At 35.9% G+C, this 67072-nt stretch overlaps 3 protein-coding genes across 3 annotated transcripts; 2 read left to right on the top strand and 1 right to left on the bottom strand.

The window, feature by feature from the left end:
* Positions 1–6422: 6422 nt before the first annotated feature.
* On the top strand, positions 6423–9267 carry LOC113330090 (cysteine-rich receptor-like protein kinase 10). Its single transcript, XM_026576952.1, has 6 exons — positions 6423–6455; positions 6557–6670; positions 7898–8108; positions 8214–8451; positions 8535–8685; positions 8776–9267. The coding sequence occupies exons 1-6, from the start codon at positions 6423–6425 to the stop codon at positions 9265–9267; spliced, it is 1239 nt and encodes a 412-aa protein (XP_026432737.1).
* A 15248-nt stretch (positions 9268–24515) lies between these two features.
* LOC113330089 (cysteine-rich receptor-like protein kinase 10) lies at positions 24516–27600 on the bottom strand. The gene is made up of 8 exons (XM_026576951.1): positions 27219–27600; positions 27019–27104; positions 26367–26463; positions 26120–26244; positions 25786–25996; positions 25451–25688; positions 25202–25352; positions 24516–25101 (listed from the first exon to the last, which is right to left on the bottom strand). The coding sequence occupies exons 1-8, from the start codon at positions 27598–27600 to the stop codon at positions 24739–24741; spliced, it is 1653 nt and encodes a 550-aa protein (XP_026432736.1). The 3' UTR covers positions 24516–24738.
* Positions 27601–33848: 6248 nt separating this feature from the next.
* LOC113330086 (putative receptor-like protein kinase At4g00960) lies at positions 33849–41329 on the top strand. The gene is made up of 8 exons (XM_026576949.1): positions 33849–34239; positions 34333–34656; positions 34984–35115; positions 35437–35561; positions 40136–40346; positions 40454–40691; positions 40770–40920; positions 41009–41329. The coding sequence occupies exons 1-8, from the start codon at positions 33849–33851 to the stop codon at positions 41327–41329; spliced, it is 1893 nt and encodes a 630-aa protein (XP_026432734.1).
* The last annotated feature ends 25743 nt before the right edge of the window (positions 41330–67072 follow it).

Below are 67072 nucleotides of genomic sequence, written 5' to 3'. Positions count from 1 at the left end.
CTATCATTCAGCACTGTTTGACTAGCAAGAAAAATCTGAAAACACTGTGGTCCTAACAAGTGCTGACCCAAGAGAAGATCAATGGAGACCAAAGAAGTGTTGTCACCTCTTTCAATGGGCTCAAGTTGTAATAGGGGGCTTATGTTCCCATACACGTTTGTTGTTAAAACAGGCCTTCTTTAAGTGATCTGACAAGATGGCTGTTTTTAGGCGTACGCAAAAATTTCTGGGCATACTTAATAAAGATAAAAAGGGATGTCAAATAACAAAATCAGAAAGTTCCTTAGACAAATTTTTTTTATAATGTCAAATACGTCCTTTATGTATTAGTGTTAATAATCTGGATTAGTGATTAAAATTTTTATTTAGTGATTAAATAATTTTCAGAATTATAACGTTTGTTTGTATATATGAAAAATTTAGGGGGAAAAAAAAATTTATTGAGAAAGGAGACAATGAGAAGGAGAAAGTGAGAAATTTTATTTGTTGATTCAATGGAGTATGAGGAGGGTCATTATTTATCTAAAAACCTAATAAAATACACATCAACTACAACAATGATTCCCAAATGGCTGATTTCTTAGATTATGAGAATGATTTTACACAAACTCAAACTCAAGCTCAAACTCAAACACAAACTCAATATGATGCGTTTTATGAACCAAATCCATATGATGTAGTCATTGATGAGGAACCCAATGCTTCTAATACACATGTACACTTCTATACTATGCTTAATCTCACTTTCATAGCTCGAAATTATCAAAAGTTTTTATTTTTTCATTGAGGTTTGGCGAACCAGGAAGAGGTTCGCTTACATCTATGAGCCGAACCAATCCCTTGATGAACAGTTCAGCTAGCTGAAACTGTTTAGGTATGCGCCGAACATATATTTTCCACTTCCATCCCATTTTCTAGACACTAGTTCGTCCTGTATAAAACTTTCCTAGAAAGCCGAAGCTATTCCAGAGAGTTCTGAAATAAAAAATATTAATGGTACGGCTTATATAATGAAAATCGTATTAGCCTAACATACCATTAAAAATCATTTGGTACAAGTTCCAATGAGAAGTTGACCACACTCGTGAGATATTGACCTAGATTAATAGAAATTGATGAAAAAGTGGAAACATGCCTGTATTTGAAATATTTAAAAAAACAGAGGATTTCAAACTGACAAGTATTTCTCAATTTCTCTTCAATGAATTTGGAGTGTACGAATAAAATAGCTTAATGTTACAGCTTTACAACAAACGACCGGTTGACTTCAAATGAATTTGGGCAGAAGACGAGGGAAGGTTAGGCAGTTTTGCATAATATTTTTTTGTCTTTGTCGTATGGACCCTACTGCTGAGTCAGCTTACTATGAGATATACGGAATACTTGACTAGAGGAGGTTTAGTTAGTTAAAATTTTTTAAGGGAGGTTCTGGAAATAAGCAATCTTTGGAAGGGATCAAGCACCAAATACTGCAAACTATTAATAATATTAACTCAATCTAAAATCTTAAATAGCATCACCACATATAAGGGAAAAATATTTATTCAATATCTTTCATATTAACCGTCATTTTCTTTTAAAATAAAATATTTATGTGCATTTATAAAAATTCCTAATAAAGTTTCTAGCTACATAATAAAAGCAATATACTTTTTTTTTAAAATACACTTACATCCCATTTTCTAGACACTAGTTCGGCTTGTATAAAACTTTCCTAGAAAGCCGAAACTATTCCAGAGAGTTCTGAAATAAAAAATATTAATGGTACGGCTTATATAATGAAAATCGTATTAGCCTAACATACCATTAAAAATCATTTGGTACAAGTTCCAAATTCAACCCATTAAAATCAAGTAGATTTTATCTTCATCTTCAAGAGAATGAAAATACGAAGATAACGCAAAAAGAATGAGGTCATTCTGACATCGAACGAAGAAGTTATGGTCAAAACAAGATCGAAAGAATTGAGTCCACAAAGGGAAGTTTGGCTGATAACTCATCAACACGAGTCAGCCGAACCTAAAGCCTATAAATCAATATTTTTGAAGTGTTTACACAGATATGTTCGGCTTGAAAGTGATCCTATCGGGTTAGCCGAACCTGACAACCACTTGGGGTAAATTTCGCTTCTTAGGTTCGGCAGGGAAAGGCTGGGAAGGTATTAGCCGAACCTAACACTGTATTAACCACATGGGAAGTTCGTTCTATCGTTTATAAATGAATTGTCAGCCGAACTGTTCATAAGCACTTTCAGAACGAAGAACAATGAACAATTCGGCTCATAATTCATCTCGCTAATCAGCCGAACTTCGTTCTGTAACCATAACAAGTTCTAGTTTTTTCTCAAATAATCATATTTTATCAATCAAACCTATTCAATCAATCATAAACAATAAAATAAGAGATGAGTTTGTGATAAATACCTTCTAATTCCATTTTAGGATTTTTTTCAATCAGTTGAATTTTTGGTTCAATTTCAGATTCTGCACATTCAACTTCTATTTGTTCCTCGATTGATGGATTAGAAAAGGATTTAGAACGTCTACTTAAAACTTTTTGAATTGTGCAAGTCATTATATAGTTGAATTTCATCCATGATCAATTTTTACCAATCGATGATTGATTATAGTGATGGAAAAAAAATGTCGACGGTTCACGAGGGTTGATCAAAAGGAAGAAGGAAGAAGAAAAGATGTATATGATAAGAAACTGGTTTTGATTTTATTGGTTTTGATTTTAGTAATATTTTCATAAGGGTAAGGATATATTAGTAATTTAAATTGATTGAGGGTATATAAGTAACTTCACTATCATTAGTTACCCCTTATAAAGTCAGTCTAGCTAGATGAGAAAATAATTTTGTATGCCCAAATTTTTTTGTCTATGCCTAAAAACAGCCTTCCCTAACAAGGGGTAGTCGAAGAGGATTGTTAAAGATTTTTGAATTGGAGTGATTACGGAAGATTCTCTATAAATCAAAACTAGTTTCAAAGTCTCTGGAAATATCACATATTTCGGATAGATTTTTGCGATGACTATTTTGGCATAAAAATCTCCCAAAACTTTGAAATTTTCAAATCCGTGATTTGAAGTCTATAACTATTAACTTTTAAAGGACTTTCTAAAAGTCTCCAACCAATGACATAGAGATTTTGAAAATTTTAAAAACTTAAATAAAGGCTTATACACTACTAATGATGTTTAAGAACTCTTTTAAAGTCTCTGAAGATTAACCTGAAATCTAAGATCTCTCTAAAACTCCCAATAATTCTCGATCCACGACCCCCTTGTTCACAATTTCATTTCGATTCCCCAGCTCTCACAATTTCCGAGCATTGCATTTTAGGAATTTGAATCATCAAAATTGTTATGAAAATAAAAGTGATTCCAAAACAGAAGCTAGTGTTTGCATGTATTCATGTTAACTTTAATAACACAAGTTGTTAACATACATTATAGACATGCATGCATGATGCATGGTTTTTTCCTTTTCTTTTTTTTTGGGTGAGTTGTACATTTAGCTAATTTATGTACATGCTTTGGACACCAGAAATTAGAAATATAGATGTACGTCCTTTCCCTTTTTGTTAACGGAAAGATTAATTGTCCAAATATTTTTAAAATATGGTTTAAATGGACGAGTAAAAAATTAGTATGGGTGAAATGGACACCAAAAAAATAGCAAGAATGGAACTGGATTCATCTTGCCTTAAACTTAAAAAATAGTCAGATGAAACTACATGCATCCTGATGTAAATTAAAAATAAGAAAAAGTATTTGAAAATGGGCAGGATGAAACTGTTTACATCCCGGATATTTATATAATTTCATCCATTTAAACAGTATCAAACTTTACATGTCTTTTTTCCCCAGGAATTATTGATTTTGGTCTTTTTAACCAATTTTGTGTTTTGTTAATTTATTATTCTTAATGAGATTTAACCAAGATCACTACTTTGAATTATATGAGTAGAATTATCAAAAAAAGAAAAGAAAAAAAAGGAGTAGACTCAATAGAGCATATGTAGTTATCTAGCATCTATAGTGATGGAAACATGGAGTTAGAGCAATCACAGTGGGCGACTGAACTCAAATATTTGGTAAATGAACGAGACATAATGAGACGTACTATCAACTAAATCCCGACTATCGGCTAAATCCCAGATTATATTTGGTCTGGGACCAAGAATAAACCCAGATATAATCGAGCGGTCGTATAGTCCACGTCCCATCACCAGGCGAACGTATAGTCCACGTCCCACACCAAGGGAACGTATAGTGCACCCTGATCTTTTTTTTTCTTTACTGTGGGGCGTGGTTTATACCTCCGCCCCACTCTTTTCTCAATTCACTTAATAATGGGGCGAGCTTAATACCTCTGCCCCATTTTTTTCTTTTTTTTTTTCGAATCTCTCCCACACCAGGCGAACGTATATTGCACGCCCCGCACCAAGCGAATGTATATTGCACGCCCCACGCCAGGCGAACGGATAGTGTACGCTCGACCAAATTTAGTCTTCCACCCTTAACGTCATACACCAGACTAAACCTAAATTTTGGTCTTTTTTTTCCTCTTTGATCTTTGCTTATACTCGCACCACTGTAGTTGCCCTTACAACTTAGACAACGGTATAACTTGACTTTTGAGAGTCGTGATCAACTAATAAGACTTCTGGTAGCACACACATCATGTGGCCCAATTGGATCGTTACTATACAGAAATTTACAGTAATCAAGGTAACATATACACAAAAAAAAAAGAAATTTCATAGATTTGTCATATATAACCATTATGGGGAATTTCCCACGAGGTCATGTGAAGTCTAAGACGCAGAGCACTTTGATCATAAAGATTAGATCATTGAGCGGGATTCCCGGCCTAGGTCGCTTTGGCCTTTCTTCCTAGAAAAATCAAAGAAATTTTTGTCGTTGCTATAGTTTTTCTTAATTTGGGACCCCATGATTTGTACATAGTCCTCTGCGCTAGTATGACTTACTGAGACATAAGCGACACAATTTCCGAACTTGTGGAGAAAAATGATTTCTCTAGACTTAAGAGTGCATAACCAGCCCATTGGCGCTTATTAGGAAAACGAAATTAGAAAGGAACACATGATCATCCTAAAGAAAAACATGGGTTGTTTTAATCTAGTCTTTTCGATCTTCTTCTTCATCTACCTCTTTTCTATTTCTAACTTACTGATCATCATACAATTCACAACTGCACAGTCAATATATATTAATCATTTATGTTTAGGAGCTAATTACACAACGGGCAGTACATTTCAAACTAATCTCAATCTTCTTATTCCTTCGCTATCCTCTGCCAACAATTTAGGTATCATAAAAAAGGGATACTATAACAACACTGTTGGCAAAAATCCGGATACTGTTTATGGGTCATTTCAGTGTAGACGTGATCTTAAGTTAGATGCTTGTAAGAGTTGTGTTAAAATTGGTACTCAAGATATCAACGCAAATGAAAGATGTCCAAATTCTAAACAAGCAATCATTTGGTATAATGATTGTAAGTTGAGGTATTCGAATGAGTATTACTTTAATATTATGCAAGATAGTCCAAGCCTTTATTTAGTGAATTCCAATAATGTTTCTAATCCAGATAAGTTTAATCAAATCTTAGGTGATTTATTGAATAGTTTAGCAACAAATGCTATGTCTAACAGTGGTTTTGCTACTGGACATGCAAATCTTACGAATTCTTCCAAAGTATATGGATTTGTACAGTGTAGTGCAGATATATCTTCAAGTGACTGTTATCAGTGTCTTGTTGGAGCTATAGCTCAATTACCAAATTGTTGTTATGGGAAAAAAGCTGGAAGACTTTCGAGACCAAGTTGTGTTTCTAGATATGATTTAGATCCTTCATATCAATCAACAATTACTTCACCACCTCTATCATCTCTGCCAGGGTCAACGAACAGAACTGCACCAATCTGTAAGTAGTACTCCTTCGTTAAGGGTTAATCTTTGTTTGGTAATACCATCACAACAGAAATAAAAGTGTAAATTCTAGTGAACAGAGCATCGAATTCAATTTGGGCAGTGAATTCCTTATTTTTTTCCAGCGTCCCTTGTCTATCTGCGGTTTCTGATATATATGGGTCTACTTACACAATCATGATTTTATTGCTATAATATATCTGTTTATCATTATGCTAGTTAAGGTTGTTTTTTCTCATTAAAATTATCAAATCTATTCATAACTTCACTCCCTTATTAGTTGAAAATGTTCATATTCCTGCAGCCAGTGGGAACAACTCATCCAAACTTGCTATCAGCATAACTGTTCTTTCGGTTATCGCAGCACTTTCCTCCATTGGATTTTGTTTTCTATGTTTTATGAGAAAGAAAACATACACGGAGAAGTTTGACGGTAAGTAACCTTGATCCATGCCTCAGACATGACACTTAAGGACACATCTGACATATATGCTGCTTCATAAGCTTCTTCAATATATTTCTACTGCCGAGTAAAAAAAAAAGGATATACCTGGATACCACTTATTGTTGCATTTTTCATGAAGATGTCAATGAGGCGGTTCTAGAGACGGATTCCTTTCGGTTCAACTTCAGTACAATAAGTGCTTCAACAGACAATTTCTCAGAAGCTAATAAACTCGGAGAAGGTGGATTTGGCTCTGTTTATAAGGTATTGTATTCAAAATTATAAAATTGTTCTTAGCGTTTTACTGATATGGTCCCTTTCAAAAGTGGTTAAGAAATTCGTCATGGTGCTGTTTTAGAGTATGATACTTCATTCTAGTTCTAGCGGTTCATTTCTAGAATGAATTCGTATATGATAGTTAGTATTAGCGGTTTATTCCGTAAGTTGAACTCATAATAGTAGTTTATTTTGAAGAATGAAGTTATAATAATATTCCATTATATAATGTAGCTCAAGTTGTGGAATAAACGTGTGATAGGTGTTGGTATGGTAAAAAGAACTTATAATAGTACTTCATATCGTTGAAATGATAATTTATTTCTAAAATGAACTCGTAATGATAATTAATTATATATGATAGTTCATATCGTAGGATAAACTCGTAATAGATGTTCACTATGGTAGTTTATTTTATAGAATAAACTCATAACTGTAGTTCATTATATTGCTTCATTTTGTAGAATAAACTCATAATGTTTGTTTGTTATAGTACTTTATTTTGTAGAATGAACTTTTATTGTACTCCATTTTGTAGAATGAATTTATACGTTAGTTCATTCTAAGAATTCACTTATACTTTAAACTCACACGACTGTTCATTCTAACAGTTCACTTTGTAAAATGTACTAATATGACAGTTTATTCTGATAATTTATTTTGCAGAATGAGCTTTTATATTTGATAATTCATAGTTTATTTTGTAGTTGTTTTTAGCCCCAAGGTCACGTAAAAAATCAACATTTTGAAACATGGTGAAATGTAAGTGCTTGTCTTTGCATATATTTTCTTTGACAGCTTTTTGAAGATAAATAAATTGTTTTTGATTCGCAGTTCAAAAGGTACTTAACTAATTTTAGTTTGTTTTTATTAAAAGAGAAAAAAGTATTTGTGGCACTATTTTTTTTTTCTTTTTATCTGACGTGCTAACATTCATTCGTACGAAGAGATAATAATTTTTTTTTTAGATCAAACTAAAAATATATATTAAAAAAAGACATTTAAAAGAACAATAAGTTGTTCATTTGTAAAATTCCAGTTGACAAAAACTGCATGCAACTGATTTGTCTTTTACATTGCATTTGACCCGAGACATATTAGAGGACAAAACTGAGTCATGTTAAACCCGACACTTCCATTTGGAGCCCACTAAAAAACCTTTCCTGTTGGCTTACTGTTTTTTTTCTTCTTTTTTGTACTTTTTGATCTCCCCAGGGTACGCTTTCAAACAGGCAGGAAATAGCGGTGAAGAGGCTATCAAAAATTTCAGGGCAAGGTGAACGAGAGTTTAAGAATGAAGTCACCTTAGTAGCTAAACTTCAACACAAAAATCTTGTGAAACTTGTCGGTTTCAGCCTAGCTGGTGAAGAAAAACTACTAATCTATGAGTTCATGCCAAATGCAAGCCTTGATCAATTCCTATTTGGTTTGTCTCCTTCTGTTTTATCACATGTTAATTTAATATGGTATTTAAATTGTAGACTATAATGTTGACCTCAACATTTTGGTTTTGGGTCGGATGAATGTGTAGATCCGATTAAACGTAGACATCTTATCTGGGAAAGACGATACAAGATAATAGGAGGGATAGCGAAAGGGCTTGTTTATCTGCATGAGGAGTCTCGACTTAAAATCATCCATCGTGATCTCAAAGCTAGCAATATATTATTAGACATGGATATGAATCCAAAAATTGCAGATTTTGGCATGGCTAGGCTTTTTGTTCTTGACCAAACTCAAGCTAGTACAAACAGAATTGTTGGAACTCAGTAAGTATGAACTTTGTCTTTGTAGTAAGTGCTAGTACATAACAAACCAAATTAGGAGATTCTAATTCGTTTGGGTTTTGCAGTGGCTACATGGCTCCGGAGTATATAATGCATGGAAAGTTCTCTGTGAAATCCGACGTCTTTAGCTTTGGTGTCTTAGTTTTAGAGATTCTTAGCGGGCAGAGAAACAGCTGCTTTCATGGGCCAGATACTGCTCAGAACCTTCTTAGCTATGTGAGTACCAATAGTATCTTTCTAGCATCCATTCTTCTCTAGTTTTTGTTACTTGTGGAATGATTTAAATTGAGGAGAAAACTGATGCAGGCATGGAGACTTTATAAATACGGTTCGGCTGTAGAAACATTAGATCCAACTCTGAAGGGCACATCTTATAGAAGTGAGGCAATGAAATGCATCCATGTTGCGCTATTATGTGTTCAAGAAAATGCTGCAGATAGACCCACAATGCCCACAGTTGTGCAAATGCTCAACAATTCTCTGATCAGTCACGTATCACCATCACCACCTGCATTTTTCGCTGGTAGTATTATAAATATAGAGCCTCTGTCGACCTTACACCTTGGCGATAGTGAAGAACAAGGAAATGCGATTTACCATCCAATCACGGAAGCAGTAACATTAACATGGAGCGTGAATGAAGACTCAGTTACTGAATTATACCCTCTACCTCAATTATTATCATCGTTCATTCAAGAATTGGAGATTCCATTCTCACAACAATACTGTTACAATGATACGCAATTTACTTATCATTTGTATTTTGCACTTTCTGTCGAATTGGGGCTTGAATTTTAGTAGGAGATACGTTCGTATCAGTATATTTTGAATGTCATAAAATAGCTTTGATAGAAAAGATTTTATTTTTTACCAAATATGTTTTGGGATCTCCTATTTAGTCTCAGGAACACACAATTAGCGCCGCCGTGACTGTTGTAGCTAATGTAACGATCACAACCATTAACTTGGAGGATCTCTATAAGTTTTTTTTCTGTAAAGCTTCCGAACGGCACATACTCGCATGCTCCATGCGAAGGTACTGTGGTGTTTGGAAACAATATAAAATTATTATGTGGTTTATTCGTTCCTGATCTGCAATGCAAATTGATTTTTCTAGAATATCTAATTAAAAATTTGAGGTATAGTGTCACTTTTGACTGGTAAATTATGTGTGACACGGGACCGTACTGCGAGAATGGTGATTGGTGTGGGTGCGAAACGCATAGTGGAATACTCATTACTGCAAATCGAGTATCTATTGGAGAATATTATTGTTTCTGGTATAGACGTTTAGGTCATGCGCCTAACAATATTGTTTCTTTACTTCCGGGTACGAATAAAGTTGATTATCAAAAATTTCTTAATAAACCATGTGATATTTGCTTCAAAGCTAAACAAACTCGGACTATTTTTCCGGTTAGTGAGAATAGAGTTGATGACTTCATCGATTTAATTCATTGTGATGTGTGGGGTTGCTTATCCTACTCCATCTTCCTGTGGTCCACATTAATTTCTTACCATTGTCAAAGATTATTCTCTTTGTGTCTGGGTTTATTTGATGGCACATAAAACTGAGGTGGTGCAAAATTTTATGAATTTTTGTCTTATAGCTAAGACACAATATGATTGACATGTTAAAAAAGTGCGCCGTAATAATGGTACAAAATTTCTTACAAATTGTGATATGGCTAAGACATAATTTTATTGACAAGTTAAGACACATCCCTTTCTCTCGTCGTTTTTTAATGTCATCGGGCATCATTTATCTGATTTCAGGCAACGTAGAACGAACTGTAGGTGTTGAGATGGTTCTCTCCGGTATAACTTGTATCTTATAATCTGCATAATTCCTAAGTATTATGATTGATTGCGTGACTCATACAATCTGGATAGACTTTGGGAGAGTTGTAGGTTTCGCAGCTTGGACATCAGCTCGTATGCTCTCATTAAGATCTTTGGCGGCGAAGGTGAAATACCACTACTTTTAGACTGACAAAACAACTAACCTATTGGGTTTGAATAAGGTTTCCAGCTTTGCTGAGTAACTTTTTAAATTGTGTCTGATATTCTCTAACATAGCCAATTTGGCTTAGTTTTTTCAAGTCTCCAAAAAAAATTTGAAACTAAGTGTAGCCATACCTAACAAGTAAAACCTTTTTGAATGTTAGACAATTTATATATGGTTGTTCTTCTTTGAGAATTTGATACCACAGTCGAGCATTACCATCTAAATGATAAGACCCCCATGAAACTCACTCTTCCTCCAATACTGGATAGAAATTAAAGGACTGAGTTTCCCTGAATAACCAACTTGTAGGGTCTTCATTATCATTGTAAACTGGGAACTTGAATTTAACAGTAGTTTTAGATGATTGTGAATTTGTAGATGACTTTCCACCTTCACCAAGACCATGGTAGCCTCTTTCTCCACTTTGACGATGCTGATAATTTGAATCACAATCTCTCAATGATCTGTTGATGTTTTGATCCACTAGCAATTATAATACTTTGTCCATTTTTTCCAATCTGTCCACACGACTCTCTTTAGTATACCCCTCATGTGATTGACCTGTCTCTGACGCTAAAATATTATGCTCTTCAACCTCTTCAACAACATGAAGCTTGTTGTTACCATTACTACCTTTCTTAGTTGAAAAGGCGGGGGTCTGACAAACATCCCAATTTTTCGCTTAGCAATTTGTATGGAAAAACTCCAATACACTTTGCAAGTGAATCGACTAGACAGTCAGACTTCAAAATTGAAAGAAAATGTATTTAAGAGTTTATATCTCTGTTTTACAAACTAATCATCAAATCAAACAGACTAAGTCCGTGAGCCTGATTAATAGGTAAAACAACTTGAACGGTACCAAAGACCAATGTTTAAGTGTTAATCAACTCACTCAGCAACCAAAGGTTTAATTGATTAGACTTACGCATGACCTGTGATATTTTAATTATATAACAAAATATAATGCGGAATAGAAATAACATAGACACCGGAATAGAAATAACATGACCTGTGATTAGACTTAAGTCCAGATTGAATACCACATTGTACTAAGCCGCTAAAGACACTAGCCTAGTACAAGATAACTTCGGACTGGAATGTAGTTGAGCCCTAACCAATATCACACTGATCAAGGTATAATCGCGTTCCCTTACGCCCCTTGAACTACGCCGGATTTTTCGCACTTGATTCCCTTAGTTGATCACACCGAAAACCAAGAGTTGCTTCAACCCAAAGAAGAAGACTTCATAAACTAATCTGTATCACACAGAAAAGTATAAAATAGATAAATTTGTTTCCCACAAATATACCTATGATTTTATTACGTCTTTTGATAAATCAAGGTGAACAGGAACCAATTGATACACCATACTTATATTCCCGAAGAACAGACTAGTAATATCAATCACCTCACAATAATCTTAATCGTATGGTAGCGAAACAAGATATTGTGGAATCACAAACGATGAGACGAAGTTATTTGTGAATTCTTTTTATCTTGTCTATCGGAGATATAAAACCTCGAGAAAATCTTAGAGAGCATAGTACTCTACATGATAGATACAACAATATCAGAACACGCAACTACAGAGAAAATAGTTGGATCTGGATTCACAATCCCAATAAAGTCCTTAAGTCGTTAACCTATGGGGTTTTGATAAAAACCTAAGGTTAAAGGAGAATCGACTCTAGTCGTAACGAGTAACACACATGAAGTGTGGGGATTAAGTTTCCCATTTGCTAGAATTCTCCCTTATATAGTTTTCAAATCAAGGTTTGCAATCTAAGTTACCTTGGTAACAAAGCATTCAATATTCATCGTTAGATGAAACCTGATTTATACTCAAGCCAATATACTTAGACCGTTAGATCAACTTGGCTTGTTACACACAATTGAAATATACCCTCATTTAGGTTTGGGTAACCGTACCTAAACGTGTACACCTTGTTGGTTCATTCATAGTCAACCAAAGTTAACCACATGAGCACTTTCTTCTCAACCATATTCATCTCTACCCATACTAGTTCAAATGACCCAAATGAAACTAGTTCTTTGGAGTTGATTCAATTGTTATATCTCATAGAAGTATACAAGACACAATTAAATCAAAATCGGTTTTTGTTGATTCACATAAATCAACCATGAACACTATATCCACGGTTTGCAAGTAATTGCATTCCTTATAATTTATTGTATAGTTCATGTTTAAAACCGAAATAGAACATATCTGATCAAGGTATGCAAACGGGTGCGTAAACCTTAGGACTAGAGTTGGCTTCGCCAGTATGTGAACAGATACGCATACCAAAAGTTATTCCAAACTCCAGTAGAAAAAGTCGGACCCATACCTTACGCAAGTACGCATACATGTACGTGTACCGGGTACTCGAGTTTTCATAAGACAATGGATACGCATACGAGTATGCATACTATGACTCCCGGACATGGATTACACACATACAAGTATGCACACTATATGTAAACCAATAAATGTTCTATTCTCCTTTTCAATTACTAAAACATTCTCATAGGACCATAATAGTTGTTTACCACGAACTAATGTATCAAAGCAATTTTCAGATAATTGAAATCATGATCAATCATGAAGCATTCTGAGTCACATAACTTGGCAATTTTCATATGATTGTCTTTTGACTTTCGTCAAGAATGCAAGATGAACTTGGTTGAAGCTAAAAGATTACCAACACATATTTCGAGAAATATATAAGTGAGTTAAAACTTAGCTCGAAATATCAATTGTGCATAAAAGAAATCTATTAGCTAAAACGACTGTCTCTCAAGAAGGAGATAGAGAAAATGGAATTTTCAAGTGAAAGATGAGTTCAAGTATCCACATACCTTTTTGTCGAAGAAGTTCCACAAGTTCCTTTTGATAGTTCTTCGTCTTCAATTGATGAACTCCGTAAAGTCTAGGCTCAACCACACTTTCTATCTTATCCGAGACTTAGCTATATGTAGACTAGAAATCAAGACTTATATTTTTGATAACTAAACTTGAAAAAAAAGCTTGAGATAGCAACGCTTGAGAGTTCGACCGGACAGTGCTCTAACATTAGTGATACATTTGATCTCTTTACCTTGGTGACTATTATTATAGATGCGGAATTCAGAATAATAATAGACCAAAATTTAGAAAACATAACACACTAGAAACCAGATTCGAAGAAAATATCTTCTCTAGATTATGAACAATAAAACTATAATAATTTACTCTTTGTTACGCTCATAATCTCTCTAAACAGTAGTTAACCCTAAACTGTTTGCTAAGCTTAACACAAGTATGTGTAAACGAGCTCTCTTAGGTTTGTGTGTTAAACCTCCTTTTCTAGGTGTCAAACCACACTCTCTAGATATGTTTAGTTATTCTCAAATCTCTTAGGTATATATTTCCTTTTCTAAGAATAATTCCTTATCTAGGAATAATTCCTTTTCTAGGTATGTTTCCCTTTCTAGGAATATTACCTTTTCTTGGCATACTTCCTTACTTTGGTTTAGTTTCTCAAATCTCCTAGGAAGTTATTTTCCTTATATAGGAATACTTCATGAAATCAGTAATCCTGCTAAATTACAATTATATCCTCAATCCATCTTGAGGATCACTAGTTCCCGGGGAGAGAAAGATACACATGTATCACCCCCCTCCCCTCCTAAAGAACTTGAACTCTCCTGTGAAAGTTATATTTGGAGGTTAGGGAACACGGGAGTTCCTTTCACCCTGTTGAACTATCTCTCTTTGATGGGAACTTGACTTTGACTTCCAACTAGAAAAGCGTCCTTATCTTCTTGTTTTGTCTTAGTCACTCTTCACTCTGTAATGCAATCCTCTTCAAGTGGAAATTATCTACCAAACCACAAGTCTTCCACATGTGGAAAGATTATCTTGACATCTCCGTCATTATCCTGTAATGGTGGTTCAAACATCTTAAACCTTCCTAGGTCGTCTTCTTGTCTACTCGGCTTCTCGTCAAGAGAACGGATTAGGAGAATGAACTTTGTACTAGCATTCACGAACCGTTTTTCCTGAGTGGTTGTAATCAAGCTCGCTCTTTCAATAGGAGAGTTTATAGCTCGTATTACAAAAGCTTTCCCATCTTTGGTAAAAGTATACTTCTGGTTCCTCCTATGTAAAATCGCATCTTGATCCCACAATTAAGTACTACCAAGTACAACCTGACAAAAATCTAATGGAACCATATTGCATGTAACTTCATCAATGTATCACTCATCAAAAGCAAACTTGAGTGTACACTGATCTACAACCTGTTTCCCACCTTCCTTTGAAGCCACCCTAAATGATAGGGTTTCGGATGTTTCAAAGTCTTCAAACCCAACTTTTGTACCAAAAATGTGAAAGTAAATTATTCTGACTACCCGGGTCAATAAAAATATCTATAAGTGTTGTCTTAACCTGCATCTTAACTGTGAAGAGTCGTTCCCTAAGGTCCTTATTTTCTCCTTCCATAAGAGAGAGCTTTGAGTTGGGTTCCGTTAGTCCTTGGAATTCTATTGGAGATTGTACGACTAGTTTTTCCATCATAGCTTCTCTTTTATGTAACCCTTTTGGTTTTAGATTAGGATACTTCATCCAACACTTGTCGACAACATGTCCTATTTGTTTGCAATAAGTGCAAATTAAACCTTCTTTATACTTCTTATCCTCTTTGCTCATTTCATCTCCTTTAGCGACAAAACATCCCGACTTTACCTTGGTGTTTCCTTCAACATCAGATTTCTTAGGCCTATCTTCGATGGCATTAGCTTTTATGCTTGTTTCGGAGATAGTATCCACCAAAAATGTCTTCGAATCCTTCTGTATAGACTCATGGAACCCGTAAATATACTTCATTTAGATAACATGATCTTCCAAGTATAAATCAAAAACCATAGCTTGATTCTGAAATTTGTATGACTGCTTCAAGTTGTACCACTTGAATTATCTCTCCTCAAGGTATCCAACAAGATAAAAATGTTTCCTTAAAACTGTATTGAATCTTTTCCATAAAAATACTCCCTTACCTAGGTTTTGTCTTTGATAAGCTTTCCACCAGGTTAAAGCATGCTTTTGTAGCTTTAATGCCGCGAAAGCAACTAGACGTTCAATCCATTCATCCAATTTTTCTACATCGACACTCCCATCGTAAAGTGGAATATCAACAAGAAAATTAATTTTCAGATTCTTACCATGAAGTTTAGTTAATGTAGGACTTTTAAGAAACTCGTTTTTCTTCTTTTCTTCATCTCCATCTTCATGTTCTTTTTCTTCTTCTTTTTATTCTTCTTCCTCGTCCTCTTCTTCCGAAACTTCATTTGAAGGTGTAATCCTTTTCTTCATGTTCGGATTGGGTGTATGAGAACTAATACATTCAGTCAATTCTTCAAGGGTGGTTTGAATCAACTTCATGTTTGTTTGTAGTGTAGCCACATTTTCTTCCATAGTTTGCGATTCGCTTAACTTAGGATCATCATCATCTAACTTAGTCATCCTTGATCCCCTTGTTCTGCTAACGTCTGATAGCTTCTCGAGTACCTCACCAAGCTTTATATAAAGAAATCTAGTTAAAACCATAAACCACAGAGATTTATCCTAGAAACTAACCTTCCTCTGATACCAACTTGATATGTTTGGTCCCTTTACCTTGGTAACTATCTTTGTAGAGGCGGAGTTCAGAATAATAATAGACGAAAACATAACATACTAGAAACCAGATTCGAAGAAAATATCTTCTTTATATTATGAACAAGAAAACTATTACAATTTCCTCTTTGTTACGCTCATAATCTCTCTAAACAGTAGTTAACCCTAAACTGTTTGCTAATCTTAACCCAAGTATGTGCATACAAACTTTCTTAGGTCTGTGTGTTAAACCTCCTTTTATAGGTGTCAAACCACACTCTCGAGATATGTTTAGTTATGAGCTAAATATATCTATTCATAGGTTTTGTTTTGTTTCCCAAACCTCTTAGGAATCTATTTTCTTTTTTAAGAATAATTCATTTTCTAGATATATTTTCCTTTCTAGGAATATTATCTTGTCTAAAAAGTATTTCCTTATCATGGCATACTTCCTTACTTTGATTTGGTTTCACAAACCTTCTAGGAAAGTATTTTCCTTCTATAGGAATACTGCCTTAAATCAGTGATCCCTCCTATATTAATAATTATATCCTCAATTCATCTTGAGGATCACTAGTTTCCGAGAAGAGAAAGATATACTTATATCATTTCGGAATTCTTCAATCCAAAAGAAAATATCAAATAAGAAACAAGTTCTTAATAAGATTAATAATATCAATTTTCGTAGTACATCCTTACAGGAAGATCACGGTTCATATCACAAACATAATAACTTCCCAAACCAATCCGTAACCGAAAATAAGTAGTTATCACCAAGGTGTGATATCCTAACTGATGTCTGACTCAAACAATTAATAAAGGGGTAATTTTGCATTACTTCCCCCGTAAAGATTGATAATTTGTATTACCTCTCGTACAAATATTAAATTAGCAAAACCTCTTTTCGTCAATAATTATGTTTATTCCCCGGTTAGCCGAGTCATCATAAATATATACGTGACAAAAATATACATATATTAATCGAGGTAACCAAAATACCCTCCTCTACTAATTTAATATATTGATAATGACTAACCGATGGTGGAGATTTACCGTTACATACTTATTTTTTTCTTATCCAAATATATCTCCGGCCCAATCTTATGGACACCCCAAGCGCGGCGCCACCAACGAAAACATCGGCATTCTCCTTCCCGAATCAAAGAATACTGCAACAAAAACTTACCAAAAAAATTCCCGAAAGACTTCCTAGAGAGAATCACCACTCCAAAAGTGAAGTGTTCATATAGAGATATACGACAGGGAAGGTGTTGAAATCTGCACACATGAAAACCTCCCTTGGTTTCTACCCCATTTCCTCTGTTTTTCTATAATACTTGAATGACCAGTATTTTGATTGTAACCAGATGAAGGGATGCTGTTGGATATCATCCTCATTAGATGCACTTAAATTCATATTAGTTTCCGGTTCATACTAACTATATCTGAATTAGTTTAGTACCACCACCACCTGCGAAAGAAATGTTCAAACTCTTCATTTCTCATTTTCTTATCCAAACAATAATTTAAACATGGCAGTGACGCCCAAAACTCAAATTGAAATTGGACCAAATGCCTATTGCTACAAATTAACCTCACATATTAGCTATGCCAAGTTTCACTACCAAAAATCACTATTCGTACACAAAGTGTAAAAATTAAAGATTATTTCATCAGATTTAACATTCTCACCATCGTAAGTACTTGAGTCAAAGAAACACATATAATCAAATATAAGGTCAATTAGCTGCTGCTAGATATTGGTATGGGAAGAGGGAGAAGAAAGAAGACCCGATATAATTAAATATCTGATCTCGACAAAGAAACCCAAACCCCTCTCTTGGAATCGTATTTCTGAGTATGAATCAATCAAATTACAGTAAACCATTCCATGAAAACCTTATTCATTCTATAAATAAACTTACCGAAATTCAAGATGATCTCTCTGTAGTTGCTTCCATTAGATTTAATTCTATAAAACCCCTAACCATTGTGTAAAAAATTTATCGAAATTGAATTAGAACTCTTTTATAGTTGCCGATATTAGATTTGAACCAAAGGTTAAATGGAAAATCAATTAGGTTGCTCCTATGGAGTTTCCAAGTGTATTAATTTGATTTTGTTGATAAAGAAATATGAAGAAATCAGACTCCAAAATCTCAAATCAGAAAATTTAATTAGGTTTTGATATCTCCTCTTTTCTTTCTTTGTTTGGCATTCGGGTGTGAAAGAATAAAAAATACCACCGAGAAAGTGGGGATATTTTTGGTAGATCTGAGAATAATTAAGAAGAAGAATTGCCACGTGTATGTGAACGATGAGTCAGCTAGTTTGGTATGGTCCGAATTATTGACGAAAGGAGGTTTTACTAATTTAATCGAAAATAATGCAAATTACCCCATTATTCAAATACTTATTGTACATATACATGTATTGTGCAAGATCGCACATAACAAATTCTTATACCTAAATGTGTAGGGGTTTAAATATATAAAATTGGTTAATATATCTCTGCAATCTGAATTGGTTAAATGAAAATATTTCTCGACTACTTGTCCTCTGAAAAGGATGACTTCAAATCTGCTTCTGTAGTGGGAAGTTGTATTAGGGAAAATCGTAATAATTTCCGTAAGCATGGAATTTGGATATTTGTGCTAACTCTGGGTTGAACATTTGGAACCACCTTTGGGTCCCTGGGTTGACAACCTACATCAAGCTCTCAACTGGTACAAGAATTGAATGTAGCTTTTGTGAGTCAGTTGCTGGACCAAAATCAAAAAGAATGGAATACTCCAATAGGAATATGTTAAACCAACAAGATACTATTTGAAAAAGTTTCAATGCTTAAAAAAAAAAAAAAAATTGGTGTGGTAGATATTATTTATTCTCAACCAAATTTTTTCTTCTTTTTTTTCCTTTATCCTTATGTGAAACCTGGGCTTGGGCTCCTAATCAAATCCAGCCAGTCGGGCCGTCACGACCCGCCTACTCTTTTAATCCTTTAATTAGCAACCATCACCTATAAGGACGCTTCCGCTTCTTTTTGCGGATGACTGGGATCGACCCCTGCCCTTTCCCAAGGAAGAGGGGATAGGAACCATTGTTCCAAAGAACGGGTCTCTCAACCAAGTATATATGTAAACCAAGTGTGATTCAATCCCAAAACAAGGTGCCAAACAATATTTGGACACTTCAGATCACACCTAGGATTAAACATGGGATTTTTAATAATGTGCCCATGTGGGAAAATACATTTAAGAAAATGTCCACATTTTTTTCATAATTCATTTAATGCCCATGAATTGGCCTTTTTCGTCCCTTTTTTTCTTGAAAAAACGGGTAATGGATGTTAGATGACATGTGACAATAAACCGGCAATGTTGAAAGATATTATAGCCCCTGAATCAGTTATAACCGAGTTGGAACAGTAACTCAGTGCAAAACCGGCCCATGAATGACAACACGTACTCTTCATGTGCAAACTTTAGTAATGGTTGGTTGACACATGTCACGATCTTGTATGAAAAAAACGACGGCCCAGATTTGACCCCCCTTTTGTAACGGTCTTATTCTCTTTGAACCTGTACAAAATCAGTGGTGAACCTAAGTTCACGCAAATCATCAAAAAGAAGTCAATCACATACATAAACATGAGCAGAAGTGTAAAATATTCTGCTACTAGTAGTAAAAACAACAACATCAAGGTTAGTGAGGAAAAACAAGCAAACATATGTTTAATTTGTGATGTAAGTAGCCATGAACCAAAGGTTTTTCCTTGGATGTATTTTCGGTGTAAACATATACCTTGTAATGGCATAAGGAAAGTACTTAGATCAAACACAACAGAAACAAATGGTAAAATGTTCTTCAGGTGCTCAAATCCTACCTACATATACTTTGAATAGTTTGATTTAGCCATTAATGCAGTCAGAAGTGCTGAGATTAAGCTAACAATTGAGATATGTTGTTGTGCTTGTGGAGAAGCTGCTCAGTCCTTCAATAACTGCCCATTACATAATCTTCGGTGCTTCAAAACTCACTGCAAATCAAGGATGAATTTAAAAATATGTAAGAATGAACATAACTTCAACATAACTTACCTGACCTACAAAAGTTGTGATGCTTTTAGATGGGTTTCTGACCACCTATTCATTGCTTCAAAAAATAGTGTTATGGATTCAAGTATTCAAGTAAAAGAAATAAAAGAAGTTACAAAACACTTACAATGTAATCTGCAATATTTCTTTGAATTAATAAACTTTATTAATATTAAAAGGTAGTTCAAACAAACCATAATCACATTGTTTCGTCATCAGTAACCAGTTCATACCAAAAAGCAATTGAAACAAAAGAGAAAGGATCACAGATCCAACACTAATGAAACATACACACACATCCCTTGCTTCTTTTTTCCCTTTCCTTATATTCCCTTAGCATTTGAGACAGTAGCAATGTTTTGAGACATATAACCAATACCAGCAAAGGACTGACTGAAATTTTATGTGTTGCTAGGTCATGCAGAAGCAAACCTTTGAGTGTTTTGTACCGGAGGTGGATTTCCATGTGCAGAAGACTCACCAACATATGATGCTTTCCTTTACTTCTTTGCTCTATCCCTTGCAGTGTTGGTTTCAGGTCTATCGGTGTTTGTAAATGAGAAATCTGCAGCATGATACTCAGTTCCTGGCCTATATGCAGTTGAGTGCTTACCAACATCACCACCTTTACAAGTTCTCTTGTTGTGACCTTCTATGAATCCACACTGATTACACCTCCTTTTCTTTACCTCACCTTGAAGTTCATCATAACTTCTCCTTCTCTTGGTGGAACTTCTGGTAAATATAGGAAGGTTAAGTGGAGGAGCCTAGAACGGGGGAGCCGTATCACTGGCGAGTTCAATGTTTACATTATAGGATATTATTAAAACTAATGTTTATCCGTTACAAATTAAGAATCCATAATTGGGAGATATTACTACAAATTGGGAATACTCACGGTTATATGGAGCTGGATTTTGATTAAGTGGCATTTTCATCTTCGTCACAGGTTTTAATTTTTTTTTTTTTTTTTGTAGAATCAAGTTATGAGGGAAGAGAAGAAACCTAAAGTATCAGATGTGGGGTGCATGGGGAATGAACGTAGTTAGTTCCGCTGGAATTATATATAATGGCTAATAAACAACTTATGTCTGCTCATGTGTGGTTACTCCTTTAACTTAGGTCTGTCACTTCCATAATGAAACTAATCCATTATGAAACTAATTAGATTGATTAGATTTGAGATCTCTGTTGTCACTTCCATAATGAAACTAATCCATGAAAGTAATAATAATGGATAGGGATTGGTTTTCACTGTAATTATCGGTATTGGTTACCATATGAATGCATGCCGACAGTACTGTTTTATTGATGAACCCAATGCAGACAGTCTTAATTGGTACAATTTTTTTGTTGAGTACAAAAGATAAAATCGAAAGCGTTGCAGGCATCAGTGGATCGTTATTTTTTGAGTGGTTGGGGAGGTCATGTCGATCTGGTCACACCAATTCAAGTGAGAGAATCAACATTGAAGGGAAGAAGGGACTAATGTTGCTGTGCTGTTCACTTTGTCATGTTCTTTATCTTGTCTGCTTGTCCTTGGATGTGCAGTTAGACCGAAAACATTAAATAAATGAATATGGGGAATCAGTCCAGTAACCTGCAACTATTTGTGTGATGTGCTTCAGCATGTACCTGAATGGAAAGAAGGTTGCGAGTCAGGATCGTCCTGCATAATTACTTTTTATTAACGTAATAGGATCTCTTGTCACTTACTTTAGTTATTTCAAACAGAAAAAACTAAAAAATAAAAATCTAAAGTTTAATCTTAATACACTTAGGGCATACTCAAGAGTAATTTAGCAATTGCAAGAAAAAATTTGGATAAGGGGTTTTCAAATTATTTCATAATGGTTTTTTTTTTTAGCATATTTGATGATGCTTTAGTGCTCTGAAGTTCTTCATTCAAATTCTAACAAAATGTAAATACAATTTTACAAAGCTCATAATTTTTCCCGACATTGGCCGAGTTGCAGCTTAAAAATAGGTTACAAAATCAATAGAGACTGAAAACAAGTCTAATTCTATGTAAATTGCATATCATTTTCTAAAGTTGAATGAACGTTGCTTAAAATTCAAGTATTGACATCAAAAACGCTAATCACCTTAGAAAAGAGAAAGAAAAGCAATCTAAATATTTACTTCTGTATTGTCATCGAGCGTATAGTTCAGTTTGAAATTTCATTCACGCTCAGTGTCCCTAAGGCTAAGTCATATGAGAGAGATTGAAAGGTTAAATTGGCCAAAAAATGTTGCAAATCATGAAAAAAGTGTGGGAAAAAAGTTAAGAGCCTGTTTGGTATAGTTTTCAAAAGCAGAGAAAACATAAAACATGAGAAAACGCGTTTGGTAGGGACATTTTTAGAAAATGTTTCTATGTGTTTTCTGATTTTGAAAACAAAAAATTATTATTTTATGTGTGTTCTCTTTTTCTTTTTTTAGTTCTTTTTTTCTTTTCAGAACAAAGTAAGAGATCGTGGGAATGACTGCAAGTGAGTCATGACTAATATCACTATCTCTTAGACGAATCTTCACATTTGATCTGATTTAGTTAATTTTCCTTGTTTTCAAAAACAGTTTACCAAACAATTTTTAGAAAACGAAAACAAGGAAAAAAGGGTCTGTTTTTAAAATAGTGGAAAACTATTTTTGAAAAGTGTTTTTGAAAAACTGTACCACACAGACTCTAACACTTTTTCTGGCTACTTCTCTCTCCTAGCATTTGCTCGCCATTTCACTAGCAGCGAGATTGAAACGCCGAATGGTGCGGCGCTCAAAAAGTGACCAAAACGCCGAATGGTTCGACGCTCAGAAAAGTCACAAAAATATAACGGCTGAGATTGAAACGCCGAATGGTTCGGCGCTCAAAAAGTAACCAAAACGCCGATCCATTCGGCGTTTTTCTTAACGCTGAATGGGTCAGCGCTCACAGATGACGTGGATGGCCAATCTAGCAGCTAATATCTCTCCCACAAGACTTAGGAGGTTGCCCAAGCTGACGTGGATGGCCAATCTAGCAGTTAGATATCTCTCCTATAGGACATAGCCTCACTATTGTGGGGGTGAGGCTAAGTCTTATGCGCTAGATTTGGCTTCTAGATTAGACAAAAGCGTTGCAATTTCTTTTCAAAGCGTTGTCTATTTTTCAACACTACTTCTCTTTCATGTTATATATCTCGAATGTCAACTAGTAGCGAGATAGTTTCGCTTAATGGTTACGCGTAGCCAAAATTCTACTTTTCGCGGAACTATTAAGTAAGATTATTTTATGTGTTTGGTTTGATGGTTGTGTTGTTCCATGTAGCACAATGGAATGGTTCAACACATCTAAATACTAGATTAGAATGACCACAAGATTAAATTGGGTATTCTAGCTGACATGGACTTCCGATCTGGATGCTAAATTGGAAGACCATAAGACTAAGCTTAAGGTGTCTAATAGGCAAATGATGGTTCTTCCGAAATCAAAATGATAGAACAAGTCTCTGTTGTTTTCGATCATCCATTTCCTAACTATTTGCCCAAAAGTAATTAGCCATGTTGGGGTGTTTGGTAAGACACCAGATAGAACAAGTGAAGATCAAGTTCAAAGGATATTTTGGTAAGACACAATTTTGTGACGTCTATAAAACGAAACCCTAGATGTCCACTTCTTTTTCAGATAGAGAGAAAAGTGAGTGAGTGAAGAGACACCAGTGAACAAATCGCAGAGATCTGATCACAAAAATGGAATGTTATGATTATAATTTTGGGTTTGTGTGGGAAGCCTTACACATAACTTGGTGGAGATCACACACAATAGATTGCAGCACACTGATTTCTCCTCTCATAGTTCTAAGATTTGTAGCTTTTATCTCACAAAAATGTCCACAGGTGGGAACCTCTGCCCATGACATTCTGCAATCTCACTACTAGCTGCCGTATGATTACCATTGGAGGTCTGATGTCTCTCTACACAGATTCTTTTTTATTTTTCTAAGATGCACTTTTTGAATGTTTAAGTTGAGATCACTTGTGATGAATATTACAGGTTATCAATTGCATTGGATCCCAAAACTGCCGGGAACTAATGAAAAGATTCAGTGGAAATGTTGTCAAATATGATAAGGATAAGTGGCTGAGGAGGAGGCAGGGGAAAACACATCAAAGGCATCAAAAGAGAGGCTGACTGTTACATTAGGGTATTAAATCTAATGATATTGTAAAATCAAGATCTTCCAAAAGGAATGTTTGTATGTTTATGATAATACCTTGCTTTGTGAAGTATTTCATTCGAATTCAAAGCTCATAGTTTCTCCAGACTTTGGCCGTCTTGCAGCTTAAAAATAGGTTACAAATTCAATAGAGATTGAAAACAAGCCTAATTCTCTGTAAATTGCATATATTTTCTAAGTACTATTACTGTGGGAATTAGAACTGTTGAATGAACATTGCTTAAAAATCATGTATTTCAAAGAAAGAAAGAATGCCAGTCAACTTAGAAGCGATAAAGAGACGCACTCTGAATATGTATATGATTGTATTGTCATCGAGCGTACAGTTCAGTTACTGAAATTTCATTCACGCTCAATGTCGATACTTCACTTATGGACTCGTTCCTCAAGCTTCCTTGCTCTGCACTGCCGACTAGATTTAAGTCCGGGCGGCGTGTTATGTGTCTCGTACCATCAGCCGAAAATGCAGGTGTTGAAGGTAAATCATGACTGGTACTGACTGAGTTGTTAAGCATTTGGACAACTGTAGGCATACAGGGTCTATCTTCAACATTTTCTTGAACACATAGTAACGCCACATCGATGCATATCATCACTTCACTTCTAGAACATGCATCCTTCAAAGTTGGATCTAATATTTCTATATCAGATCCATTATTCCAATGTCTCCATGCCTGCATAAATTTTCTCCTCCGTTTTACTACCCATCGCTTAAACAAAAGTAGAGATGAATGGATGCAAAAAAAGAAAAAAGAAAAAATTATTGATACTCACATAGCTTAGAAGGTCCCGAGCAACATCTGATTTATGAAAACTGCCGTTCCTCTGTCCACAAAGTATCTCTAAAACTAAAACACCAAAACTGAAAACGTCCGATTTCACAGAGAATTCACCATGCATCATATACTCTGGAGCCATATAGCCGCTGAAAATCCCAACACCCAAACACATTATGAACATCACAACTTGTCTTGATAGAGTTATGAAAAATTACAAGTTCAGTGATTCAAAGTATATACTTACTGCGTTCCAACTATTCTTTTGGTACTATCTTGAGTTTGCTCAAGCACAAAAAGCCTAGCCATGCCAAAATCTGCAATTTTAGGATTCATGTCCTTATCTAACAGTATATTGCTAGCTTTGAGATCCCGATGGATGATTTTTAGTCGGGACTCCTCATGAAGATAGAGAAGTCCTTTTGCGATACCACCAATTATCCTGTATCGTCTTTCCCAATCCAGTTGTGTACATTTATCTGAATCTACACAATCCTCCGACCAAAAAGCACAAACATTAATCTATTTATCGGACTATGACTGGTAGAACAAGAATAAACAGACGCAGAACAGGGTACAAACCGAATAGGATTTGGTCAAGGCTTCCATTTGGCATGTATTCATAGATGAGTAGTTTTTCTTCACCAGATAGGCTAAAACCAACAAGCTTCACAAGATTTCTGTGTTGAAGTTTAGCTACTAATGTAACTTCGTTCTTGAACTCTTGTTCACCTTGTCCAGAATTTTTTGATAGCCTCTTCACGGCGATTTCTTGGCTGTCTGGAAGTGTACCCTGAGGACATCAAATGAAGAGAAAAAAGAAAAGTCTTGAGCACTGTGAAGAGTTTCAAAAACAACCAGCATTAGGAATTATACTAAATTTCAATTTAAAATATATTTAAAAAAAAAAATGTACCTTATAAACAGAGCCAAACCCACCTTCTCCGAGTTTATTATCTTCAGAGAAATTATCTGTTGCAGTACTTACTGTACCGAAGTTGAATTGCAGGGATTCTGTAGTTAGAACCTCATCATTGACATCTTCAGGAGGAAAACAGCAGTGAACCAAATTAGTTGACTATCAAATTTTAAAAAGGTAACACTATATGAAGGAGCATATACATATCCCTAAAAGTGTCATGATCGAGGGGATATCTACTCACAAACAAACTTCTTTGCCTTTTTTTTTTCTTTCTCCAGAAACAGAAAAACAAGATGGCAATGGCAGCAAGTACCACAATAGCTGATGGAACAGCTATACTGATAGCGAGTTTGGAAGAGTTATTCCCTTTTGCTGCACAATTATAAACAGTTCTCAATCATGAATTGAGAACAACAATCCCTAAATTGAGAATAAACATAAACAGATATCCTAAGAATGAAATTTTCATTGTACATGTTAGCAGACCCCCAAATTGCTACATATCGTGAAAAAAAGGTATGACAAACAAGAAGTTATGGAGTAGGAGTTCTCAAATTGAAAATTAAAATTGACGATCTTAGTATCACGAAAAATGAATTGGAAAGGAAACCAGATTCTATTGGGCTGAATCCATTAAGCGAAGATTATCATCACATAACAAGGAGTACTACTTACAGTTTGGTTTCTCTGCATTGGAGGAACGTGGCGGTGATACACGAGGAGATGGCCGTGAACTAACTGTTGTAGATTGAAAGAATACAACTAGGTGTGATAACTTTTCCAGCTCTTTTCCCAGAACAACAATCTGGTAATTCAGCTATAGCTCGATGAAGACATCGACTACAATCACCTGAAGATATATCTGCGCTACCATTAGACTACAATCCATATACTTTGGTAGAATCTGTATGATTTTTATCTCCAGTAGCAAAATTACCATTAGACAAAGCTTCAGTTACTAAATTCTTCAATAAATCGCCTAAGATTTGGTTAAACTCATGTGGATTAGAAACATTATTCAGACTCAAAAAATAAACTGTAGATTTGTCTTGCATGATATTAAAGTAGTATTGATTCGAATACCTAAACATACATTCATTAAACCAAATGATTGCTTGTTTATAACTCGGACATCTTTGATTTGTGTTCATATCCTGAGCACCCATCTGAACACAAGTTTTACAATCATCTAATGAAACATCACCTCTACACTGAAATGAACCGTAAACAGTATCCGGAGTTTGACCATAAGTGCTATTATAATATCCATTTCTTATGATAATTGAATTGTTGCTGGCAGAGGATGATAGTGAAGTAATTAGAAGACTGAGATTAGTTTGAAATGTATTACCAGTGCCAGTAGAACTACTGTAATTAGCTCCTAAACAAAGGTGAAACCGATATATTGATTGTGCAGTTGTGTATTGTATAATGAAGAAGATCGATACTAGTACTAGATTAAAACAACAACCCATGTTTTAATTTTTTTTCTGATGATCATGTGTTCTTCAATTTTTGGTTTTCCCTATAAGAAACCTCCATGCCGGCAACCAATCTTGAAGGGTAATATGGGCTGGTTTTGCACTGAAAGTCTATCATGACAACTAGAGAAAACATTAATTTATAGTATTCCACTAGTTGAATGATTGTGGCTGCCCGTATTTATGACTAGTCATATTAGTGGAAATGTGAACTTGATTAAAGCAGACATATTCCTTTTTGTTTTAAGCATAACAACTCCACTTGTGGTGGCAGGCGAAGAATTATTATTTATTATTTTAATTTATTTTTAAACATTTGCCCACCTGGTCAACCTAGGTAACAACCAACAGTCTGTCTGTTAAATAAATATTGGTAGATTTCACTAAATACCTGAAACAGCATCCATAACAATTCCACACGTGCAGATTCCATCCTACGGATACCTGAAGGAGACTAGGAGATAAACCAAAAAGGAATTTGTCACCAACTCATAAATGCGTGGTTTTTTCTTCATCAGGTAGAAAAGTTTTCGTATTGAAGCTTAGATACTAAAGGAACTTCGTTCTTGAAGTGGCTTGGTCACCTTGTCCTGAATTTTTCGTTAGCCTCTTCACGGCTAATTCTTGCATGTCTATAACTGCACCCCGAGGACATCAAGTATAACCAAAAAAATAAAAGTTTTAGCTATTTAAAATCTACAAAAAACAATGTCTTAGACGAAACTCAAATCTAAGTTTCAAGTTACATGCATTGATATTTAATTTTAGTATCTTATAAGCAGGGCCAAATCAAGCTTCCCTGAGTTTATTAACGTCAAAGAAATAGTTTGGTGCAGCACTAATTAGACTAAAGTTGAATTGCAAGGATTCTGAACTTCAAATCACATCATCAACATATACATGGAACACACCAACAAATTGGAACTCATTTGGGGAAGGTATCAATTCATATGAAGCAGCATATATCCCTAGGTATCACGATTAAGGGATAGCTAATTTACAAGCAACAATCCTTACCAGCGTTAATTGTAACAACAAAATCTTGGTTGTCTAGAAAACCGGTACAAATCATAGTGTAAACAAGGACCCATGGACAAATGCAAAACTGCAGGATTTCAATATTGCCATTAAAATGTAGCCGAGTTCAGATTATCCAAAGCATAATGAACTCTGAAATAATGCAAAGAAGTAATTTCGCTTCTGTTTCTGTTTGGGTGAGATGACAATAGAGGTGGTGGAATAAGGAAGCGATATGTTGCATACCAATATTACAACTAGGTCTAATAACTCTTCCACCTTCACTCCCATCACAACAATTTTGTAACTCAGATATAGATGCAAGAAGGAATCAATTTGATCAATACCATTGTTCATTCAACTTCAGTAAGACATATTCACAGTCACGTTGCGAGCAGAAAATCAAATCACTCACTCAGAGTTGTCCAAGGAATCATAGTTTTCGAAAATCAAGTAGTATTCATACGGAAGAGAAACTTCAATCGATAAATTCCTTAGAGAGACAGTAATCATAGTTTTCGAAACAAAATTCATAGAAGAACATTCATTCGAAAAAAAATTCAGTGTTTTTTTGTTACCTCATTTGAAAGATCAATATGGAGTATTGATTCTATCAATCACCCATCATCACCTTCTGCTATCTTCATCTTCATCTTCACCTTGTTTCCTTTAAATCGCCATTAATGGGAGTTTCCTGAAGAACTCTGTAGTTTCAGGCAACGTTCGCTTTGTACCTGGACATTTGAAGCCATAGTATTAAAGCCCAAAAGTCAATTTTTAAAAAATTGAAGCCCAAAAGTTATTCTCGCTCTTGGCAGTAATATTAAACCTGGCTTGATCGCCGTATAACCAGATTTATATAGACATAGCGCCCTTACTAAGGGGAGGCTAAATATGGATGAGTTTACTTTATTAACCTTGAAGTAATTAATCCTATTACTTAACCTGATAACCCTAAAATTAAATACTTAAAAAAACCGTTAACCTTCTCTTAATCTTCTTCTCTTTTTCTTCATCTACATCTTCCATCAAACTCATAAAAAAAAATCTCTTCAAATCGAAAAATATGATTTTCATGAAAAATGCTTAATTCTGAATGATCAAGAGATAACACAGATTCAACAGCAAGTATCAAAAAATCCAAATCAGAGAAAAAAGGTAAGGGAAAAGTTGGAACTAGTAAACCCGAAAATCCAATCCCTGAGATTGTTGAAAACAACCCTCCACCAATGAAAATAAAATTGTAAGTGATTTTTAAACTCAAACCCAATATTTCTTAGTGTTTTTTGATTGTTAGATGATAGACGCATTTATGTGTCTATTTTGTTCTCAATTTTCTGTATTGTTATACTCGATTAAGTACTTATTGTGTTATTTTGTGTTCTTGTAAATGTTTTTAGAGAAATAAGCTATTGGGGCGATATTGGCTCGAAAAGTGGTGTTTTACACCCCAGGAAAATTACTAAAGACACCCCAGAAATGCACCGGAAGCGTCCCAGAAATGAACCGGAGGAATCCAGAAAAATTACTATTTCCACCCCAATTGCTAAAGGGATCCCCGGTTTGGTTAGGGGGACACCTCTCTCCTTCCTCGTTTGAAAATGAAAAAAAATTGGCGGGAAAACTTAAATGAAATACTCCAAGATTTCTGAGAAGATTTTCAGCGTGATTTTATGGGAGAATTTCATGGGATTTGTTCGTTTTCATCCTTCCAGCGTATTACAGGATTGGCAATGAAGTTATTGATGATAAATAAAGAAGATTACTATGATTCTCGTAAAACAGGGGAAGAGAGAAAATCCCGAGATTTTGTATTTGATTCTGTTCTTTTTAAGGCAGTTGTATATATCTTCAAGAATTATACCTCCGTCTGTGATCAATATACAACGTTATGAAGTGTGTCTACTGCGAGTTACCGCGTGAAAGAGAATGATCAGGAAATAAAACTCGTGTATTGATGAAAGAATTATTGGCATTTACTGCGAGATTTGATGAGCCCTGTCGAGTACAAAAAGGTGATAGAGGTCACAGAAGAGGTGTCGAGAGTTTGGGGGCTTGAGGAGAGCTGAGGAGCGAGAAATCAAGATGAACAGCAAGCTTCATGCTGTTGTTTTCTGCTGCTGATGAAGATGAAGCACACGAAAAACATTAGACCCCAGTGAACCGTCGTTTATCAAGAGCGACAGCGATAATTTTTTCTGGGTCGTAGTTTACCAAAGATTACTGCATTTCATATTTATCGTTCTTTGTAACAGTGTTTTGCAACTATTATAAACGTTGCAAACGCTCGATTTTCACCATTTTCTCTCCATTTCATCATTGTGAACCATTTTTGAGCCATAATAAATTATTTTGAGAGTATTTTTACTATGATGAGCTAAAACCCAACACTGGGATGACGGAGGAGGCCAAACTTCATACTTGGGGTAATTTCATTTAATTTTTTTTATGACTTTTGCATTAATTTAAAATTGAAATATGATTTGAATTAATTAGTTGTTATTTAATTTGACGATGTATGCTTAGATTAGGTGTTTTGATACATCATGCTTAGGACTTACAATCAATGTTTTGAAAATCTAATTTGGCAAAATCGGAGTCCACGTAATTCAATGTGAGGCAAGCAATTTTCAATCAAATTATATATACAATGAATAGGCTTATTTGAGGAAAGAAAAAAAAGGAAATATATGAGAAGACTAAATAGAGCAATAAAACATGTACTCACAATTTAGACCGAGTAATTTTTTTCTAGCCCAATTTACTTTTTTTGTAAATTAGAAACCCATCATCAAGATTCCATATGTAACAAATCCATAATTATTAATAATTTGAATTGTTTACGAAACTAACCTTCTACCTAATAAGGAAATTAATTGTATTAGAAAAACGGTTGTCATAAATCCTAATATCTAGAATAATTCATAAACCTCCCTAGAATAACTCATTTCACCTTGTTTATCTCCCTAAAAATACTTATCCGATTAGTTTCCATTTTCAAAATAAAAAACAGTTGTTAAATTTTTTCAAATCCCTTAAATAACTCGTTTGACTTTCCCTAAAATCATTTATCTAAAGATAGCAATATAATCATCATAAATATCCCATGTAAGACATGCAAATAATAACATCATGCGTGAAAATCCCAGTTTCTTTTGTGAAAATTTTAATTTTCCCAATGACGTCATAGGTGAAAATCACATTTTCCGGGTGATTATCATTATTAGGTTTAGAAAAATTCAATTTTCACAATAATATCATGATTGGTGAAAATATCAGTTTTCACAAGTTCGATTGTTGAAAATTCAATTTTTTTTGGCAGTGTCATACGAGAATGGTGATAATTCCGGTTTTTGCAAATGCAATTTGTGAAAATTTCAATTTTCTGTCATGGGAGATTGGTGAAACTTTTTGTTTTCATTCCTAGTGAAAATTTTAATTTTCCGGCATACGAGATTAGTGAATTTTTGTTCTCATCCTAATTTAAATTCTTGGTTTATCAGACTTAATATTCCAGTTTTTCACCTGTAATTAGCACCAATCGCTGCATCATGTCACCTGTAATTATGACATGAACACGGCTATTTGCATCATGTCATGATATATTAGTAAAACTGATTTCCCAAATATGAGTGAGTACTAGTGTTTTCCCTCCATAAGATTTGACCCAACAAAACAATGGAATCAACGTGCTTGCATTACTAATTTAACAATCTTCTACCAATGAGATTTTAGAAGGTGCATTTTCATTTCCAATCAACTTTTCTGTATTTGTATCATACTCATGATGCAACCAAATATGCAAATTTGTTTTTGTGCGCCGTTCATTCAAAGTTTGCTTCCAAAAATCTGTCAATGTAATTATCTCTAATTATCACCAACAAATCTTCAAGTGTATTAGGTTGAGATGGAAACATTTGCATTAGAGGATAGCCAGTTGATAAGGGGAGAAAAGAGACAGTAGTGGTGAAGACTGCAAGGAGAGAAGACGCGCTCACTAGTGAAAATTATGAGAGAGAGAAACTAAGAAAGTGATGGAATAAATCTCTAAGTTTCCTAATTAATGATAACAAACAAATGGAGTACCATAACCAAATAATTGTAACAATATAATTGATGATGACTAAATAAATGACCGGAAAAGACGAAAACAACCGGAAATTATGCTGATTGACCGAGTAAATGGTGAATAACTATTTCAATGATAAGCTCCCGCAAAAAACGCTCATAATAATCACCATTATCATCGGAATCTTATTAAAAATATTTTTACAATTAATATGCAACTAATTAAGGTTAAATTAGTCCTTCTGAAAAGTGAAAATGTAAATATAATCCAAAATTATTGTTCTTAATAGTAGATCTTATTTCTTTGGACTACACATATATATACCATCTCAATGATGGGTTTACGAAAGAAAGAAGCCAAATTTGGATTCCTCAAATATTTCCACATTTAGACCAAAGGTATGACTTAGACTTTTGAGAATCGACACATCAACTAATAAGACGTCTGGTCGCACACTCATCAAGTGGCCCAACTGGACTTTTACGATAAAGAAACTTACAATAATCAAGGTAACGAATACACCAAACGCTTTCGGGGAAGGTTCACAAAATATTGAAAAGACTAAAAAGTACGACGATAAGTCAAACTTCACAACTCGATTTTCTACAGGCAGAGAATTAGGTTGTGAAGTGAATGGCAGTCGTACGGTGGCAATACATTCTGATTTCCGAAAGTCAGTATAACCATTATGCGTTTTGTCCATAAAAATGTATAACCGTTGTTTTCTTTTAACTTTATCCAATAACAAAGTTATTCTGTATATCTTATCTTATCATTTAACCATTATGTGAAGTCTAAGACGCAGAACACATCGATCAGAGGACTAGGTCATCGAGTGGGATCCCCGGCCTAGGTCGCTTTGGCCTTTCACTTTCCTATGAATTTTCTTCCTATGAATTCAAAGAAATTTTTGTAGTTGCGATAGTTTTTCTTAATTTGTGACCCCTTGATTTGGTCATGTGAAAGCGCTTGGTGGCCTTCCAAGTACGCAGACATAATCTTGTCCACAAATATCTCTTACCGAGACATACGCCACACAATTTCCGAACTTGTGACAAAAATGATTTCTCAAGACTTAAGAGTGCAAAACCAGCCCATGGGCGCTTATTAGGAAAACAAAAATAGAAAGGAACACATGATCATCCTAAGAAAAAACATGGGTTGTGTGAATCTAGTCGTTTCCATCATCTTCTTCATCTACCTGTTTTCTCTTTCTAAGTTACTTATCATCGTGCAATACACAACTGCACAATCAATATATATTAATCATTTATGTTTAGGAGCTAATTACACTACCGGGAGTTTATTTCAAACTAATCTCAATCTTTTTATTAATTCACTATCTGCCAACAATTTAACTATCATAAAAGATGGATACTATAACAACACTGTTGGCAGAAAGCCGGATACTGTTTACGGGTCATTTCAGTGTAGAGGTGATCTTAAATTAGATGATTGTAAAAATTGTGTTAAAACTGGTATTCAAGACATCAAAGCAAATGAAAGATGTCCCAATTCTAAACAAGCAATCATTTGGTATAATGATTGTAAGTTAAGGTATTCCGATGAATATTACTTTCATATTATGCAAGCTAGTCCAAGCCTTTATTTATTGAATTCCAATAATGTTTCTAATCCAGATAAGTTTCACCGAATCTTGGGTGATTTAGTGAATAGTTTAGCAACAAATGCTACGTCTAATAGTGGTTTTGCTAGAGGACATGCAAATCTTACGAATTCTATAGAAGTATATGGATTTGTACAGTGTAGTGCAGATTTATTTCCAAGTGATTGTTATCGATGTGTTCTTGGTGTTATAGCTCAATTACCAAATTGTTGTTATGGGAAAAAAGCTGGAAGAGTTTCGACACCAAGTTGTGTTTTTAGATATGATTTAGATCCTTACTTTCAGACAACAATTACTTCAGCACCACTGTTATCAACGAACACAACTGCACCAATCTGTAAGTAGTACTTCTTTGTTAAGGGTTAATCTTTGTTTCGTAATAAAAGGCTAAATTCTAGTGAACGGAGCCCTCTATACAATTTGGTCAGTGAATTCCTTATATTTGACGTCCATTCCTTGTTTATCTGCAGTTTCTGATGATTATCCTAGTTAAAGTTGTTATTTCTCATTATAATCATCAACCTAGCTATTCATAACTTCACTCCATTATTAGATAAAATCTGATAATTATGCTAGTTAAGGTTGTTATTTCTCATTATAATCATTATCCTATTCATAACTTCACTCCATTATTAGTTAAAAATTTGTTGATATATTCCTGCAGCAAATGGGAGCAACTCATCCAATCTTGCTATCAGCATAACTGTTCCTTCGGTGGTTATCGCAGTACTTTCTTCTGTTGGATTTTGGTTTTTATGTTTCCGGAGAAAGAAAACAGACACGGAGAAATTTGTCGGTAAGCAACCATGATCCATTACTCAAACATGCCACTTAGGGACACATCCTCAAACATGCCACTTAGGGACACATCATCTGACATATATGCTGCTTCATATGGGTACTACTTATTAGGCTCTAATGGGTGTGGAGAGGTTAATCCTGTCATTCCTCTCCTTTGGGTTGTTTCCCTTCTATTTTTGTTTTTTGCTTACTCTTTGTAAGTTTCTTCAATATATTTTTCGCTTACTCCTCGTAAGTTTCTTTGATATACATTTCTTTTGCCGAGTAAAAAAGAAGATATATCTGGATACCACTTACTGTCCGTTTTTTCATGAAGATGTCAATGATGCGGTTCTAAAGACACAATCCTTGCAGTTCAACTTCTGTACAATATGTGCTTCAACAAACAGTTTCTCTGAAGCTAATAAACTCGGAGAAGGAGGATTTGGCTCGGTTTATAAGGTATAGTATTATAAATTATATAAATTGTTCTGGGCGTTTTACTGATACGTTTCCTTTTAAAAATAATTCTTCTGTTTTCTTAACAGTAATAAGTCTACCCGGAGGTGTAAATAGCAACTTTGTTGAACACCTTCATATTTAGTAATTGGTCCCTCTTAACTTATAAGACCCTACTGTTGGGGATGGATTTATACCAAAAAGGGATCTAAAATTCTATGTGTCACTAACAATAAATAAATCCATCATTTGTTGGAGATGCTCTAATAATAAGACAGTTTTGTTCTCCAATAAAAGAGGAAGGTTAGTTTAGAGCTTCCTATGTGGCAACATAATTAAGACATCCTCAATCTATTTTTCCTTAAAATTAAGGAGTGAAAAATCTATCTCCAACAGTATTGCATAATTAAAATTCTATTAGAGCTAAAAATGATTAGTTAACATACTAAAGTTAATTCAATTAAGAAGAAACTGATTAGGATGGTAGACAATGTCAAGGGGAATGTATAAAACTACGCATTTAGCTTCACAGTTCCTATCCAAAGTCATCTATACATTGGTTTAAAACATCAGGGTTGAAAAATGATTTTAGAGAAAATGGATTTGCATCCTAGGCCTCATGTGTGTGTTGTTCTACTATGTGTTTCTACATTTTTTTCTTCTTCTTTTTCTTCTTATTTGCATGCTAGGTCTCATGTGTGTGTCGTTCTACTATGTGTTAATTTCTAATCATTCTTAACATAAACAAAAATAAAAGGAAATTTTGATAAAGTACACTTTATGGGATTAGTATTTCCTAAAGTAAATCCATTTTTTTCTAAGTTGTTAAGGCTCACCATCACCCGAAAAAATGTTTTTTGTTAGGTCCATAAGTATTTGAAAATATAAAATTGATAAAAATACCCTTCCGTGTTAATTCCTACTTATTTTCTTGTAGCGGTTCAATCTGTTTGATGAACTATCAGGCTTTCTGTATTTTTGGGTTTATTTTGTTTCATGAAAATTCTACACTTCGTTATATTCTATGAAATTTATTACACTTCTTTAAATTTTCCAAAAATTTAGTTATTAAGAACAAAAAAATCAGAGTCATTCTTTCGAATGAAGACCTAATAAAACCTTTATGAAAATAAAGTTCATTCTTTCAAATGAACACCTAAAAATCCTATATAAAAGAAAGTTCATTCTTTAAAATGAATACCTAATAAAACCTATATGAAAGCAGAGCTCATTCTTTCAAATGAACACCTAATAAACATATATAAAAACAAAGTTCATTTTTTTAAATGAACACCTAATAAAAACATATATGAAAACAGAGTTCATTTTTTCAAATGAAGACACAATAAAACTTTCATTGTTATATAAAAAAAAGAGTTCATTTGTCGAATGAACACCTAATCAGAGTCGAATAAAATGAACAAAAATTAGAGTTCATTCTTTTAAGTGAACATCTAATTAAAATTCATTATTATGAACAAAAACTAGAGTTCATTCGTAAAACCGAACGCGTATCAAGGTAGTAAATATCGGTTGTACATGCCGATATTATCAGTTTTTATCGTGCAATGGAGAAAACCTTTACGAGATATAAAATTTTAGCGATACAAGGATTGAACGATAAAAACGCTCCTATGGTCAGGTACAAACTGATATACTGGGTTGATAAATACACTAATAATATAGGTAAGGGTAATTTTCTAGAATAAATTATTTAGATTTAAAATTTGTAAACAGATCCCTTCCTCATAATCACCTTCTTCCTCCGTACGCTTGAAAACTCAATCCTATTCGGTAAAGAAATTTTGAACTATTTCATTTTTTGATGTGAGTTGAAATTAGCTGAGATGATGGTGAAAATTAACGAGGGATACTTGGAATAAATAGTGGAATGAGATTTAATTTGTGACGTTAACCTTTTGATCTTGAGAATTAATGCATCATATGGAACCAATTCTTTAGACTGAAAATGTTATAACTATTTAAAATTCTAGTCATATTGTTATATCACCTATAAAACCCGATATAATCTTTTATATAGGTGTATCGGATCCGACGGATACAATATATAGACACAATATTAACTACTTTTTACATAACAGAAACTAAATTTATTAAAATCAGATCGAAGAACAAAGAAAATAATGAAAAAAACATAGATTTACACGAAATCATCATCTTATTGTCTTCGTCATCTCGACATTAATAGAGAAGAAAAAAAAAGAGTTCATTATAGTCGATGAACTTCATCATCTCCATCATCTTCAACAGCATCAGAGAAGAAAGAAAACAATGTTCATTCTAATCAATGAACTTCATCAAATTTTTTTGTCTTCATCATCCTCAACAACAACGACTAGCAGTGACGAAGAAAACACACAAACATTCATCGTGTTCATCATCATCTTCAACAATAGCAACATCAAACAAGAAAGTAAAATGCACAAAACATCATCGCAAAATCTTCATCTTCTTCATCATCTTTATATAATTCATCGTTTTCATCATATTTGCATATCGTCTTCATCATCTCTATATGTCAAAACCCTATAAAACAAAAAAATCTTCATCATTTCTGTGCATCGGTAGAAAGAAAAAAAAGTGATAGAGAAAAAGTAGATATGAAAAACATTCATGAGAAAGAAAGTACATCATTCCTTATATTATTTCTATATATAAGGAATCAAAACGGTATTTCCGCCACTACCAAACGACAATTACATCATCCATGATGTGATCCCGCCAAGATATTATACACCATAGGACCAAACAATAATTTCTAGCACCAAACAGTAATACATAATTTAAAAAAGAACCAAACATATTTTATTGGTTGGTTGAAAAATATAATTTCAAATAAAGATATTGAAGTCGTCAAAATGGATATTGCGTGAACTGATTTCGATTTGATTACGAGACATTCAACTGATAAACGTTTGGTGGTTTGACATAGTAGGAGTATTTTAGACACTTCAACTCAGTCAAATAGAGCCGAGTTGGATACTTAACGGCCGTTAATCGTTTTACGAAAATAATCGATGAAAAAGTGGAACGGGGTGTATTTTAGAAATTAAGAAAGAACTGGTGTACTTTAGGAATATTAATCCCACGGGATGTATGTTATCAAAATCCACAAAATAAGACAGCTTAATAGTTATATATCATCCGCAATGTAAATAAAAACTAAAAAAAAAATATATTCGAGAAAAGGACTCGACGTGATCGACACAGAGACTACCCATCGTATTTTGTTTCAAAACTTTTTTTTCCGGTATATTGGTAGTTTATATCCAAGAGTGAACACTATTTTAGAATATGGCAGTTCATTCTAGTTCTAGCAGTTCATTTGCTAGAATAAACTCGTATACGATAGCTAATTCCAATAGTTTACTTTATAGAATGAATTCATATTGGTAGTTAATTTTGAAAAATGAGGTCATAAGGATTATTGTACTTCATATTATAGAGTGAACTCGTGATAGGTGTTCATATTGTAGAATGAACTTATAGTGGTAATTAATTATATATGGTAATTCCTATTGTAGAATGAACATGTAATAAGTATCCGTTACGATAATTTATATTGTAAAATGAACTTATAACGTTACTTTGTAGAATGAACTCATGATGGATGTTCGCATTGTAGTTCATATTATAAAGTGAACTCAGTATCGCAAATTTATTTTGTAGAATAAACTCCTGATAACACTTCATTTGGTACAACAAACCCCTAATAATAGTTGACTATAATAGTTTATTTTTTAAAATGAATTCGTATTCTAGAATGAACTCGTATGTTAGTTCATCCTACACGTTCGTGTGTAAAAATGAACTCATTTGATAGTTTACTCATGTAATTCACTTTATAAAATGAATTAGCATGGTAGTCCGCTTTATCACAATAGTAGATTTTATAGAATGAACTCTTATGATAGTTCATTCTTGTTGATTTTTTTTCTCAAAAATAATAAGAAAAAATAGTTTTTCCAAACATTATGAATATATTGGATACATCTGATCGAAAGTTTTTTGAATATTAAAATTTGTTAATTTAGACTTATAGTTCAAAAAGTATATATGAATTTTATAAAGAAAGAATAAAATAGAGAGAAAAAGGTATTTTTGACATTGTTCAGGGGATGATGATGTTATCTTACACTATAATGTTCCCTCTATGACCAAATAATAATTTTTTTGGACGAAATCAAAATATATGTTTAAAAAAGGGCCTTAAAAAAATTAACCAAGTCAACGTAACCAACTGACACATAAATTTATGTAATTGGTAGTTTCAAAATTTAAAGACCAATAAGCTCTTCATTTGTAAAAAATCCACTGGACGAAAAATGTAGACAAATTGATTTGTTATGTACGTTTCATTTAACTTGACTTATAATATTAGAGGCAAATCATGTTAAACCCGAGAGTTTTTTCTTTTTATCGGTAAATTATAGTATCATACTATTTTTCAGGGCAAGGTTTCATAAACCAGACACTTATATTTTAGAGGCCAATAAAAGTCTAAAACAATTTATTTTTCTGTTTCTTTTCTTTTTCGTACCTTTTGATGTCCTCAGGGTACACTTCCAAGCGGGCAGGAAATAGCGGTAAAGAGGCTATCAAAAATTTCAGGGCAAGGTGAACGAGAGTTCAAGAATGAAGTCACCTTAGTAGCTAAGCTTCAACACAAAAATCTTGTGAAACTTGTTGGTTTCAGTCTAGCTGGTGAAGAAAAACTACTAATCTACGAGTTCATGCCAAATGCAAGCCTTGACCAGTTCCTATTTGGTTTGCCTCCTCCTGTTTTTCATCACATATTAATTTAATATAGTATATAAATTGTGGACTATAATGTTGACCTCAAAATTTTGGTTTTGGGTCGGATGAATGTGTAGATCCGATTAAATGCAGACATCTTATCTGGGAAAGGCGATACAAGATACTAGGAGGGATAGCGAAAGGGCTTGTTTATCTGCATGAAGAGTCGCGACTTAAAATCATCCATCGAGATCTCAAAGCTAGCAATATCTTATTAGACATAGACATGAATCCTAAAATTGCAGATTTCGGCATGGCTAAGCTTTTTGTTCTTGACCAAACTCAAGCTAGTACAAACAGAATTGTTGGAACTCAGTAAGTAAGAACTTTGTTGTAAGTGCTAGTACATATCAAACTATATTTGGAGATTCTTATTTCGTTTGGTTTTTGCAGTGGTTACATGCCTCCAGAGTATATAATGCATGGAAAGTTCTCTGTGAAATCCGACGTTTTTAGCTTTGGTGTCTTAGTTTTAGAGATTCTTACTGGGAAGAGAAACAGCTGCTTTCAAGGGCCAGATATTGCTCGGAACCTTCTGAGCTATGTGAGTACCAACAATATTTTTTTAGCATCCAATCTTCTATAGTTTTATTACATATCGAATGATTTAAACAGAGGAGAAACCCATGCAGGCATGGAGCCTTTATATATATGGTTCGGCTATGGAGTTATTAGATCCAACTTTGAAGGGCGCATATTCTACAAGTGAAGCAATGAAATGCATCCATGTCGCGCTATTATGTGTTCAAGAAAATGTCGCCGATAGACCCACAATGCCCACGGTTGTCCAAATGCTCAGCAATTCTCTGATTACTCAGGAATCACCATCACCACCTGCATTTTTCGCTGGTAGTACTATAAATATAGAGCCTCTGCCGACCTTAAACCTTAGCGATAGTGAAGAACAAGGAAATTCGGCGTACCATCCAATCAGGGAAGCAGTAACAATGTAACATGGAGCGTGAATGACGATTCAATTACTGAATCCCCAATTCAGTATCGTTAGATGGAATCTCCTTTTACTGAATCTCAACGACTTCCACAATACTGTTGTTCAATCAAGAATGGGAGATTCCGTTGTTGTTGTTCAATCAAGAATGGGAGATTCCGTTGTTGTTGTTCATTCAAGAATAGAAGATTCTATTCTAGTAACAATACTGTTAAATACTCCCTCCGTTCTTTTTTAATAGGCCAGTTTTGTTTTTAGCGAAATTTAAGGAAATTAAGAGAACTAATCAATGAAAGTGGTCTTCATGACACTTGTCAATAAAAGAAGTGAAGTGAAATGGTCCCCATGACACTTGTTATCAAAAGAAGTAAAGTGAAGTGGTCCACATGACACTTGTCATCGAAAGAAGTTAAGAGAGAAGTGGTCCCAAAAAATAAAATAACATTTGACTTTCCCAATTAGGAAACTGGCCTATTTGTTTGAAACTTTTATTTATAGAAACTGACCTATTAAAAAAGAACGGAGGGAATAGTATTTTGTAATTTACGATGAGTTATCGTTTGTACTTTCTGTTGAATTTGGGGCTTGACTTTATAAGCTATCTTGAGCTGCAGATGGAGAATGTCGCCTTAGTAGATGAATTTTGGCATCGTCCTTGAGCATCATAACCGTCATCATTGTTGCCAAGAGTTAAAAGATGAAAGTATATGAACACTCATGCAACTTCTATAGATCTCATCGGCACGTAATTATGAAAAGAACCCTTCTAAACTGTCTAGTCCTAGCTAGTTGTGTTTAGGACAAAGCTGCAGTGCAGTCCCATTGAGCAGTTTCAAACTGTTCGAAAGTGGGACAATATATATATACTATTACTTCGCCCTCCACGTTGACAAATGGATTAAAAGTTTTTTCAAAAGAGTAACTAAACGGTGCTAAACATATAATATTATAATACTAGGACATGTTTTTTTCAAATGAAAGAACAGTAACCTTTTCCATCAATTTTTTTTTTCCCCAAAATCGATTATTTGTTCTAAAATAAATGTAGTGTGCTCAAAATGCCCTATTTTAACATATTCAATCATCATACTGTATAAATTTTTATCATTTACTGTCTGAATTTTAATTATCGCCTGGAGAAATCCATCCTCTTTAAAAATTTCGATCCTTTAAAAGTTGTAAACCTTTGGGCTTTATCCATGAGTTGTGCCTCAAAATATCCATGATCAAATTGGTTCGGGTTTCAAATCGATCTCATCCGGGTAACACATCTAATGTTTTTGTCTAAACTTTTGAATCTTCATTACAGGAATCCAGGACAGGATCATTATTGTATTATCAAATCTCTTGATATTGGACAACAACATCTTCCAACAAGATTCTCAATGATATTTTATATCCATATATCCAAATTTATATTTGTAAGTTTTTTTATATCCATATATCCAAATTTGTTGAAGATTAGATGATCTTTTTTTTTGAATGTTAATATATTAATGCAAAAGGGAATTAGGAAGACTATGAAGTTTGTTCGCTGCCCTTATCCCAGTTTGAGAAACTATGATATGAGAACCTTCCAACAAACTATTATCCTCAGAAAGTGAATACAACGCATTTGAAACTAAAAAACTGGAATCATGATGAGTGCCAAATATTGTATATATTTATCCTTTTTTGTTGGCATTTAACTCATCTTTTGTGCATTAATTCTACATATTATCCCATATTCTGTATTTTCAGTGTTTTCAAGAATAAATATTTTTATTAATTAATTTTGCATTTTTAGGTAGTAAATAAAGTTCGGATGAGTCGCGGAGCGAAAAGAGCAGAAAAGTAGTGAAAAGCCGGGAGAAATTACGCAAGGAAGCCGCGAAGAATGGTGCGCACAACCTCATTTTTTACACACAAAAGCGCCTCCGTTCTCAGCCATCAGATCATTTCTCAGAAGCATCCGACGGTCTCTCCTTGCTGATCATCAAAATCTGATGTCTCTGCCAAGCACCACAGCGCTGAAATTCCAAGCCTTCAGATTAGATGGTAGTTGAATCCAACGGTCGCTCCCTTGCTGCGCATCGAAGTTTGATATACCCGCCTAACACTACAGTACCTAACTCCATCAAGTACCGTTCATTTTGTTGTATCATATAATCCAACGGTCTCTCATCGCTTGCCTCCGCATCACCGTCCGATCTACCTACCAGCTCCATATCCCACGGCTCATCCTCGCTGTTCATCTGACTCGATGGATCTGCCTTACACCCTAGTACCCGAGCCCATCCACCTAACTCAAACACACCCCCTACCCAAACACAGTCGAGCCATACCCTCTCCACCATCTTCTCCACAGCAGAACCACCGTACACCATCTCCTTCACCTCCACTGTCACCACCACACCGCCACCAAACACCACCATACCACCTCAATCATCATCCTACACATAATTGAACACCTTCCCCCATCATTCTAGCCCCTTATCCCATCAGCTCATTACCTAACCTAAACCCTAGGTTATGGATTGATGGATTAACGTGTGCTAGAGTTGAAATTGGCGCATGAGAAATGGAGTAGGAGCAATTACAAAGCATGGGTTGCGATCAATTTGATGTGCTACATCAAGTTAGGTGAGAAATTACTGAACCCTAGTCTACTGTCAGTTTGGGTGAAAAATTTGGGGAAGAACCCTAATTGTATAATTTGGGTCTGTGACTATAAATAGCACCATGGGTTGTGTGTAATTTTCATGTTGGGATTAGCCCACATCCAGGACTCTCATGTCCTGTTAACTGTTAACTTTAGTTCAATTTTCAATTTTCAGTCACTGCTTAATTTCAGTTCACAGTTGTGTTGTTCTTGTTCATTGTTCCATGTTTTAAATCTTTGTAGTTCAGTTTCATGTTCATGTTGTATTCCTGTTATGCTTGTCTCCTGTTATTTATAGTTTTGTTCATTGTTAGTCAGTTAGTCCTGTTAACTTGTGTTGTTGCTCACTGTTAGTATCAATGTTCCTGTCATGTTTGTTTTACTGTCATTTGAAGGAATGCTAGGCTAGGTATCTGTGAAGCAATGTGCTGATTGTGCAATGGCAAGAAATCAGTGCTCATAGCAAGCTGATGTTCTTGCCATTCTCCTTGTATGCTTAGGTTGCAGTGTTGATTGTGCATTGGGAGAAGCTAGTGCTTATAGCAAGCTAGTTTTCAACCCATTCTATAGGAATGCCTGTATTCTTGCCTTAGTATTGCTTCTTGTCAGTTTCTTTATCACCCCTGCCCTTGGCCTTAGGCCTTGGTCCATTCTTGTTTTGTTCTTTGCTTTTGTTGTTGCCCTGTTGTATCTTTCATTTTATTTTCTGTTGCTTTTGCATTGTTTTGTCCACTGTAATTTTCATTTGCTTCTGTTCACTTTTATTTTGCTGTTGCTTTGTTCCTTGCTTGTACATTCTATTTGCTGTCCCCTGTTGTGTGCTCTCTTGTGCTGCTGTGCAGCTCTTTCTTTGCACTGCTTGTGCAGCTGCCCTGCCAAGCTGCTGCCACTCTTGCTCCTGCTGCTTGTGCTGCTACTTCTTTTCTTGTTGCACTGCTGCTGCACTGCTTGTGCAGTTGCTACTGCTGCTACCACTTCCACTGCTGTCAAGCTGCTGCTGCTCTTGTTGCTGCCTTGTCTGTTGCTGTCAGGCTGCTGCTACCCTGCCACTCCTTCTCCTGCAGCCAACTGAACCCAAGTTCCAATCCAACTGAGCCCAATTCAAATCAGTAAAGCCCAAAGGCCCAGACTCTTTACTAAAACAAAAGCCCAGTTGTTTAAGGCCAAAGCCCATTTGCATTTCAAAGACCAAACTGAGCCCAAGCTCAGTTCTTTTTATTTTGAACAAACCCATTAGCACTCAAAGCCCAATTTAAGCCAAAAGGTTTCAAAACCCAACAACAATTTAGGAACCCAATTAGCAAGAAACACTTCCGAAACACACCCGATCTCTGTGGATCGACCCGTACTTGCACGAGCTACAACTGACGACCGTGCACTTGCGGTTATAATTTGTAGGACCTTTTAGATGCCTACCAAGTTTTTGGCGCCGTTGCCGGGGATTGGTGCTGTGTTTTATCTGTGTTTTTCTTAGCTATTTTGTATTTCATTTCATAGCATTTGCATCTGCATCTGCTTCATTTCATTTGCTGTTGGACCTGCTGATTCTGAACCTGTTTTTCCTCTGCTGGGACGCCACCAAGGAAAAGAACCAAAACCCAACTGGGTTTTTGCAACAATATCAGAGCAGCTGGGCTGTGCTAAAAAGGTAAGCCTAAACCCATTCCATTGAGAGAACCCAACCTGTGGGCTTCCAAATTTCTTTAATTGTGGGCTTGTAATAATTAACCCAATTTTTTTGGGCTTTTTATTTTTCTATTTTGGGTTTGTAATAATTTATTTGTGGGCTTGTATTTATTTTGTGTGGGCTTGTTTAAATTCTTCCATTGGACTTGTATTTTGGACTCTGGGTTTAAACCCAGCTGAGCTTATAACCGAATGTGGGCTTGCTTCCACTCAAGAGTAGACCTCGAAACCAAAGTTTTAAAACAAACGTCGGGCCTTAACCAACTGGGCCAAATTAAACTTTCAAAATTAAAACTTAGTGTTTCATGGGCCGCAGCCTTCCTTCCATTCCATTAGAGGACAAACAGTGGGCTTGCTCCCATTCAAAAACCAAATTTTATTTTCTTTTGCAAAAAAAAAAAAAAAAAAAAATATTTTCTTTTAAAATAAATATTTTCTCTCCAATTTCAAAAACCAAAAATTTCTCCCATAAAAACCAAAGTTTTCCAAATGTTTCCCTAAAAAACCAAAAATTTTCTTTTTCCCATCAAAGCCAAATGTCTCCCGACAAAACCAAATTTTTCCCAAAAAGTCCAATCCCATTAAAAACCAAATTTTCTTAGTTAGAATTCCTTTTGTATATATTTTGTGCTCATCCATTGTGACTCCGAATATGTTGGAGTTTTGCCTTGGATAACGGAGTTTTAATTCTGCTTTCGCCGAAATCGGGTATTCTCTCTCCTTTTACTCTACTCAGCATGTCCCTTTCCATATGTTGCATTTTAATTCTTTCCATATTTTGAAACATTGAGGACAATGTTTAGTTTAGGTTTGGGGGTATAGAGTAGATGCCACGATAATATGCTATAATTAAAAACGAACTCCTTCTTCTTTTTGAAAAAATTGAAAAATTCCAAAAAAAATTGAAAAATCAAAATTGAAAAAAATTAAAAAAATGAAAAAAATCATAAAAATGGAGCTCATTTACCTTGAAATGTTGACTCTTGTGCAAATATGTATTTTTATTAGGAGTCTTAGTCTAGATATTTAGGCACCCTGATTCTAGCACAATTCACATAGTGATAAGAAATTTGCACGCGCACGATCTACCAATACATGTATGGTCTCGATCTTCAAGGTGTTTGATAGGAAGTTACGATTGCCAATCACTTTAGAATACTGAACGAAACTTGACTAGCTTGTTCTTTGGTTGGTTGGGATAGAAGGTGGAGGTTACATTAAGAAAGACAACCATCGAATTTAACTGGGTGCATCAAAAAGGGCTACCTCTTGCAAAGTGTCATGTAATCTTTTGTTTCCTTTTGTACATGTATCAAAAGTGTTTCCAAAAAAATCAAGTATTTATCAATTCCATCATCTCTTGTTCCAAAAATAAAAAGAGAATAGTCAATGTAAATAAGAGTCATGTAAAGAGTCATTTTGTTGTTTCATTGTAATAAGCAAGGAGGGTGTATGCCATTGATGTACAACGCGAGTAATTGTGAAATACCTCCAACTCATTCACAATTCTCGTAAAGTCCGGACAGCTAGCTAGATTTCGACCTCGGTTCTTAGCCTGAGAAACTATCTCTTGGTGATTAGTAGTCATGACTTCAGATCTTTCTTTACACATGTGTAGATACACTTTACACTCTTATCACATGTCTTTTTTTGTTATCAGTGCTAGGATTGTGCCTTCGATAGCTAGATTGACATCTCCATTTTGCTGTGAGCTTAAACTGTTTTGCACATGTCACGTTTGATGGAATCTGAGCTTATATTTTGTCCTTAGGTTTTGTAGGCACACCTCTGGTAAACCTTCACGAGACTTCAACTCGTCCACTAGGGACACTTAGTGGTTTAAAAGGCTTAGTGCATACGCTAAATGCATTCGAGAGACCAGCGACAGTGGTATAGTTAGGATTTCCTTAGTTTTGTTTTACTTGAGGACAAGTAAAATTCAGGTTTGGGGGTATTTGATGAGTGCCAAATATTGTATATATTTATCCTTTTTTGTTGGCATTTAACTCATCTTTTGTGCATTAATTCTACATATTATCCCATATTCTGTATTTTCAGTGTTTTCAAGAATAAATATTTTTATTAATTAATTTTGCATTTTTAGGTAGTAAATAAAGTTCGGATGAGTCGCGGAGCGAAAAGAGCAGAAAAGTAGTGAAAAGCCGGGAGAAATTACGCAAGGAAGCCGCGAAGAATGGTGCGCACAACCTCATTTTTTACACACAAAAGCGCCTCCGTTCTCAGCCATCAGATCATTTCTCAGAAGCATCCGACGGTCTCTCCTTGCTGATCATCAAAATCTGATGTCTCTGCCAAGCACCACAGCGCTGAAATTCCAAGCCTTCAGATTAGATGGTAGTTGAATCCAACGGTCGCTCCCTTGCTGCGCATCGAAGTTTGATATACCCGCCTAACACTACAGTACCTAACTCCATCAAGTACCGTTCATTTTGTTGTATCATATAATCCAACAGTCTCTCATCGCTTGCCTCCGCATCACCGTCCGATCTACCTACCAGCTTCGCATCCAATGACTCAGCGTCACAGAACATCAAGATTAGATGAAGCCGCCTTACACCCTAGTGACCGAGCACCATCCACCTAACCAGACACACCCCCCTTCTCTCCCAAACCATCGAGCCATACCCTCTCCACCATCTTCTCCACAGCAGAACCATGTCCTGCCACCGTCGTCTTCACCTCCACTGCCACCACCACACCGCCACCAAACACCACCATACCACCAACTCTCTATTCTACCTAAACCCATCACGTACCATCCCTTTAATCATCATTTACAACATCAATTTCTCATCTCTCTGCCTAAAACCCTAGGTGAGAAATTGGTGATATATATGATGATTAAAGCATCAATTGGAGGCGTGGGAAGCATCAGGAGACTAAGGAGAAGCATGGGTCGAAGTCAGTAGCAGTTTTCAGAGATTAGGTATGGATTGATTTTATTTCTTATAAACCCTAATTTCATAATTTGGGGATAATTGGGGGAACATAATTGTACGTCTAATTGAAGCATGGGTTGGTTGATTGGGTTGATATCAGAAGGTTAGGTGAACCAATTTTGGGTTTAATTGTATTTTTTTTTCACCAACCCTAGCTACTGTCAGTTTAGGTGAGAAATTGGGTAGAACCCTAATGATGTAATGGGTATATAAATGGGTGTGGGTGTGTTGTAGAAATGATGTTGGGATTAGCCCACATCCAGGACTCTCATGTCCTGTTAACTGTTAACTTTAGTTCAATTTTCAATTTTCAGTCACTGCTTAATTTCAGTTCACAGTTGTGTTGTTCTTGTTCATTGTTCCATGTTTTAAATCTTTGTAGTTCAGTTTCATGTTCATGTTGTATTCCTGTTATGCTTGTCTCCTGTTATTTATAGTTTTGTTCATTGTTAGTCAGTTAGTCCTGTTAACTTGTGTTGTTGCTCACTGTTAGTATCAATGTTCCTGTCATGTTTGTTTTACTGTCATTTGAAGGAATGCTAGGCTAGGTATCTGTGAAGCAATGTGCTGATTGTGCAATGGCAAGAAATCAGTGCTCATAGCAAGCTGATGTTCTTGCCATTCTCCTTGTATGCTTAGGTTGCAGTGTTGATTGTGCATTGGGAGAAGCTAGTGCTTATAGCAAGCTAGTTTTCAACCCATTCTATAGGAATGCCTGTATTCTTGCCTTAGTATTGCTTCTATTCATGTCAGTTTCACCTCATCTTTGCCCTTGGCCTCAGGCCTTGGTTCAATTTTGTGTTGCCTTTGTGTCATTTCATTTTGCTTTCATTTTGTTTTGTTGCTGTTTTGCTTTTACCCAAAAACTTGATAGGGTTTCAAAAGAACCTACAACTACACCTGCAAGTATACAGGGTTGTTGTAGATAGGTGGAGTAAGAAGGGGTTTGTCCTCAGGGACTAGGAGGGAGTTGTGTTGATTTTCTATGTTTCTCACTTGAATTCGAATCCTAAAGTGTCAAGACAAAAGCTAAATCTCAGTGTGGATATGGAGATTGCTAGGATCTTGGAGTCCACCACCTAATCTTAGCTTAGTAATTCAGTTACAGTGATGTCATTGTCTCTGGTAAAAAGCATTCATCACAAGTATTAATTGTCTGATTAAAGCACAACTAATCAAAAGATAAATCTATTCATTTTAAGCATGATTTACAGCACAACAACATAGAATTGATCAAACTACCAAGGATGCATGACATACATGGTGAAAGTAATATGTTGTAGAACTAAGATGAAATCTACCCTTAAGCAATTAAGTACAGCAATAACACCACTAAGAACATGAATCAATTTAGCAAAATATTAAGGGCTCCATTTAACCCTAGCAGAATGGATTAGAACATCATAACATCATAAACATGAACTGATACAAAAATTGGAATTGAACTGAACCCTTGAGCTTGGCTAACCCAAGTCTCAATTGGTGCTCTGGCTAGCCCAGGCATGAGCCAATTTCACACCCAACACCTTCTATTTATACAAGCAAGCAAAAACCTAAAAATCCCCAAAATATCAGAGAATTAGGGTTTCGATTTTTTTACTCACCAACTGTGATAAGACGAGTCCGTCTTCAACCCATGCTTCTTCTCCCTTCTCTGCTCCTTCCCATGCCTTCAATTTCTCTTTCTAGCTCGAGCTATTGTACCAATTTCTTTCCTAGGGTTTTCTGAGAAAGAAAAGAAAAGAAATTGGTAGGATAGATGGCTAGAAGATGAGGGGAATGATTATAGTGGAGTTGGTGGTGGTGTTTAGGTGGCTATGGAGTAGGTGGTGGCGATGGCAGTGGCAGGGTGATGGTGGTGGTTCTGCAACAGGGATGGGCAGAGAGTGGTCGATGATTTGGGAAGAAGGGGGTGTTTGGTAGAGGTGTAGGGTGTTTGGTGCTGTGGTGTGTAGCGGTTTCAGCGAGAGATGATGTATCTCGATCTGATCCGTAGGATGTGACAATGGTAGGTAGATCCAACGATAAGATGTGAATCTGCGGGTATCGACCGTCGGATGGAGGAATGCAACGAAAAGGACGGCCCAAGATGGAGATGGGCGTTGCGATGTTCAGCGGGAGCTTCGGAGTTTGATGTGCGATGATGGAGCGACCGTAGGATGCTGAGATGCTTCGATCTGACGGCTGAAATCCGATACGGGCTTGGGTAGTGGAAATGGGTTTGAGAAAGGGTTTTGGGCCTTGGGTATGTCAGGCCCATAACTTCTTTAAGAACAATTCTTCCTTCTTGAGCCCATTTCTGCCCTCTTGGTCTTGTGCACAACATTGCTTATTACAAAAAAAATCAAGTATTTATCAATTCCATCATCTCTTGTTCAAAAAATAAAAAGAGAATAGTCAATGTAAATAAGAGTCATGTAAATAGGCATCTTTTGTTGTTTCGTTGTAATAAGCAAGGAGGGTGTATGCCATTGATGTACAACGCGAGAAATTGTGAAATACCTCCAACTCATTCACAATTCTCGTAAAGTCCGGACAGCTAGCTAGATTTCGACCTCAGTTCTTAGCCTGAGAAACTATCTCTTGGTGATTAGTAGTCATAACTTCAGATCTTTCTTTACACATGTGTAGATACACTTTACACTCTTATCACATGTCTTTTTTTGTTATCAGTGCTAGGATTGTGCCTTCGATAGCTAGATTGACATCTCCATTTTGCTGTGAGCTTAAACTGTTTTGCACATGTCACGTTTGATGGAATCTGAGCTTATATTTTGTCCTTAGGTTTTGTAGGCACACCTCTGGTAAACCTTCACGAGACTTCAACTCGTCCACTAGGGACACTTAGTGGTTTAAAAGGCTTAGTGCATACGCTAAATGCATTCGAGAGACCAGCGACAGTGGTATAGTTAGGATTTCCCTAGTTTTGTTTTACTTGAGGACAAGTAAAATTCAGGTTTGGGGGTATTTGATGAGTGCCAAATATTGTATATTTTTATCCCTTTTTGTTGGCATTTTAACTCATCTTTTGTGCATTAATTCTACATTTTATCCCATATTCTGTATTTTCATTGTTTTCAAGAATAAATATTTTTATTAATTAATTTTGCATTTTTAGGTAATAAATAAAGTTCGGATGAGTCGCGGAGCGAAAAGAGCAGAAAAGTAGTGAAAAGCCGGGAGAAATTACGCAAGGAAACCGCGAAGAATGGTGCGCACAACCTCATTTTCTACACACAAAAGCGCCTCCGTTCTCAGCCATCAGATCAGTTCTCAGAAGCATCCGACGGTCGCTCCTTCATAGATCATCAAAATATGATGTCTCTGCCGAGCACCACAGCGCTGAAATTCCAAGCCTTCAGATTAGATGGTAGTTGAATCCAACGGTCGCTACCTTGCTGTTCATCGAAGTTTGATATCTCCGCCTTACACTACAGTACCTAACTCCATCAAGTACCGTTCGTTTCGTTGTATCTCTTCATCCGACGGTCGCTCATCGCCTGCCTCCGCATCGCCGTCAGATCCACCTACCATCTTCCCATCCATCGCTCCTTGTCGCAGATCATCGAACCTCGCTGAACCCGCCTAACACCTAAGTATCGAACACCCTATACCCCTAGCCAAACGCCCCCTAACCCAAAATCACTCGACCTCTTCTCCTCCATACCCTGTTGCAGAGAGCTGCTCTGCAACTCCATCACCTCCACCATGTCCTGCCACCACCAGAACACCACCTCTGCCACTGCCGCTTCATCACCAAACACCATAGCCACCCTACATCAAAGACATCGAAACCCATCCATCCTATTAGCCTATTTCGCTAGTTTCACAAACCCTCTCAAATTTAGGGTTTTGAAATTAGGGAAATAGAGTTATAGGCATGACAGAGATGGAAGAAGAAGCAATAGAAGCATGGGAAGAGCAGGAGGAACAAGAAGAGAGCATGGGTCGTCGACGTGGGTGAAGAATTTTAGGTAAACCCTAACCCTAGTTTTCTCGGTTTTGGGAATTAGGGTTCGTCATTCCTTTTTTGTATAAATTGAGGGCTGGGTATTACTGTTGAGGTGTTCTTGGTTAGCCGAGATACCCCCTAATTGGGTTAATTCCAATGTCAATTTTACTGTTGATGATTCTGATGATTCTGAGTGTGAACTTGCTAATTTGATTGATGATTGTGAGCATGATGTGACATGTGTAGATGATTTAGGAGATTTTGATTTGATTAATAATGATGTGCCTATCGTCCTACATAAGTCACAATCTGATGGCCTTCCACCCAACCTAGATTTGGTTTGTACCCATATTGACAAACCGACTTTTCTGAGAGTCCCCAACCTAGGTTTGGAACTGTGTGCTTCCCAAGTCCTCTTGGACTATTTTGCTTCTAAGTATAATACATCTGAGGAACCACAGTTGGAAATTGCATGTTTGCCCGTCCATAGCACAGTTCACTTTGAGTTAGATCTTGTGCATGATGAACCCCCAAAACTGCGCGATTTTGTTTTCAAAATTGTATCTTCTGTAAAATCCAGGTTTGGGGGTAGCTCATTTGGTTTCACAGCTTCACGTGCTTTTCTTTCATGTGTGAAGTTGTTGAAACCGCTACACTTTGTCTTTTGGGTTGATCCTCAACTCTTTAAACTTTTGGTGTATGGTGAATTTTTTGTATATAATCCAGTAGATAAATTTTAAAACTTTTTGGTTTCTTTTGTATATATTTTTGCTAATCCAATATAATCTAAGTTGAAAATGTTGGATTCTAGCCGGTGAATAATGGAGTTCGGTTCGTGTTTTCGACGAATCGGGTATTCTCTCTCCTTTTACTCTACTCAGCATGTCCCTTTCCATATGTTGCATTTTAATTCTTTCCATATTTTGAAACATTGAGGACAATGTTTAGTTTAGGTTTGGGGGTATAGAGTAGATACCATGATAATTTGCCATAATTGAAAACGAACTCCTTCTTCTTTTTGAAAAAATTGAAAAATTCCAAAAAAATTGAAAAATCAAAATAAAAAAATTAAAAAATTAAAAAATCATAAAAATGGAGCTCATTTACCTTGAAATGTTGACTCTTGTGCAAATATGTATTTTTATTAGGAGTCTTAGTCTAGATATTTAGGCACCCTGATTCTAGCACAATTCACATAGTGATAAGAAATTTGCACGCGCACGATCTACCAATACATGTATGGCCTCGATCTTCAAGGTGTTTGATAGGAAGTTACGATTGCCAATCACTTTAGAATACTGAACGAAACTTGACTAGCTTGTTCTTTGGTTGGTTGGGATAGAAGGTGGAGGTTACATTAAGAAAGACAACCATCGAATTTAACTGGGTGCATCAAAAAGGGCTACCTCTTGCAAAGTGTCATGTAATCTTTTGTTTCCTTTTGTATATGTATCAAAAGTGTTTCCTTTTTAAGAAAAAAAAAATATCAGAAAAATACAAAAAAATCAAGTATTTATCAATTCCATCATCTCTTGTTCCAAAAATAAAAGAGAATAGTCAATGTAAATAAGAGTCATGTAAAGAGTCATCTTTTGTGTTTTATTGTAATAAGCAAGGAAGGGTGTATGCCATTGATGTACAACGCGAGTAATTGTGAAATACCTCCAACTCATTCACAATTCTCGTAAAGTCCGGACAGCTAGCTAGATTTCGACCTCAGTTCTTAGCCTGAGAAACTATCTCTTGGTGATTAGTAGTCATAACTTCAGATCTTTCTTTACACATGTGTAGATACACTTTACACTCTTATCACATGTCTTTTTTTGTTATCAGTGCTAGGATTGTGCCTTTGACAGCTAGATTGACATCTCCATTTTGCTGTGAGCTAAAACTGTTTTGCACATGTCACATTTGATGGAATCTGAGCTTATATTTTGACCTAGAACTTTGTAGGTACGTTCTAAGCAAACCTTCACGAGACTTCAACTCGTCCACTAGGGACACTTAGTGGTTTAAAAGGCTTAGTGCATACGCTAAATGCATTCGAGAGACCAGCGACAGTGGTATAGGTAGGATTTCCTTAGTTTTGTTTTACTTGAGGACAAGTAAAATTCAGGTTTGGGGGTATTTGATGAGTGCCAAATATTGTATATATTTATCCTTTTTTGTTGGCATTTAACTCATCTTTTGTGCATTAATTCTACATATTATCCCATATTCTGTATTTTCAGTGTTTTCAAGAATAAATATTTTTATTAATTAATTTTGCATTTTTAGGTAGTAAATAAAGTTCGGATGAGTCGCGGAGCGAAAAGAGCAGAAAAGTAGTGAAAAGCCGGGAGAAATTACGCAAGGAAGCCGCGAAGAATGGTGCGCACAACCTCATTTTTTACACACAAAAGCGCCTCCGTTCTCAGCCATCAGATCATTTCTCAGAAGCATCCGACGGTCTCTCCTTGCTGATCATCAAAATCTGATGTCTCTGCCAAGCACCACAGCGCTGAAATTCCAAGCCTTCAGATTAGATGGTAGTTGAATCCAACGGTCGCTCCCTTGCTGCGCATCGAAGTTTGATATACCCGCCTAACACTACAGTACCTAACTCCATCAAGTACCGTTCATTTTGTTGTATCATATAATCCAACAGTCTCTCATCGCTTGCCTCCGCATCACCGTCCGATCTACCTACCAGCTTCGCATCCAATGACTCAGCGTCACAGAACATCAAGATTAGATGAAGCCGCCTTACACCCTAGTGACCGAGCACCATCCACCTAACCAGACACACCCCCCTTCTCTCCCAAACCATCGAGCCATACCCTCTCCACCATCTTCTCCACAGCAGAACCATGTCCTGCCACCGTCGTCTTCACCTCCACTGCCACCACCACACCGCCACCAAACACCACCATACCACCAACTCTCTATTCTACCTAAACCCATCACGTACCATCCCTTTAATCATCATTTACAACATCAATTTCTCATCTCTCTGCCTAAAACCCTAGGTGAGAAATTGGTGATATATATGATGATTAAAGCATCAATTGGAGGCGTGGGAAGCATCAGGAGACTAAGGAGAAGCATGGGTCGAAGTCAGTAGCAGTTTTCAGAGATTAGGTATGGATTGATTTTATTTCTTATAAACCCTAATTTCATAATTTGGGGATAATTGGGGGAACATAATTGTACGTCTAATTGAAGCATGGGTTGGTTGATTGGGTTGATATCAGAAGGTTAGGTGAACCAATTTTGGGTTTAATTGTATTTTTTTTTCACCAACCCTAGCTACTGTCAGTTTAGGTGAGAAATTGGGTAGAACCCTAATGATGTAATGGGTATATAAATGGGTGTGGGTGTGTTGTAGAAATGATGTTGGGATTAGCCCACATCCAGGACTCTCATGTCCTGTTAACTGTTAACTTTAGTTCAATTTTCAATTTTCAGTCACTGCTTAATTTCAGTTCACAGTTGTGTTGTTCTTGTTCATTGTTCCATGTTTTAAATCTTTGTAGTTCAGTTTCATGTTCATGTTGTATTCCTGTTATGCTTGTCTCCTGTTATTTATAGTTTTGTTCATTGTTAGTCAGTTAGTCCTGTTAACTTGTGTTGTTGCTCACTGTTAGTATCAATGTTCCTGTCATGTTTGTTTTACTGTCATTTGAAGGAATGCTAGGCTAGGTATCTGTGAAGCAATGTGCTGATTGTGCAATGGCAAGAAATCAGTGCTCATAGCAAGCTGATGTTCTTGCCATTCTCCTTGTATGCTTAGGTTGTAGTGTTGATTGTGCATTGGGAGAAGCTAGTGCTTATAGCAAGCTAGTCTTCAACCCATTCTATAGGAATGCCTGTATTCTTGCCTTAGTATTGCTTCTTGTCAGTTTCTTTATCACCCCTGCCCTTGGCTTAGGCCTTGGTTCATTTTTGTTCTTTGCTTTTGCCATGTGTTGCCCTGTTTGTGTTTCCTTTTGTTTATTTTGTTAGCCATCTTCTTTATTGCATTATCTTTCACTTCATTGTCATCTTTGCTTGCTGTTATCTTGGTTTGTTTTATCATTTTTCCATTGCTTTTCCCACTGTTCTGTTTTCCTTCCTTCCAGTGCCTTGCAGACTGCTGCTGCTACTTGCACTGCTTGTGCAGATGCTGTGCAGACTTGCAGTGCTGCTGTTGCTGCCACTTCTTCTTCTGTCTCTTGTGCTGCTGTGCACTGCTTGTGCAGCTGCAGCTGCTGCTGCCTTCCCTACTGCTGTTGTTGTTGTCTGCTGCAGCTCCTTTGCTGCATTCTATTGCTGTGCAGCACTTTTCTTTCACTGCATTGCACTGCTGCTGTGCATTGTTTGCCTCCCTTGCTGCTGCTGCCCCTGTGCTGTTCTGTTGCATTGCTGCTGATTGCTTTGCTCTCCAAAGCTCACTTCCAAAAGCCCAAGTCACACTTCAAACTGAAGCCCAATTCAGTCATCTGTGGGCTTAACCAAAGCCCATTTGTTAAAGACCAAAGCCCAAATTCACTAAGGCCCATTCCATAGTTAAGACCAAAGGCCTAGTTCAAATAGCCAAGCCCAATTTGCTTTTCAAAGACCAACTGAGCCCAAGCTCAGTTCCTTTTATTGAGAACAAACCCAATAGTACATTAAGCCCAACACTTCCAAAGGGCTTCTAAGCCCAAAGCAAATTCAGGAACCCAATTAGCTAAAACACATTTCCGAAACACACCCGATCTCTGTGGATCGACCCGTACTTGCACATTTGCCACTTTCGACACCGTGCACTTGCGGTTATAATTTGTAGGACCTTTTAGAAACCTACCAAGTTTTTGGCGCCGCTGCCGGGGATTGGTGTTGTGTTTTATCTGTGTTTTCTTAGCTATTTTGTATTTCACTGCATAGCATTTGCATCTGCATCTGCTTCATTTCATTTGCTGTTGGACCTGCTGATTCTGAACCTGTTTTTCCTCTGCTGGGACGCCACCAAGGAAAAGAACCAAAACCCAACTGGGTTTTTGCAACAATATCAGAGCAGCTGGGCTGTGCTAAAAAGGTAAGCCTAAACCCATTCCATTTGAGAGAACCCAACCTGTGGGCTTCCAAATTTTTAATTGTGGGCTTGTAATAATTAACCCAATTTTTTGGGCTTTTTATTTTTCTATTTTGGGTTTGTAATAATTTATTTTTGGGCTTGTTGTTTAATTTGTGGGCTTGTATTTATTTTGTGTGGGCTTGTTTAAATTCTTTCATTGGACTTGTATTTTAGACTCTGGGTTTAAACCCAGCTGAGCTTATAACTGGTTGTGGACTTGTAAGTGGACCTCGAAACCAAAGTTTTAAAACAAACGTCGGGCCTTAACCAACTGGGCCAAATTAAACTTTCAAAAATTAAAACTTGGATTTTCGTAGGCCGCAGCCTTCATTTCATTAGAGGCTTGCACAGTGGGCTTGCTCCCATTTCAAAAACCAAATTTTTATTTTCTTCTTTTTATTATTTAAAAAAAAAAAAAAAAAAAAATTTACTTGCTCCCAGATTTTAAAAACCAAATTTTATTCTGCTCCCACATTAAAAACCAAAATTTTTCTTTTTCCCATTAAAACCAAATGTCTCCCGCCAAAACCAAATTTTTCCCAACAAAACCAAATTTTTCCAAAAAGTCCAATCCCTTAAAAACCAAATTTTGAGCTTTGTAAACTCTTTACTTAGCCTTTGAGCCCAATCATGTCTAGATCTTGGTCTACAGTTGGGGAATACAACAAATCCCTTAGAGAACTTGCGTGTGGACATACTTCACGTTATGAACCTCCCATAGACCATGATGTCAATAGTCATAGGAATTATTATGGACATTTTCAAAGTCCCGAGCCTCAATACTTGAACCCTAATGACTATTCACACATGCATCATTCGCCACAACGTGAAAATGAACATTTTGCTAGTGCCTCACCCACACAATCATCTCTGATCGATCAATTAGAAGCTCGAATCGCAGCTTTAGAAATGCAATCACATGAGGAATCTGTCACATCTAATTTTCTTAGGCAACCTGAAATCTATGCATGTCCCGCATGTGATGGCTTAGACCACACTATTGCGAATTGCTATATTTTCCATGAATTTAGGCGGACTGGAGAAATTCCAAGGTTTGTAGAACCTACAGATTATTATGATGGTGGTTATTGGAACCATAATCAACCTTTTCAAGGTTGCGATCAACCATTTATAGACCCTAACGACCATGCACCCATGTATCAATCACCACAAGGGGAGGACGAACAATTTCACATGAGCCCTTGTATGCAATCTATAATGGAAAACATCAATCTCCTCAAACAAAACACTGCTAGTTTAGAAATGCATACATTGAATGATCATAGCAGCATTTTTATCCCTAATGAAATTAATTATCAAAATAGTGTTTTTAACCCTACTCATGATAGTCATATTGAACATGAACCTAATCTAGAGGTAAATGAGTGGAATAGAAACACTATAGTTTTTAGGGAAGGACACTCTTCTTTTGTTGAGGATGATAATAATTATGATATTATATTAGAAGAACATGTCTATACTGATGATGTTATGGAACCTTTGGGTTCAAATACATTAGGCTTCTCTGCCCAGACCTTAATGAATGATATCTCTTCTAGTATTCCATATGATGTTTCCATTGAATTGCCGATGCATGAGGACAAATCTGTTGATGATGTTGATGATTCTGATTGTGGACTTGCTAATTTGATTGATGATTGTGAGCATGATGTGACATGTGTAGATGATTTAGGAGATTTTGATTTGATTGATAATGACGTGCCTATTCTCCTACATGAGTCACAATCTGATGGCCTTCCACCCAACTTAGATTTGGTTTGTACCAATATTGTAAAACCAATTTTTCTGAGAATGCCTAATCTAGGTTTGGAACTGTGTGCTTCCCAAGTCCTCTTGGACTATTTTGCTTCTAAGTATAATACATTTGAGGAACCACAGTTGGAAATTGCATGTTTGCCCGTCCCTAGCACAGTTCACTTTGAGCTAGACCTTGTACATGATGAACCCCCAAAACTGCGAGATTTTGTTTCCAAAATTTTATCCGTTGAAAAATCCAGGTTTGGGGGTAGCTCATTTTGTTTCACAGTTTCACTTGCGTTTCTATCATATTATTATTGTGTGAAGCTGTTGAAACCTTTACACTTTGTCTTTTGGGTTGATCCTCAACTCTTTAGATTGTTAGTGTATGGTGAATTTTTTGTATATAATCCAGTAGATAAAATTTCTTAAAAACCCTTTTGTTCCTTTTGTATATATTTTGCTAATCCAATATGATCTCGGCTGAAATATGTTGGATTTTTGCCTTGAATAACGGAGTTTTAATTCTGCTTTCGCCGAAATCGGGTATTCTCTCTCCTTTTACTCTACTCAGCATGTCCCTTTCCATATGTTGCATTTTAATTCTTTCCATATTTTGAAACATTGAGGACAATGTTTAGTTTAGGTTTGGGGGTATAGAGTAGATACCATGATAATTTGCCATAATTGAAAACGAACTCCTTCTTCTTTTTGAAAAAATTGAAAAATTCCAAAAAAATTAAAAAATCAAAATTCAAAAAAATTAAAAAAATGAAAAATCATAAAAAATGGAGCTCATTTACCTTGAAATGTTGACTCTTGTGCAAATATGTATTTTTATTAGGAGTCTTAGTCTAGATATTTAGGCACCCTGATTCTAGCACAATTCACATAGTGATAAGAAATTTGCACGCGCACGATCTACCAATACATGTATGGCCTCGATCTTCAAGGTGTTTGATAGAAAGTTACGATTGCCAATCACTTTAGAATACTGAACGAAACTTGACTAGCTTGTTCTTTGGTTGGTTGGGATAGAAGGTGGAGGTTACATTAAGAAAGACAACCATCGAATTTAACTGGGTGCATCAAAAAGGGCTACCTCTTGCAAAGTGTCATGTAATTTTTGTTTCCTTTTGTATATGTATCAAAAGTATTTCCTTGTAAAAAAAAAAAAAAAAAATCGATGTTTATATTCAGAAAAAAATATCAGAAAAATGCAAAAAAATCAAGTATTTATCAATTCCATCATCTCTTGTTCCAAAAATAAAAAGAGAATAGTCAATGTAAATAAGAGTCATGTAAATAGTCATCTTTTGTTGTTTCGTTGTAATAAGCAAGGAGGGTGTATGCCATTGATGTACAACGCGAGAAATTGTGAAATACCTCCAACTCATTCACAATTCTCGTAAAGTCCGGACAGCTAGCTAGATTTCGACCTCAGTTCTTAGCCTGAGAAACTATCTCTTGGTGATTAGTAGTCATGACTTCAGATCTTTCTTTACACATGTGTAGATACACTTTACACTCTTATCACATGTCCTTATTTGTTATCAGTGCTAGGATTGTGCCTTCGATAGCTAGATTGACATCTCCATTTTGCTGTGAGCTTAACTGTTTTGCACATGTCACGTTTGATGGAATCTGAGCTTATATTTTGTCCTTAGGTTTTGTAGGCACACCTCTGGTAAACCTTCACGAGACTTCAACTCGTCCACTAGGGACACTTAGTGGTTTAAAAGGCTTAGTGCATACGCTAAATGCATTCGAGAGACCAGCGACAGTGGTATAGTTAGGATTTCCCTAGTTTTGTTTTACTTGAGGACAAGTAAAATTCAGGTTTGGGGGTATTTGATGAGTGCCAAATATTGTATATATTTATCCCTTTTTGTTGGCATTTTAACTCATCTTTTGTACATTAATTCTACATTTTATCCCATATTCTGTATTTTCATTGTTTTCAAGAATAAATATTTTTATTAATTACTTTTGCATTTTTAGGTAATAAATAAAGTTCGGATGAGTCGCGGAGCGAAAAGAGCAGAAAAGTAGTGAAAAGCCGGGAGAAATTACGCAAGGAAGCCGCGAAGAATGGTGCGCACAACCTCATTTTCTACACACAAAAGCGCCTCCGTTCTCAGCCATCAGATCATTTCTCAGAAGCATCCGACGGTCGCTCCTTGCTGAGCATCAAAATCTGATGTCTCTGCCAAGCACCACAGCGCTGAAATTCCAAGCCTTCAGATTAGATGGTAGTTGAATCCAACGGTCGCTCCCTTGCTGTGCATCAAAGTTTGATATCTCCGCCTAACACTACAGTACCTAACTCCATCAAGTACCGTTTATTTTGTTGTATCATATAATCCAACGGTCGCTCATCGCTTACCTCCGAATCACCGTCCGATCTACCTACCATCTCCGAATCTCGCAGCTCAGAGTCACAGAACATCAAGACTCGATGCATTCGCCTTACACCCTAGTACCCGAGCCCATCCACCTAACCCAAACACACCCCCTACCCCAAACACAATCGAGCCATACCCTCTCCACCATCTTCTCCACAGAACCACCGTACACCACCACCTTCTCCACCTGCTCTGACTCCATCACCAACTCCTCTACCACCACCACACCTCCACCATCATCACCCCTACCTTCCTACAACTATTACCCATCTTTATAGCCCCCTAATTCGTCAATTTCTCTCCTGCCGAAACCCTAGGTGAATGGTTGACGAATTAGTGAAGCTAGAAAGAGAAATTGAAGGCATGGGAAGGAGCAGAGAAGGGAGAAGAAGCATGGGTTGAAGACGGACTCGTCTTATCACGTTTGGTAAGCTCGAAAATCAAAACCCTAGTCTACTGTCAATTTGGGGATTTTTTGTGTAGAACCCTAATTGTGCTTGTAACTATAAATTGGGACTGTGGGTGTGATGTAAAGACTCATGTTGGGATTAGCCCACATCCAGGACTCTCATGTCCTGTTAACTGTTAACTTTAGTTCAATTTTCAATTTTCAGTCACTGCTTAATTTCAGTTCACAGTTGTGTTGTTCTTGTTCATTGTTCCATGTTTTAAATCTTTGTAGTTCAGTTTCATGTTCATGTTGTATTCCTGTTATGCTTGTCTCCTGTTATTTATAGTTTTGTTCATTGTTAGTCAGTTAGTCCTGTTAACTTGTGTTGTTGCTCACTGTTAGTATCAATGTTCCTGTCATGTTTGTTTTACTGTCATTTGAAGGAATGCTAGGCTAGGTATCTGTGAAGCAATGTGCTGATTGTGCAATGGCAAGAAATCAGTGCTCATAGCAAGCTGATGTTCTTGCCATTCTCCTTGTATGCTTAGGTTGAAGTGTTGATTGTGCATTGGGAGAAGCTAGTGCTTATAGCAAGCTAGTTTTCAACCCATTCTATAGGAATGCCTGTATTCTTGCCTTAGTATTGCTTCTTGTCAGTTTCTTTATCACCCCTGCCCTTGGCTTAGGCCTTGGTTCATTTTTGTTCTTTGCTTTTGCCATGTGTTGCCCTGTTTGTGTTTCCTTTTGTTTATTTTGTTAGCCATCTTCTTTATTGCATTATCTTTCACTTCATTGTCATCTTTGCTTGCTGTTATCTTGGTTTGTTTTATCATTTTTCCATTGCTTTTCCCACTGTTCTGTTTTCCTTCCTTCCAGTGCCTTGCAGACTGCTGCTGCTACTTGCACTGCTTGTGCAGATGCTGTGCAGACTTGCAGTGCTGCTGTTGCTGCCACTTCTTCTTCTGTCTCTTGTGCTGCTGTGCACTGCTTGTGCAGCTGCAGCTGCTGCTGCCTTCCCTACTGCTGTTGCTGTTGTCTGCTGCAGCTCCTTTGCTGCATTCTATTGCTGTGCAGCACTTTTCTTTCACTGCATTGCACTGCTGCTGTGCATTGTTTGCCTCCCTTGCTGCTGCTGCCCCTGTGCTGTTCTGTTGCATTGCTGCTGATTGCTTTGCTCTCCAAAGCTCACTTCCAAAAGCCCAAGTCACACTTCAAACTGAAGCCCAATTCAGTCATCTGTGGGCTTAACCAAAGCCCATTTGTTAAAGACCAAAGCCCAAATTCACTAAGGCCCATTCCAAATCACAAGCTAAAGCGTAGAGAATGAAAGATGGCATATGTATCCAATGTTACTTGTGGTGCCCCTGATTTCGTGCTTGTTTTGTCAATTCATCTGCTACCTTGTTACTACTTCTATGATTGAAAGAAAAACCCAAAAAAAAACTCACATGAGATCAAAACTATTTTGGCTTCAGAGATTATGGCTTGGTTCCTCCATTGAATTGTGTTTTTCTTCCCTTGCGAAAAATCAATCACCCCTTTACAATCTCCTTTAATCCCAAAGTGTTTACAGTTCATGCTTGTTGCCCATCTTGCTGCTTCAAGGAGAGTCAAAGCTCCTGCCTCTTCAGAGCTGGAGGCATAGAAAATCCCTGATCTAGCTTGGATAGCTGAGCCTGTTTCAGAGCGAAGGATGAGTCCATACCCTGCAAGATTAATTTCATCAACCCATGAAGCATTAAACTTGATTTTATAATAATTAGTGTCAGGTGGAATCCATCTTTTGATAGTATTGATAGTTTGAATCATGGCTTGGACTGGTGTTGTTCTTAAGTTAGATATATTCCTCGTGTCTATTTCAGAAGAAACATCCAATAGGTTTGGTGGCCAAAATCTAAGGTGTCGTAGCACAACTAAAGATGTTTGTAAACTAGTGTTTGATTTGGCTTCAAAGATCCTCAGACACCTTTCTTTCCAAATAATCAAACATTTCGTAGCTACAATCCAGTTAGAGTATAAACTCATGAAAGGACTGTCAGAGGTTAGATTCAAATTTAATCCAACCAGTGGAGGGACCATCCAAACTGACTTATCATAATGACAATCAAAGAAAAGGTGTTTCAGAGATTCACACTGATGATTACAAAAGATAGAATGAGTGTATACGTTATTTCTATATTGAGCAAGTAACTTTCTAAAAGGTAAGTCATTATTAATACATTTCCATAGGAAAGTCTTGATTCTCTGAGTTACATTCAATCTCTAGAAAGCAGTCTAAAAGACAACAAAAGATTGAGTATTCTGATTAGATTGCATTGTCTGATTATTCTCATTGTTTGTAGTTTAGCATACATAGATTTCACCGTAAACTTCCCATTCTTTTTTAAGAGCCATCTTAAAGTATCTTTTTCATGTTTCCACTTAATTTTTGAAAAAGCTTTATCTTTAAAATTGCATCTGAGATTGACTGGGGAAAGTTACTTATAACTTTTTCCGAATTCCAATTCTTCCTATTTGAGTCAATTAACTCAGCTACAAGTGTTAACGAGTTTAGTTGAGAGCCATAAATAGTTTCAAGGTTATCGTCTAAGCCTGAAATCCATTTATCTGTCCAAATATTTATCATGTTTCCGTCCCCTACCTCCCAACAGATAAATCTATGAATGAGTGTTATGCCCTGTTTTAAGCACTTCCAAATCCAACATTCTTTGTAATGCTTTTTATTATAAAAAACTGAAGTATTTTTGAAATATTTGTTTTTTAGTAATCTAGCCCAAAGTATGTGTTGCTCAGAGGCCAACCTCCAAGCTAATTTGTCTATCATAGACAAATTCCTTTTATATGCTTCTTTAAAACCTAGACCCCCTAAGACTGTTGGTCTACAAAGAAAGTCAAATCCTTACAAGTAAACTCCACCATATTTATCATTTCCCCACCATAAGTCACGGTGGATTGCATTAATCCTTTTAGTGACTTTTTTGGGAAGGATGAAACAACCCATTTGATAGATGGGTAGACTACTCAAGACTGATTTATTAAGAACAAACCTACTTGGATGTTTAGGAATGGTCCATTAAAGCTTTGAACTCTAGATTCCATCTTATGAACGACACTATCAAAAGTTTTTAGTTTCGATATATCTGCAAACAGTGGTGCACCTAGATAAGAATCTGAAATGTTTATTTTTTTCATTTTTAAGAGTTTCAGCATCATTCTTTGGTGTCTGGAGTGTATTCTCTTGCTGAAAAAAACACCCGATTTGTGAAAATTTATTAGCTGACCCGAAGCCTGGATAAATTGATTGATTGTACTTAGAAAGTTACTGCAACTTTACAGATTAGCTTTGGTGAAAAGCAGACAATCGTCTGCGAAAAACAGATGGCTGACAGATTACGTGTGTCTAGCTATTTTTATCCCTGTTATTTTGTTTTCTTGATCCTTAGCAGTAAGTAATTTGGAGATAGCCTCCATGAAAATAAGGAAGAGATAAGGAGATAACGGATCTCCTTGTCTCAAACCTCTGGTTGGAGAAAAGAATTCTCCAGGAATTCGGTTTAGAAGAACTGCAATAGATGCAGTAGACAAACATTGGGTTATTAGAGTTCACCAATCCGTACTAAAACCGAAATCTAATGTTATTTGGTTAAGAAACTCCCACTTGACCATGTCGAAGGCTTTCGACATGTCAATCTTAACTCCTAGGCCACCATGTTTATTTTTCATCTTTTTTAGAGAATGAATAACTTCGTGCGCAACTACTATGTTATCAGCAATTTGTCTAGATGGTAAGAAAGCTGACTGATATGGTGATATCATCTTGTCTAAATGAATTTTCATTCTAGTTTTGATAAAATTTTATAAGGTGTGTTATTCAGTCCTATAGGTATGAAGTCATTTGGGTTTTTAGGATGTTTTAGGGATAAGAAAAAGGAAAGTTTCATTTAGTTTGGGGTTTATTTTCTTAGTTCTGAATATATCTTCAATTAGATTAATAATCTTCGGACCAATAAGTTCCCAGTTATGCTTAAAGAAACTGACCGGAAACCCATTTGGTCCAGGTGATTTATTAGCTTTCATAGACTTGACTACGTCCCGGATTTCAGTGGCACTAGGTAAGGAAACTAGTTCTATATTATCATGGTCCTTTAAAATTTTGGGAATTAGATTCTGAATTTTTTTGTCACTGTTAGTTGGACAGACTGTGAATAAATACGCAAAATGATTCCTTAGAAGCTCAGCCATTTGGGTTGGCTTTAATACCACCTCCCCATTCTGATCCTCTAAGCAATCAATGTTATTTCTTTTCCTTCTTTTTAGAGTTTTAATATGGAAGTATTTCGTGTTACGATCTCCTAAGTTAACAATATTATCCCTAGATAACTGTTTAGATATTAATTCTTGAATGTCATATAGTTTTTCTAGTTTCAAAATTTTTTTATTAATATTTTCTTGTTTGAAAGGATGGTTTTCATTCCTAATAGTCAGGTTCTCTATCTGTTTCAGTTTTTTTTTTATTTTCCTATCAGGATCTCCAAACACAAACTTTTTCCAATCCGTTAAGTGTTCTCCTAATGTTTTAAGATTAAAAATCACCGTCTCAGTTACATGCGTTAAAGAAATATCCCAAGCTTGATGAATCAGATCAATACAAGACTTATCTTTAAGCCAAGTATCGAAAAATTTAAAAGGAATATCATTGTTTGTAAAGTTATTATGAGCTAGTTCAAGTTTTATCGAGTTGTGATCAGATCCTATATGAGGCAATTGTATTAGTAAAGAATAAGGATTCCTAATTAATCATTAAGTATTTATGTAAGGTTTATCCAATCTTTTTTGTATGTTATTATGGCCCTATCTATGATTATTCCATATGAAAT

The sequence above is a fragment of the Papaver somniferum genome, unplaced genomic scaffold (genome assembly GCF_003573695.1).
Source record: "Papaver somniferum cultivar HN1 unplaced genomic scaffold, ASM357369v1 unplaced-scaffold_117, whole genome shotgun sequence".
In the NCBI taxonomy this organism is placed as follows: Eukaryota; Viridiplantae; Streptophyta; class Magnoliopsida; order Ranunculales; family Papaveraceae; genus Papaver; species Papaver somniferum.
The sequence above is the reverse complement of the archived record's forward strand: the minus strand, read 5'-3'. Positions and strand labels throughout refer to the sequence as shown.

Bases quoted from the DNA above. Each gene is read 5' to 3' on its own strand.
- LOC113330090 (XM_026576952.1), top strand. From the start codon at position 6,423: ATGACACTTAAGGACACATCTGACATATATGCT. The intron at 8,452-8,534 runs GTAAGTATGAAC...TGGGTTTTGCAG, and splicing joins AACAGAATTGTTGGAACTCA to TGGCTACATGGCTCCGGAGT. The intron at 8,686-8,775 runs GTGAGTACCAAT...AAACTGATGCAG, and splicing joins CTCAGAACCTTCTTAGCTAT to GCATGGAGACTTTATAAATA.
- LOC113330089 (XM_026576951.1), bottom strand. From the start codon at position 27,600: ATGGGTTGTTGTTTTAATCTAGTACTAGTATCGATCTTCTTCATTATA. The intron at 26,464-27,018 runs GTATATGGATTG...ACTCGCTATCAG, and splicing joins ATCATACAGATTCTACCAAA to TATAGCTGTTCCATCAGCTA. The intron at 25,689-25,785 runs GTTTGTACCCTG...AGGATTGTGTAG, and splicing joins CCTTGACCAAATCCTATTCG to ATTCAGATAAATGTACACAA.
- LOC113330086 (XM_026576949.1), top strand. From the start codon at position 33,849: ATGGGTTGTGTGAATCTAGTCGTTTCCATCATCTTCTTCATCTACCTG. The intron at 40,347-40,453 runs GTTTGCCTCCTC...ATGAATGTGTAG, and splicing joins CCTTGACCAGTTCCTATTTG to ATCCGATTAAATGCAGACAT. The intron at 40,692-40,769 runs GTAAGTAAGAAC...TGGTTTTTGCAG, and splicing joins AACAGAATTGTTGGAACTCA to TGGTTACATGCCTCCAGAGT.